Raw genomic sequence first — 72,089 nt, forward strand, 5'->3', positions numbered from 1 at the left:
GGGTGGGGTGACCTTTGACATTCCCATTTGAGACCGTTCATCTACCCTCATGAATCTTCAACTACTCTATGACTGTTACATTCAACTATCGACACTTGAACTTCCACTTGAAAAGACGTTACATTACAATGCACATGTGCCCATGTGAGACAAAATGGCTTGAGCAAGCCATGCAAGACATCGCTAACACTTGGACCGTTGTGGCGAGAACAAATCTTTGACATGATTGTGATGGTCGAAGGTGATGAGTTGATGCCAAGCTTGGTTGTCCATGATGGTGTCCGTGCTCTCAATGGTGACATCTTGTTGAAGCGAACTCTTGCCTTCGTTGCATCTGGTTTCACTGATATGGCTCCTTTATCCAACTTGTCTGATAGCATGTGCATGGACGTCCTGGTGCGACCAGACCAACAACATGTTGATGCATAATGTCTACTCTGCTCTCCAAGAATGTGTTGGTGGTCGTGCACATCAACTTGTTGAGGTACATCTTCAGCTCCAGTCAGATTTGCTTCTTATCTTCACCTCGGTGAGTGTGCCGAATGGGTGGGATCGCATGCGTGCACACAATGACATGCATGTTGCTGCATTCCCTTGCATGTGATCAACAACACTGCTCATCTTGTCTCCTCCGTGCCAGCTGCTGGGATTGATCTATAACTTGTACGAGTGCAGTTTCAACGTGAGTGCATGTTGCACCCCCTGTTGTACTTGTTCCTGCTGCAACTCATTCTCTCGTCTATGCAACTCCTATTCTTCCTTGAGTTGATGCTTCAGCACATGCAACTCCTTCTTTATTTCATTCTCTGCCTGTGCACGATCTTCATGTTGCATCATCACCTCATAGCCTGAGTCTCCAAAGATGCTCTCAAACCACACACTGATCTCTACAAACATTAAAGTAATCTCTGCATACACACTGATATTCTTTGCAAACCCTTGTCTACAACACAAACAAGTGAGATACTACAACCTCTATTTCATTCAATCAGATCTTTGCAAACAAGTCAACCAAAACTTCATTGTTCTGCATATCAAAACCTCTCTATACAATGGCATGGGATCTCCCCAGTAAGAAGTCCCAAATAGAACTCAGACCGTTTGGTGTAGGAGTCCCAACAGTGGGTCATACGGTAATGCCTTGACCGCGATTTCGCACAAAGGCAAGTAAGATAACTCTGTTGGTAGCAAGGTTGTGATAGTTGTAGTAGGACAAGGAAGGAGCATGAACGGTTCTAACACATAAACATTTGGGTGAGTGCGTCCCTTGAAAACATGTGGTAGCACGTGGCTTGGAAGGGAACACACGAGCGAATATGCATGACAAACTGGAAAGTAAGTTAGCTAACAATCCAAAGTGATGGTTAAACCAATCAACACATTTCAGTAAGATTCATACATACTTATATAGAATATTCCATACATGCATGCGTAAGCAAACAAATACATATACCATTTAGAGTAAACAAGATAGCTGGAATACAATATGACATATGCATGAAACATGTTGGATCTGTTATATTAAGAAGTGTATGTTCCAGTCATATAATACATCCATGTCTAACCACTAGTTCTGCCAGTGGAACGTTACAACCACAACCGCCTGCTCCTCTAAAGAGATGTACTAGCTCTGTGTAGTGGAGAAGCCAAGGCTCGTTACAATACTATCCAATCTCTCTCTAAGATAGTATTATCGGAAGCTTGGTTGACCAAAAGCCTATACAATGAGTTATGAGGTGCTATTTATAGCAAAGGGTGGGGTGACCCTTGACATTCCCATTTGAGATCATTCATCTACCCTCATGACTCTTCAACTACTCTATGATCGTTACATTCAACTATCGGCACTTGAACTTCTACTTGAAAAGACGTTACATTACAATGCACATGTGCCCATGTGAGACAAAATGGCTTGAGCAAGCCATGCAAGACATCACTAAAACTCGGACCATTGTGGCGAGAACAATTCTTTGACATGCTTGTGATGGAAGAAGGTGATGAGCTGATGCCAAGCTTGGTTGTCCATGATGGTGTCCTTGCTCTCAATGGTGACATCTTGCTGAAGCGAACTCTTGCCTTCGTTGCATTTGGTTTCACTGATATGGCTCCTCTGTCCAACTCGTCTGATAGCATGTGCATGGATGTCCTAGTGACAACATGTTGATGCATAATGTCTACACTGCTCTCGAAGAATGTGTTGGTGGCTGTGCACATCAACTTGTTGAGGTACATGTTCAGATCTAGTCAAACTTGCTTCTTATCTTCGCCTCGGTGAGTGTGCCGAATGGGTGGGATCGCATGTGTGCGCACAATGACATGCATGTTGCTACAGTCCCTTGCATGTGATCAACAACACTGCTAATCTTGTCTACTCTGTGCCAGCTACTGGGATTGATCTATAACTTGTACGAGTGCAATTTCAACCGTGAGTGCATGTTGCGCCCCTTGTTTTACTTGTTCCTGCTGCAACTCATTCTCTCATCTATGCAGCTCCTGTTCTTCTTGAGTTGCTGCTTCAGCACATGCAACTCCTTCTTTGTTTTTTTCTCTGCATGTGCGTGATCTTCATGTTGCATCATCACCTCATAGCCTAAGTCTCCAAAGTTGCTTTCATCACAAGTGGATTTGCTTGAGCTTGCAACTTTGTTCTGCCTCTGTGTTGTCAACAACCTTCCTCTTGCATTCGTTGCATCCGGTATGCTGCCTTCAGCTGTTGTTGATGGTGCTTCTTGCTATGATGCTATTGTCGTCATATCTTGATCTCCTTGTCTACAAACAACATGATGTCTTCGTGGGTAGGCAAGTTCATAGACACTTGATCGACTACATCCCCAAGTGTGCTTTGAACGATGTCCTCTACTCTGCTCTCCTCAAAGCCATTGTACATGTGTTGCTAAGAGACAGATGAACACCTGCGATACCTAGAGACAAGGCAACACTCATGGCAAGCAATCTGTTAGTCGAAAACCAAAACGAACTTGAGAACTATCTTGCACATACCTGTGTGATTAATTATGAAGGTTGCGCAATTTCCGCCAGGAGGTCGGGAGACTAACTTCCAAAACTACACAAGGCACAGTCTGGGCTGTCAGGAGGCTAACTGACTACTAGAACTGTACAATGCACAGTCCAGCCTGGTTTGTTGAGGACTGAAACTGCGAAATGTGCAATTTCAGTCAGCAGTGACATGCAACCAGCAAACTGCATTGCTTAGTTTTTGGGGCCAACAGGACACTGCCTCCAAGAATTGCACAATGCAATCCTGGAGGTAAGTGCCTGGCTAGATTTGCATAATTTATGGAGGGAAGGCAGAGCCTTCGCTTCCGGAAATGTACAGTGCTAGCCAGGCAAGGCACAGTCCGGGCCAAAGCAGCCCAGTCTAGACGACGGGCGATCGAAAGTATGAGAAGTGTGAATGCATGAGGACATGAGTGCAAACAAGAGTGAATGATCATTCATGCAAAAAACAAGTGAAGGATTCAGGAAACAGGAAAGCATGCAAGTGTGTGAAGCGAGTCGCCGCAATGACGACCATCCATGTGAAAACAGTTCCATGCATGCGACAATAGTGAGATGCAAACGAAAACTGAAACGGTGCTAGTACGAGCTAGTATGCATGTAAACGACAGCAAATGCTCATTGAAACTAAGCAGACAACACTCACACAAAGCGAAACACAAAAAGCGATAGAAATACAGTGCAATTAATGAACATCGAGCTTACCCCAAGATCACTGAGTTGAATGTGTTAACGACTCCTAGATGCAATGTGGGATGACAGAGTTGCAAGGTCGATGTAATGAATGAGCTCTACAACATCTAATTGATGAGTTTTAATCAGGTCGATGTTGTTACTATTGGGTTGTGTTATATTCTTTCCACGACTAGCCCACGTAGTTAACTAGGGGGTTAGAGGACGGGCGTAGCCCCCCCTTCGTTGCGCTGATTGTGTAGCGGGGGGGTGTCACAGGGGGTTTGATGGGTGCAAGTAACCCCACTCTATGGGGTCTGGGGCAGCACCCCGGAAAATTTTGGTTTTGGACCCTATGTTAGGTTGGGTGAACCCACCTATGGTTTTGTGCATGATTTTCGCACATGGTTTTGGACGCGATGGTTTTTGGTCCATGGTTTTGGACGTGATGGTTTTCGTTCCATGGTATTGGATCCTTCAGCATGTATAAATATGCATTGTAACATTGAAAGGAACATAATGAAAAATCAAGCTGGTAGTCCCGGTTTTGGGATCCAGGGGAAAATCACTGTGTATATGTGTTTTATGTGTTATGCTCTCGCATTGTTTATTTTCTGTGTTTTAGAATTCGTATGCAGGTAATTTCTGTACGGGGTTAAAACCTATAGTGACGCGCAAGCCACAAATCTAGGAAAAGCGACACTTTGTAGGAGGTTTCTGAGATGATCCTTGCATGTAACCTCCAACTGCTAAAAATAGATCCCAGAATCAAGGGATGCCTTTGCATGTTGCCTTGGGAGGAGAAACTCGTGCATGCAAATCAGTTTTGCTCAGTTCTGGAGGGAACCGGTCAACTCAACTTCACATGCAAGAGCCTGCTCAACTGCTGGGAGAAAATGCACATTTCTGGGAGGGAGTTGGGCTAGCTGACCAAGAGAATTGCACAATTTCTGGGTAGAGCAACTGACTGCTGCCCAAGATTGTGCAATTCCTGGGCTAAGCAGCCCTGCTGGGAAGAATTGCGCAATTTTCTCAGTGAAGCTTGATTGGCAGATTTGCTCAATTTTTGAGCCCAGCAGGCTACTTGTAATAATTAGCCATGGCTAATTGGAATATTCGATTTTGCCCAATTTTTTCCTTCTATAGTTATTTATAAATAAAAATGTGAGGAGGGGGGACATAACTCACTTTAAGAATAAAAGTCACTTCCTAGTAGCACAACGTTGTGACTTAAGGAGGAGCCAAGGGGTCCAAAGGGGGACGCAAAAATGGGGCCCACGCAGACACGTGGAGGGACTGCGCAGGAGGGAAGAATACATGGCAAGAGGGGAATCACGCAGGAGGAGATGAGCCTAGGGATTATGAGAGGCAGAGGCTATAAAATAGAGAGGAGCCCCCTCATTTTGGATCATTCTGGTTATGAGCATTGTGATGGTAAATTCGACTTAGAGCACGCTAGCTGTTTAGCTAGTCTGCAGCACTGTTTAGTGCATTGAGTGTTTCCGTTCGGAGATCTCACCCTTAGCCCCGGGGGACTTCGAGTGCCTGCTCGGGCAAGGTATTTCCATTGGCATTCCAGCAGTAGATTCATCAGCATTTCAGCAGCGGTTTCATCAGCATTACAGCAACAGTTTCATCAACGTCTTTGAGGAACTGTGCAAAACCCCAAGGGGGTGATTTTCGGGGGTCGGCCATTTCAGAAAAGCTTTCTGGGTTTTTCTAGGTTTTTTGAGTAGAATCTGATTCTATAGTTTCAGCCTTTTCTGAGGAGGGGAGCAACCCCAAATCCTCATTCGATTTCCAGCAGCAACGACACGACAATTTTCTAGTAGCTGGGACGCAGATCAGTGTGAGGCCATTCCAGGAAAGCTTTCTGGGTTTTTCTGGGTTTCTTGAGTAGAGCCCGAATCCAAAGTTTCAGCTTTTTCCGAGGAGGGGAGCAGCCCCAAATCATCATTTGTTTTCTAGCAGCAATAACAGCATCCACGCAGAGAGGCCATTCTTGTCATTTTGAGAGTATTTCTTCACTTTCCTTGTGCAAGTCGAGGTGCCATCTGTCTAATCACCTCTTGTACTCATTTATTGCTCAGTATAATAAAATGGCTTAGCATTTCTCGCTGCATTTCTTGTGTATCTGTTTATGGTTTATTTGATATATATAGTATCATTGTTACTTGTATCTCTGTGAGCATTCTCGGCTATTATACCACTTTTGTGTTTCTATTATACTCTTAGAAAAAGTTTGGAAAGGGCCAGCTAGCCTCCGGATCTTGTCCTCTTTTTAGAGGCGACATATCTGGTAAATGCCCTCCCTGTCCATCTCTGGTTGGAGTTTGCTTGTGTTTGGGGTATATTCCTAATATGGGATATTACAGTGGTATCAAAGCATAGATCCGGCTCAGCCTGTGGAGCTAGCAATCTATGACACTAGGGGAAAAACCCTATATCTGTTACAGAGGTCAAAGATACAAATACACTGGGCGTAGGTTGGAGAATACCTACGAAGAGGGAGATTGTGTTCCTATGGCAGATGCAGAACAAGAGGAACTTGTGGGAGATGCAGAACAAAGAGAGCTAGTAGTGGACGTAGAGCAGATGGCAGATGAGGACGGTAAGAGATTTGTGGATATGCTCCTCAAATCAGTGCAGGATCTGTCGAGGCAGATTAAGGTGATGGGGCAAAGATTCACGGCAATAGAGGCCAAACAGCGGGAGAGCCCACGAGTTTTTCAGATCAATGTGGGATCAGGTGCATCCCATCACTTGCCAAAGCAGCGTGATACTGCGCAGCAGAGGGCCTCACATGCCCATACATGCTCCACCATGCCACCTTCTTAGGAGCAGACACGAGGGCTGCAACCCAGCAGGAGGCAGAGCCCAGGCATATGGGTGATTATTTTGCAGAGTACCAAACCTATGGGCAGGAGTTCAGGGAAGCCCTCTCATTCAGAGATTTTTTCAGCTCTAGTGGGATAGCAGACCCCGCAATCATCATAGAGGGTACCGACATTACCATGATGGTGACACCCATCGTGCAGCGAGTAGATTCCACTTGCCTACGTTTGATGGTTCATCAAATAGTTCGGCAAAGTCTTGGGTGGAGAAGCTGGACATTTATTTCTAGCTTAACTAGATGTCGGAGACAGAGGCCATCAAGGTGGCAACATTGCATTTGGATGGTGAGGCCCGGGATTGGTGGTTTCATGGGATGGTTACACTAGGGAACTCCACAGTGATGACATATGCCGAGTTTACCAGGAGACTGATGGAGCGATTTGATCAAAGGGATCCAGAGCAGCATTTTGTTGAGTTGACAAGGCTCAAACAGACAGGGAGCCTAGAGACCTACATTGCAGATTTCTTGAGGGTCTCTGTGATGGTGCCAGACCTATCCACGACACGGAGGATCTATATGTATGTTGAGGGGTTAGCAGAGCCACTTAGGGGTCTAGTCCGATCCACTAGACCAGCTACGCTCCAGGACGCTATCAGCAAGACCTGGGACTTACAGGATGTCTTACCCAGGACCCATACACCTTACCCCCAGAGACAAACTTTCCAGTCTAAGGGGAAGGATGTGAGGATTCCACCTCCAAAGGGGAATCCAGGACGAGTACAGCTTGACGATGGTGCCATGAGGGAGCAAAAGAAGAAGCGGTTGTGCTTCACTTGTCAGGAGCCATGGGAACCAGGACATAGATGTGCTGCTGGTAAAGCACATTTTATTAAGGTCTTCTTCGAGAACAGTGGAGAAGAGGATGACGAGGAGGATGTGGAGGCACGAGATAGCCATGCCATACAGGGACCTTTGCCACCTCCACCACCACGAGCAGGTGGTGCATCTTTTGCACCCATCGAAGGGGCCCTTGCAGCGTTACGGGGAGTTCCCAAGTATCTGACACTATGCGTACGAGGGACAGTAAGTGGCCAACGTGTATCAGTTTTGGTTGAAAGTGGGGAAACCCACAACTTCATCGATGCCCAGATGGTTGAGCGAAGAGGTATACAGATAGAGAGCTTCAATTGGTTTTCAGTATTGGTCCCAGGAGATCAGACTATGATGTGTGCTCGTTATGTTCTAGAGCTGTCAGTGACAATGGGCACCTACACATTAACTGACCACTTTTTCGTGGTTGATATTCTGGACACCAACATGATACTGGGTGTTCAATGGCTCATCACTCTAGGGAAGGTCATGACAGATTGGAAGACCCTGGAGATGGAGTGGGATTACGAGAAGATAGGGAGGCATGAGAAGATACGGGGACAGCACACATATCTGCCTCAGACTATTTCGGCTCATCGGATGGAGGCAGTCTTCCGAAAGGGAGACATAGAGTGGGCAGTAGAGCTGCGTGCATCAGAGGCAAGGACTACAGGGTGGACGGTACATCCGGAGATACAGTCCATCCTTGACCGGTATGCCATAGTGTTTGGGGAGATTCCGCCAGGAAAGCCATCAGACCGGGGGTTTGAGCACACTATCGAGCTTGAGCAGGGCATCCAGGCAGTGATCACCACCCCCTATAGGCACCCCAAGGCCTATCGGGACGAGATCGAGCGGGCTATCCAGGAGTTGCTGGCTCTTGGGCACATTCGACCGAGCACAAGTCCTTTTACTTCTTCTGTGGTGTTGGTGAAGAAGAAGGATGGTACATTGAGGATGTGCATCGGCTACAGGGCCCTAAAGGGCCCTAAACAGGAAGACCCTGAAGAATAAGTACCCTATACCTAGGATCGATGAGTTGATGGATGAGTTGAGGGGATCACGATTCTTCTCAAAGATTGATTTGAGATCTGGGTACCATCAGATTCGCGTGAGGGAGCAGGATATTCCCAAGACGGCCTTCAGGTGTCACTATGGGCACTTTGAGTTCTTGGTGATGCCTTTTGGGCTAACCAACGCCCCAGCTACACTTCAGTCCTGCATGAATCACATCTTCCGTAATCATTTGAGGAAGTTTGTGTTGGTATTCTTCGATGATATTCTCATTTACAGCAGGACTTGGGAGGAGCATCTCCAGCACATTGAGACAGTACTGCGTATCTTACAAGAGCAGCAGTTCTATGCCAAACTCTTCAAGTGTGAGTTTGGGTTGATGGAGATGTTGTATCTGGGACACATCATAGGGGTGGACGGAGTGAGGGTGCACGAGGAGAAGATCAGGGCCATCAAGAAATGGCCGGAGCCGAGAAACGTGGTGGAACTTTGAGGATTCATTGGCATTTGCACTTATTACTAGAAGTTCGTCAAAGGTTTCTCACAGCTTGCTGCACCCCTGACAGATTTGACAAAGAAGGGGGCATTTAGTTGGTCAGATATAATGCAGCGAGCCTTTGACAGGCTCAAGAAGGTTATGAGCAGCTACCCAGTGCTTGCATTGCCAGATTTTACGCAACCATTTGTCTTGGAGTGTGATGCGTCGAGAGAGGCGATCGACGCAGTATTGATGCAGGGAGGTCACCCGATAGCATTTGAGAGCCGGAAGCTCCTTCCGCACGAGAGGTTGTATTCCATATACGACAAGGAGATGTTGGCCATCATGCATGCATTGGCTAAGTACCAGCAATATTTGGTAGGCAGCAAGTTCAGGGTGAGGACTGATCACAACAGCCTCAAGTTCTTTTTGGAGCAGAAGCAGCTACAGGAGAGGCAGCAGAAGTGGATCAGTAAGATCCAAACATATGACTTTGACATTGAGTATGTCAAAGGTAGGAACAACGTGGTAGCAGATTCCCTTTCGCGTAGACCAGCCACGTTGTCTCTTATGAGCTTGGATACAGATTGGAGGGCTCGAATCTTATTAGAGTACTCCAAGGACAGGTTTGCATGTGAGGTTCTGGATGGGCAGGTGATAGTGACAGATGAGCTACCAACCATGGATGATGAGGGGCATTTGGTATTGCAGCCGGAGGCTATCATTGATACCAGGGAGAGGCAACTGCGGAGCAGGATGGTCCGGGAATTCTTGGTGAGCTGGAAGAATTTTCCGGATGAGGATGCCACTTGGGAGAGTGAGAAGATCTTGCAGTATCCATCACTTCAGTTACTTGAGGACAAGCAACATTAAGCCGGGGGAGACTGTAATATTCCTAATTAGCCATGGCTAATTGGAATATTCGGTTTTGCCCAATTTTTTCCTTTTATAGTTATTTATAAATAAAAAAGTGAGGACGAGGGACATAACTAACTTTAAGAATAAAAAGTCACTTCCTAGTAGCACAACGTTGTGACTTAAGGAGGAGCCAAGGGGGCCAAAGGGGGACGCAAAAATGGGGTCCACACAGACACATGGAGGGACTGCGCAGGAGGGAAGAACACATGGCAAGAGGGGAATCACGCAGGAGGAGGTGAGCTTAGGGATTGTGAGAGGCAAAGGCTATAAAATAGAGAGGAGCCCCCTCATTTTGGATCATTCTAGTTATGAGCATTTGTGATAGTCATTTCGACTTAGAGCACGCTGGCTGTTTAGCTAGTCTGCAGCATTGTTTAGTGCATTGAGTGTCTCCGTTCGGAGATCTCACCCTCAACCCCAGGGGACTTCGAGTGCCTGCTCGGGCAAGGTATTTCCATTGGCATTCCAGCAGTAGATTCATCATCATTTCAGCAGCAGTTTCATCAACGTCTTTGAGGAACCGCACAGAACCCCAAGGGGGTGATTTTCATGGGTTAGCCATTTCAGAAAATATTTCTGGGTTTTTCTAGGTTTTTTTAGTAGATTCTGATTCTAGAGTTTCAGCCTTTTCTGAGGAGGGTAGCAGCCCCAAATCCTCATTCAATTTCCAGTAGTAGTCACAGCACGACAATTTTCCAGCAACTGGGACGCAGATCAGTGTGAGGCCATTCCAGGAAATCTTTCTGGGTTTTTCTGGGTTTCTTGAGTAGAGCCTAAATCCAGATTTTTATCTTTTTCCGAGGAGGTGAGCAACCCCAAATCATCATTTGTTTTCTAGCAGCAACAACAGCATCCATGCAGAGAGGCCATTCTTGTCATTCTGAGAGTATTTCTTCACTTTCCTTGTGCAAGTCGAGGTGCCATCTGTCTAATCACCTATTGTACTCATTTATTGCTCAGTATAATAAAATGGCTTAGAATTTCTCGTTGCATTTCTTGTGTATCTGTTTATGGTTTATTTGATATATATAGTATCATTGTTACTTGTATCTCTGTGAGCATTCTCGGCTATTATACAACTTGTGTGTTTCTATTATACTCTTAGACAGAGTCTGGAAAGGGCCAAGTAGCCTCCGGATCTCTTCCTCTTTTTAAAGGCGACATATATGGTAAATGCCCTCCCTGTCCATCTCTGGTTGGAGTTTGCTTGTGTTTGGGGTATATTCCTGATATGGGATATTACACTACCAGACATAATTGCGCAATTTCTGGAGGGGAGGCTAGTTGCCCTCCAGAATTGTGCAATTTCTTGAGGGACCTGCTCAGCCTGTAGCTGGACCAAGTTCGGAAGAACAACCTATGAGGGGAATGCAACAAGCTCTGATGGACAGGCTACCATTCTGCAATAAAATCACTAAAGCTTGTGTACTTGACGAAGCAAGACATGTTGATGTGAAAGGTTGGTAGGGAGGCTCCAAAACAAAGATAAGGCAAAATTTTAGAGGGTGTTTGTAGCCGCTACAACACTTGGCGGCACACTGGTAGAACTCAATCTCTCTGAATGGACCTTATTCGTGAAAGGAAAGTCTAACACCTCCGAAAGTATTGTTCAGTTCTCAGTCCGTCTTGGTTTCACACTAGCTCGATTGTAAGATGTAGCATCTTCCAAGCTCTTAGCCAATTGACACACATTCCAAGCCAAGACAACATAGTTGTTTCCATTGGGGCTGAGGGGTATGTTGGTGCATAAGCAGTATAGTCGTTAGAGTCTAAGTTTCATCTCTGGTGTTGCTCTGCTGCTAGCAGGCCTGGACAGTACCCTGGCGGAGTCACATAGGAACACAAGCATGGCTCTGCTACTAGTGAGCCCGGTCAATACCCCAGCTGTGTTACTTGCATCACATCTCTATGCAAGAAGCCTTTCTCTTCTTTCGTCTTATTCATTTTTCTTTTTCGAAATTTTCACCTTTCAATTTATTTTTTTATTTATTTTTCATTTTCACAATTGTGCATAGCACTTATTCATTTGAGAGGCGGAAGAGGGATCCCGATTTATTAAGAGCAGAAGAGGTTGTTCCTACAAAGAAGTAGTTTATTTTACCTCTTATGTGCATGTTAAGGTTTCCCCCATCACCTTACTCTACTTGACTGAGCTGACAAGGGTTAACCCAAAACAACCGACTAGAGTAGGTGACATGAGTTAGTGCGCAAGCGTTGTGTTTTCCCCAAGGTTCACTTCGAACAATACATATTTTCCATCGACGTATCATGGAATAAAAGTAACAAGTTCTTCATACAGAGGCAGGATGACAGATAACCAAGTAGTGATAGCTGTACAAGGCCTCTTGTATTTTGCCCAGCTTGTTTCAAGAGTCATACATGGTTTCATACGAAACTAACCTAAGAACGAAACAAGCAAACAAACAACAAAGAAAAGCAGAAGCAAAAGCAAAAGCGAAAGCAAAGTGAGTGCGCAAACAAGTAAGCAGACAAACAAACAAACAAAAAAAGTAAGCAAACAAGCATGCAAGCAAACCAACTGAAAGCAAACATTATTCCTACTCCTAAGCTAACGGTGCATGGACCTGATCATGTGAAGTGATATTTCCGATGAAGCCATCGACGCATTGGTTGATCCATGTTAGTGAAGGCTTGGTTCACGAGCAACCTGGTTGTGCAAACCAACAAGAAGAAAGATATAACAATGAAGACAAACACACTTCACGTTTAAAAGTGCCCACAGGACATAAGTGAGTGCAAGTACATGACAAGCAGTCCGTTGACTTATCATGGTGCTATGCAACATTGCGTGCAGTTGTGAAGCACACACACATTCTTGACTGTGACATGCAAGCAAATGAAAGAGACAAAGACAACTTGCGTCGTGCACGCATGCTTGTAATATAAGATTCCTCCAATGCATGAGTGATAGGATCATGCACTTCGAGTGGAGGAAGCATGATATGTGTGTGAGCTTGATCTTTAATTCATATAGATGAGTGATGAGGAGCCTCAAGTGATTGAACAATTTCTTGATTGGAAGTGAAACTGACCTAAGGAGAGCGAGGGCCTGACATAACCATCAGCTCCGGCTGAAGTGCCTCGATAGTCTGGGGTGTTTCAACTTCATCGTCAGATAGATCATCATAAACCGGTGGCTTCGAAAAATCAACTGCGATAGAATCATGATTGTGATCGAATATGGGAGTAAATGGATCATGACAGCCACGACCAAAAAAATCGATGATTTCATCGGCATCCTCATGATTTGTTGAATCAAACAGAGGAGTAGATGAGAAGTGCACAAATCCATCCTCTGTGTTTTCGGAAAAGGCATATGAAAGATCAAGTGGATTTTCAAAGAATGACTTATCCTCTACACTGTTGGATGATGGACTGACATCCGGTGTGTCCTGCGAGTGATCAACGATGGGTGCATCCGTGAATGAAGATACACATGCAAAATCATGGATGACAGGTTCACCAACAATGTTAGGAAAGAATGGAGGAGGCTCGGACGGAAGGGATTCATTCTTTGCCAAGTGTTGATGCTCAAGCTCCCAGTCACACTCTTCATGAATGATAGCACATGTTGGTTGTGCAACACCAACTCCGTCAGTGGATTGTTTCTCGTTCACAACAAGTGTAGAGTCTGGAATGGAAGAACACAATATCATTCGGAGGATTAGACGAGTACGAAGACGAAGGTTGTGGTACAAAATTCATATGAAAACTCGATGGACTCACAACCAAATCTGCACGAAAATTAAGCAAAGTGATGTTGGGAGAATGTGAGAGCTGAACATATGTGCGAGCATGATCTCCCGCATCACTCTGCAATGGTGGAGTTGTTTGATGAGGGGACGACAGACAATCACTTGTGACAGTTACCATATCCGTCTGTGATTGCGCAGCTCCATCACTGAAGAATATTGAGCGAGGCATGATTTCAAAATTCTTCTTGGGACAAAAATATTTCTTAACGCATTACTCGAATCGGTCCCAAAGATAGAAAAATTTCGTTTGGCTCTTCGGAGCTTGAAACTGCAAATCACGGAAGCACTGCTAAAAATCCATGGGCAATTCATGCGGAGCCTTCTATTGTTGTAACAATTTTTGGTCAAGATGGTCTGGATCAAAATGATAGAAAGTGTCTTCAATGAGATCACATAAGTGCTCAAGTCAGTGCACATTGTCAGCCAGTAGGCTGCACAACCATCGATGTGAAGATTCGTGAAGTGTGTATGTAAGCAACAAACTAGCATGTTCATTAAAACATCCATCTTCCTCATGAAGCATGGAAAGAAAGTCATGTAAGAACTCAGGCCAAGCCACTTCGCCTTCACCATGATACGTGTATGTGGACAAGAGATCAAAAAATTCCCTCATGATGGTAATAGATTTGACATGTGAAAAACATCATGGAGGGAGGAGAGTGCAAGACTCCATGATAGATATGCAAAGGTTCAAAATAGGATGAGAGGACACAGCTTGTCATCTGGCCCTCCTTCTAGCACCAGAAATGTTGATGGTGCTAGACCCGCCAACATGTCAGGGGATCTCCTCGATAAGAAGTCCCAATTAGACCTAAGACCGTTTGGCGTAGGAGTCCCAATAGTGGGTTGTACGGTAATGCCTTGACCAAATTTCTCACAGGGGCAAGTAAGATAACTCTGTTGGTAAAAAGGGTGTGACAGCTGCAGTAAGACAAGGAAGGTGTATGAACGTGTGTTGTTAGGTGAGTGCGCCCCTTGGAAACCTGTGGTAGCACGTGGCTTGGAAGGGAACACATGAGCAAAGATGCATCACAAACTGGAAAGCAAGTTAGCTAACAATCCAAAGTGATGGTTAAACCAATCAACACATTTCAGTAAGATTCATACATACTTATACAGAATAGTCCATACATGCATGCGTAAGCAAACATATACATATACCATTTAGAGTAAACAAGATAGTTGGAATACAATATGACATATGCATGAAACGTGTTGGCTCTATTATATTAAGAAGTGTAAGTTCCAGTCATACAATACATCCATGTCCAACCACTAGTTCTGACAGCGGAACGTTATAGCCACAACCGCTTGCTCCTCCAAAGAAATGTACTAGCTTTGCGTAGTGGAGAAGCTAAGGCTCGTTACAATATTATCCAAGCTCTCTCTAAGATAGTCTTATCAGAAGCTTGGCTAACCAAAATCCTATAAAATGAGTTATGGGGTGCTATTTATAGCAAAGGGTGGGGTGACCCTTGACATTCACCTTTGAGACCATTCATCTACCCTCATGACTCTTCAACTACTCTATGAATGTTACATTCAACTATCAACACTTGAACTTCCACTTGACAAGATGTTACATTACAATGCACATGTTCCCATGTGAGACAAAATGGCTTGAGCAAGCCATGCAAGACATCACTAACACTCATACCGTTGTGGTGAGACCAACTCTTTGACATGCTTGTGATGGTCAAAGGTGATGAGCTGATGCCAAGTTTGGTTGTCCGTGATTATGTTTGTGCGCTTAATGGTGACATCTTGCTGAAGTGAACTCTTGCCTTCGTCGCATCCAGGTGCATTGATATGGCTCCTATGTCCAACTCGTCTGATAGCATGCGCATGGTCGTCCTGGTGCGACCGGACCGACAAGATGTTGATGCATAGTGTCTACGCTGCTCTCTAAGCATGTGCTAGTGGCCGTGCGCATCAACTTGTCGAGGTACATGTTCAGCTCTAGTCAGACTTGCTTCTTGTCTTCGCCTCGGTGAGTGTGCCAAATGGGTGGGATGGATCTATAACACTGCTCACCTTGTCTACTCTGTGCCAGCTGCTAGGATGGATCTATAACTTGTACAGATGCACTTTCATCTGTGAGTGCATGTTGCACCCCCTGTTGTACATGTTCTTGTTGCAACTCATTCTCTCGTCTATGCAGCTCCTGTTCTTCCTTCAGTTGTTGCTTCAACACATGCAACTCCTTCTTTGTTCTATTTTCTACCTTCGTGCAATCTTCATGTCACGTCATCACCTCATACCCTAAATCTCCAAAGTTGCTTTCATCACAAGTGGATCTGCTTAAGCTTGCAACTTTGTTATGCCTTTGTGTAGTCAACAACCTTCCTCTTGCATTCGTTGCATCTGGTATGCTGCCTTCATCTGCTATTGATGGTGCTGATTGTTGTGACGTTGTTTCCATCATATCTTGATGTCCTTGTCTATGAACAACTTGATGTATTCGTGGGTAGGCAAGTTCATATATACTTTATCGACTTCATCCCCAAGTGTGCTCTGAATGATGTCTTCTACTTTTCTCTCCTGGAAGCCATTGTACCTGTGCTGCTGAGAGACAATTGAACACCTGTGATACCTGGAGACATGGAAACACTCATGGCAAGCAATTTTTCAGTCGAAAACCAAAACGAACTTGAGAACTGACTTGCAACATACCTGCGTGACTGATCATGAAGGTTGCGCAATTTTCGGCGGGAGATCAGGAGACTGACTGCCAAAATTGCACAAGGCATAGTTCAGGCTGTTAGGAAGTTGATTGACTGTTGGAACTGTGCAATGCATAGTCCAACCTAGCCCGCTAAGGACTAAAACTGCACAATGCACAATTTCAGTCAGTAGTGACATGCAACCAGCAAACTGCATTGCGCAGTTTCTGGGACCAACATGATACTACCTCCAAGAGTTGTGCAATGTAATCCTAGAGGTCAGTTCCTGGCTAGATTTGCAAAATTTCTGGAGGGAAGGTAGAGCCTTCTCTTCCGGAAATGTGCAGTGCTAACCGGGAAAGGCACGGTTCGAGCCAAGGCAGCCCAGTCCGGCTGGTGGCAGATTGAAAATATGAGAAATGTGAATGCATGAAGAGATGAGTGAAAAAAAGAGTTAATGACCATTCATGCAAACAACAAGTGAAAGATTCAGGAAACGAGAAAGCATGCAAGTGTGTGAAGCGAGTTGCCACAACGACGACTGTCAACGCAAAAAGAGTTCCATGCATGCGATAGCAGTGAGATGCAAGCAAAAATTGAAACGATGCATGTACAAGCTAGTATGCATGTAAACAACAGTAAGCACTCACTGAAACTAAGTAGACAACACTCACACAAAGCGAAACACAAAAAGCGACAGAAACGCAACGTAAGTCATGAACAACGAGCTTACCCTAAGACAACTGAGTTGAATGTGCCGACGACTCCTAGATGCAATGTGGGATGCCAGAGTTGCAAGGTTGATGTGAGGAATGAGCTCTACAGTGTCTAGTTGATGAGTTTTGATCAAATCGATGTTGTGATGTGCATGCCACAAATCTAGGAAAAGCGACACTTGGCAGGAGGTTTATGAGATGATCCTTGCGTGTAACCTCTGGGTGCTAAAAATAGATCCCATAATCAAGGGATTCCTTTTCATGTTGCCTTGGTAGGAGTAGCCCATGCATGAAAATCAATTTTTCTCGATCCTGGAGGGGCTCAGTCAAATCAACTGCACATGCAAGAGCCTGCTCAAATGCTGGGAGAAAATGCACATTTCTGGGAGGGAGTTGGGATGGATGCCTAGGATATTTGCACAATTTTTGGGCAGAGCAACTGACTGTTGGCCGGGATTGTGCAATTCTTGGGCTGAGCAGCCCTGTTGGGAAGAATTGCGTAATTTTATCAGTGAAGCTTGACTAACAGTTTTGTGCAATTTTGAAGCCCAGCAGGCTACCAGACAGAATTGCGCAATTTCTAAAGGGAAGGTTGGTTGCTCTCAATAATTGCACAATTTCTTGAGGGAGCTGCTTAGCCTGTAGCTGGACCAAGTCCAGAAGAACAACCTATGAGGGGAATGCAACAAGCTCTGATGGATAGACTATCATTTTTCAAGAAAATCACTAAAGCTTGTGTACTTGACGAAGCCAGTCAAGTTGATGTGAAAGGTTGGTAGGGAGGCTCCAAAATGAAGCTAAGGAAAAATTTTGGAGGGTGGTTGTAGTTTCTACAACATTTGGCCACACACTGGTAGAACTCCAGCTCTCTGAATTTACCCTGTTTGTGAAAAGCAAGTCTAACACCTCCAGAAGTATTGCAGTTCTCAGTTCATCTTGGTTTCACACTAGCTCGATTGTAAGATGTAGCATCTGCCAAGCTCTTGGTCAACTGACACACATTTCAAGCCAAGGTAACACATTTGTTTCGATTAGGGCTGAGGGGTATGTTGGTGCACAAGCAGTATAGTCGTCAAAGTCTTAGTTTCATCTCTGGTTAACCCATGTTGGTGAAGGCTTGGTCTGCGAGCAACCCAGTCGTGTGGACCAACAAACAAGAAAGATACAACAATGAAGACAAACACACTTCATGTATAAAAGTTCCCATAGGACATAAGTGAGTGCAAGTACATGACAAGAAGTTCGTTGACTTACCATGTTGTTGTGCGACACTGCGTGCAGCTATGAATCATACACACATTCTTGACTGTGACATGCAAGCAAACAAAAGAAACAAAGACAACTTGCGTCATGCACATGTGCTTGTAATGTAATATTCCTCTAATGCATGAGAAATAGGATCATGCAGTTCAAGTGGAGCAAGCATGATATGTGTGTGAGCTTGATCTTAAATGCATACAGATGAGTGATGAGGAGCCTCAGGTGATTGAACAATTTCCTGACCGGAAGTGAAACTGACCTCAGGAGAGCGAGGGCCTGACATAACCATCAGCTCGGGCTGAAGTGCCTTAACAGTTTGGGGTGTTTCAACTTCATCATCACATAGATCATCATAAACTGGTGGCTTCGAAAAATCAACTGCGATAGAATCATGATCGTGATCGAATATGGGAGTAAATGGATCACGACAGCCACGAGCAGAAAAATCGATGATTTCATCAGCATCCTCATGATTTGATGAATCAAACAGAGGGGTAGATCAAAAGCGGACAAATCCATCCTTTGTGTTTCTAGAAAAGGTAGATGAAAGACCAAGTGGATTTTCAAATAATGACTTATCCTCTCTATTATTGGATGATGGACTGACATTCGGTGTGTCCTGCGAGTGATCAACAATGGGTGCATCCATGGATGAAGATACACATGCGAAATCATGGATGGCAGGTTCACCAAAAATGTCAGGAAAGAACGGAGGAGGCTCAGACAGAAGGGATTCATCCTTCGCCGAGTGTTGATGCTCAAGCTCCCAGTCATACTCTTCATGAATGATAGCGCATGTTGGTTGTGCAACGCCAACTCTGTTAGTGGCTTGTTCCTCGTTCACAACAAGTGTAGAGTCCATAATGGAAGAAAACAAGACAGTATCATCCAAAGGATTAGATGAGTTCGAAGATGGAGGTTGTGGTACAAAACGCATATGACAACTTGATGGAATCACAACAAAATCTGCGCAAAAATTAAGCGACATGATGTTGGGAGAATGTGACAGTTGAAAAAATGTGTGAGCATGATTTGTTGCTTCAATCTGCAGTGGTGGAGTTGTTTGCTGAGGGGACAACGGACAGTCACTTGTGACAGTGACTGTATCCGTCCGTGATTGTGCATCTCCATCACTGAAGAATACTGAGCGAGGCTTGATTTCAAACTTCTTCTTTGGACGAACATATTTCTTAACGCAATACTCAAATCGGTCCCAAAGATAGAAAATTTCATCTGGCTCTTCGGAGCTTGAGACTGCAAATCAAGGAAGCGTTGCCAAAAATCCATAGGTGATTCATGCAAAACCTTCCGTTGTTGTAACAATTTTTTGTCAAGATAGTCTAGATCAAAATGATAGAAAGTGTCTTCAATGAGATCATAAAAGTGCTCAAGTGAGTGGACGTTGTCAGTTGGCAGGTTGCACAACCATTGATGTGGATCTTCATGAAGTGAGTATGCAAGAAACAAACTGGCTTGTTCATCAGAACATCCATCTTCCTCATGAAGCATGGAAAGAAAGTCATGTAATAACTTAGGCCAGACCACTTCGCCTTCACCCTCATAAGCGTATGCAAACAAGAGATCGAAAAACTCCCTTGTGATGGTTAAAGATTTGACATGCGAAAAACATCGTGGAGGGAGGAGAGTGAAAGACTCCACGATAGATATGCAAAGGTTCAAAATAGGATGAGAGGACACAACTTGTCATCTGGCCCTCCTTTTAGCCCCAGAAAATGTTGACGGTGTTGGACCCGCCAACATGTCAGGGGATCTCCCCGGTAAGAAGTCCCAATTATACCTAAGACCGTTTGGCGTAGGAGTCCCAACAGTGGGTCGTACGGTAATGCCTTGACCACAATTTCACATAGAGGCAAGTAAGATAACTATGTTGGTAGCAAGGGTGTGACAGCTGCAGTAGACAAGGAAGGTGCATGAACAGTTCTAACACACAAAGAGTTAGGTGAGTGCGCCCCTTGGAAACCTGTGGTAGCACACGGCTTGGATGGGAACACATAAGCGAAGATGCATCACAAACTGGAAAGCAAGTTAGCTAACAATCCAAAGTGATGGTTAAACCAATCAACACATTTTAGTAAGATTCATACATACTTATGCAGAATAGTCCATACATGCATGCATAAGAAAACATATATATATACCATTTAGAGTAAACAATAAAGCTGGAATACAATATGACATATGCATGAAACATGTTGGCTCTGTTATATTAAGAAGTGTAAGTTCTAGTGATACAATACATCCATGTCCAACCACTAGTTCCGATAGCAGAACATTACAGCCACAACCGCCTGCTACTCTAAAGAGATGTACTAGCTCCGCGCAGTGGAGAAGCCAAGGCTCGTTACAACACTGTCAAAGCTCTCTCTAAGATAGCCTTATCAGAAGCTTGGCTGACCAAAAGCCTATACAATGAGTTATGAGGTGCTATTTATAGCAAAGGGTGGTGTGACCCTTGACATTCACCTTTGAGACCGTTCATCTACCCTCATGACTCTTAAACTACTCTATGATTGTTACATTCAACTATCGACACTTGAACTTCCACTTGACAAGACGTTACATTACAATGCACATGTTCCCATGTGAGACAAAATGGCTTGAGCAAGCCATGCAAGACATCACTGACACTCAAACCGTTGTGGCGAGACAAACTCTTTGACATGCTTGTGATGGTCGAAGGTGATGAGCTGATGCTAAGCTTAGTTGTCCGTGCGCTCAATGGTGACATCATACTGAAGCGAACTCTTTCCTTCGTTGCATCCTAGTGCACTCATATGGCTCCTCTGTCCAAGTCGTCTAATAGCATGCGCATAGTCGTCCCGGTGCGACTAGACCAACAACATGTTGATGCATAGTGTTTATGCTGCTCTCCAAGCATGTGCTAGTGGCTGTGTGCATCAACTTGTTGAGGTACATGTTTAACTCCAGTCAGACTTTCTTCTTGTCTTCGCTTCGGTGAGTGTGCTGAATGGGTGGGATCGCATGCGTTTGCACAATGACATGCATGCTACTGCATTCCCTTGCATTTAATCAATAACACTGCTCACCTTGTCTGCTCCGTGCCAGGTGCTGGGATGGATCTATAACTTGTATGGGCGCAGTTTCATCCGTGAGTGCATGTTGCACCCCTGCTGTACCTGTTCCTGCTGCAACTCATTCTCTCATCTATGCAGCTCCTGTTCTTCCTTGAGTTGCTGCTTCAACACATGCAACTCCTTCTTTGTTCCGTTCTCTGCCTTTGCGCGATCTTCATGTCGCATTGTCACCTCATAGCCTAAGTCTCCAAAGTTGCTTTCATCACAAGTGGATCTGCTTGAGCTTGCAACTTTGTTCTACCTCTGTGTTGTCAACAACTTTCCTCTTGCGTTCGTTGCATCCGGTATGCTGCCTTCAGCTGCTGTTGATGGTGTTGCTTGTTGTGATGCTGTTGCCGTCATATCTTGATGTCCTTGTCTACAAACAACTTGATGTATTCATGGGTAGGCAAGTTCATAGACACTTTATACACTGCATTCCCAAGTGTGCTCTGAATGATGTCTACTACTCTGCTCTCTTGGAAGCCATTGTACCTGTGCTACCGAGAGACAGATGAACACCTGCAATACCTGGAGACATGGCAACACTCATGGCAAGCAATCTCTCAGTCCAAAACCAAAAAGAACTTGAGAACTGACTTGCAACATACCTGTGTGACTGATCATGAAGGTTGTGCAATTTCTGCCAGGAGGTCGGGAGACTAACTGCCAAAACTGAGCAAGGCATAGTCCAGGCTGTCAGGAGGCTGACTGATTGCTGGAATTGTGCAATGCACAGTCCAACCTGGCCTACTGAGCACTGAAACTGTGTAATGCACAATTTCAGTCAGTAGTGACATGCAACTAACAAACTGCATTGCGCAGTTTCTGGGGCCAACATGACACTGCCTCCAAGAATTGTGCAATGTAATCATGTCGGTCAGTGCCTGGCTATATTTGCACAATTTCTGGAGGGAAGGTAGAGCCTTCGCTTCCGGAAATGTGCAATACTAGCCGAGCAAGGCACGGTCTGGGCCAAGGCAACCCAGTCCAGCCGACGGGCAACTGAAAATATGAGAAGTGTGAATGCATGAGGAGATGAGTGCAAACAAGAGTGAATGATCATTCATGCAAACAACAAGTGCAGGATTCAGGAAACGAGAAAGCATGCAAGCGTGTGAAGCGAGTCGCCACAACGGTGAGCGTTCGTGCAAAAACATTTCCATGCATGCTTTTCTCCAAGTCAACCTCGACGTAGATTTTAGCACAAGTAAACATTTTGTCGCGTGTTTGTGCTCGATCACTATACTTTCCAAAGGCATTGCCAATATTTTTGAAAGTTTCTTCATTCCAACAATGGAGAGGTAGATGAGGCAATTTAACCTATACAGGGACAACTAATGGACTGTATTCTATGAATTGAAAGTCGAGGTCCATTAATTAAGTTAAATCCATAAAGCTCCCATGAAATAGGAGCCACTTTGGAAAATGAGATCCCGATCTATTTTTTCTTCAAAGAGAAAGGTATAAAACCCTTCCCATATAATGATAATACAAACTTTTCTTTGATTAATGGATGCTAGTTCTTGTCGATCCAAGTATTTAGGGATCTAAGGGAAGGCCAAACCCTTGTAAGTTTTCTAATCAGGCCTTTGTCTACTAAACTCAGTGCCATGACACAAGTCTACCCTACATGAACTAAAATATTAGGAATTTAATCAATCTTTTGTACAAACTACATTGATTGAGACTTTTGGGGTCGAGCACACGCAAAAATGAGGGCATTGAAGACATCTATATTTGGAGCAAGTGGGGGTGAATGAGACACAACTCCTCTTGAGTTAGAGGCCATGACCTTGTGCATGTTTATGGCATGCTCCAAAAGTCCAATTTGAAAACTTTTTAAAGTATTCATGTTAAGTTAATGCAATTTATCTTATATGGGTTAAAATTTAAATTATAAAATTTACGAATTAAATTATTGAAATGTATATTTTATTATTAATAATAAATATATCTATATTTGTATTAAAAAAGGAGTAAACAATTATTTATACAAGAAGGGGAAGAGTGAAATTAATGAGAACTAATAAAGAGAAAGGGAATGTTTCTTACATAGGAAAATTTAATTAAAAATTGAAGAGAAAAAGAGAAAAAAAAATTTATATTAATGAAATTAAAAACAAAAAAGTGAGAAGAGTCCATGAGTCTAAAACATATAATGATAGAATGTTTTGTTAAAGCACTTCATAGTGTAAAAGTCATTAATGTGAAACTTAGTATACAAAAATCCAATCATACTATTCTAAAAGTTAATGTGTTCCAGCCAGATGTGATCCCTAACTGATTTAAAAGTTTAGATACTTTTAAGTCCACAAATTAGGCCTAACCCACAACCTAACCAGGTTAGGCATGCCAAGACTCACAACATAGCCGCAAAAAAGAATCTGTACCGCATTTGAACACAAGCTTAACCATAGCAGTTAACGTTATCACAATTCGTTACATTTTCTATTCATAACAATGCCGTTCTAAGTAACCTAACCAGTTGCGAGCAGAGCAGGCTCTGTGCCTATAAATTAATGTGTTACTAGATTGTTAAATTCACTCGTTAGTTTAAGTCTGAGGCTCAAGGTGTTGAAGAGAAATGTGGCCGACTCCTTAAGCCGGTGATTTTCTCTGCCAGATTCTTTTTGTTTGCCCTGATATTTCATTCCATGAGGCGGCTTCTTTCGGCAGGGTACATAGGCCACGGGACTGTGATGATTGATTATTTTTTATTTCATATTCTCAGAGAGTAATATGCCCTGCTTTGGCGTGGCAGCTTGGCTGCTTACACTAAACACTTCTAAGCAGCCGCTGCAGCCTTCCATGGCACTCATCTCTGAAAGAAGGCGAATCTGAGTCCTCTATTATATTTTCTCCCATCGCCTAATGGAATGCAGAGAAATTATGATGCAAAAGACGCTATAGTTTTGTGTATTTCAGCACTGTTTTCTGTTTGTCTAGTGAGTGTTAATTAGCTGATTTCCAGATCGAATGCGTAACTCATTTCTTTATTTTATTTTTTGCTTTAGCATATGCCTTTAGTAGTGAACTGGTGTGTATTGCTGATCTTCAAAGGGTTTCTGGTTTGAGCTCTTATTTTCCCTTTAAATATAAATTTGGAAGACGTTATGAACAAGAGCGAGCGGGGGCCAGTAATAGCTTTTTATGCTAGGGTTAGGCCTGCAAACCCTAAGATTTATTCAGTTGAGTTCTGTCGAGCATCGGAAGGTGAGCACATCTTTTTGCTTTGATAATTGTAAAGAACGTCGACAACTGCATAGAATCAGCAAGTCATAACCCATGGTCGAGGAGGGTCAGAACAACGGTCTTAGCAATTTTTCTCGTGCTGCATCTCTTTATGACCTAAAATTTTAAATTCTCACTCAATTAATATTCTGTTTCTTCGCTGTCCCTATCACAACCTTTAGAAAGCCTGCACATTCCAAATACCTCAATCAGGGTAAGGTTTAGGCTAAACCTTCGATGTGCAAATGAACCCTGTAACAGGGTATATACGCTCGGATAATCACTAGGGTGCACACTTAGATAAGCTTCGCTTTTCAAAATCAACTCTGTAACAGCTTCAAACTTCTCCAATAACCACCAGGGTACAACCTTAACTTCTCTTGCCAAATACTTCAATCAACCCAGCAACAGGGTCGAATCTCTTTACAGGGATACGCCCTGAAATAAGCCTTCACATTCAAAATACTTCCAAATCATGGAATAGCAACCCTGCAATGCAACAGGGTTGAAACTCTTCCAATAACCACCGGGGAATAACCGACAGAGTTTAAGGGCTCCAGTTTGAATGTTAAACCTGCAATCCCTAACTGACAGAGGTTAAGGGCTCCAGTTTGAATGTTAAACCTGCAATCCCTAACTGACAGAGGTTAAGGGCTCTAGTTTGAATATTAAGCCTGCAACAAGGTTGCAACTCTACGGTAACTACCAGGGAAACCCGGAAAATATAAGCTGAAATATTCCGATTACTTCTAGAACTATGCATTCATTATTAGTGCCACCGCAGCTCCCTGTGGGTTAGTCAAAACTCACAGGAATAAATTAGTTTTTTGTTTTTTGTTTTTTGCCATTCAATCTTTTTCTGATTCAAATTGATGATGAGTTGATCCAACTTTCCAACAATCCCCTCGTTAAAAAGACAATACCAAGCCAAGAAACTGATGGTAACATGTTCTCCTAACTTTCTCCAAGAAACTGATGGTAACATGTTCTCCTAACCTTCTCTGATGTCTTTGAATGCATCACATTCCAAAGACAATACCAAGAAACTGATGCTAACATGGTCTCTTAACTTTCTCTCATGTCTTTGAATGCATCACATTCCAAAGACAATACCAAGACACTGATGCTAACATGTTCTCTTAACTTTCTCTCATGTCTTTGAATGCATCACATTCCAAAATGAAATGTTTTTTTGATTCCACAGTTCCGGATGTGCAAAATGTACACACCCGTTCTTCCCATGCTTCTTTGGTGCATGTACACACCCGTTCTTCCCATGCTTCTTGGTGCATGTACACATCCGTTCTTCCCATGCTTCTTTAGGCCTTTTCCGCTTCTTGGTGCATGTACACACCCGTTCTTCCCATGCTTCTTTAGGCCTTTTCCACCATCCTATTTCACACTGACATTGTTGTGAGTTGTTGGTCCCACGAAATGCTAGCTCCAATGAACTAGGTTGTGATGCTAGCTCCAATGAACTAGGCCTTTTCCACTGTCCTGTTTCACAAGTTGTTGTGAGTTGTGAGCTGGTCCCGCGAAATGCTAGCTCCAATGAACTCTGTTTCACAATGAACTTTGTTGCACACCGAAGTTGATGTGAGTTGGTCCCACAAAATGCTAGCTCCAACTCCAATGAACTCTGCTTCATTTCTAGCTCCAATGAACTTTGTTTCACACTGAATGAACTCTATTTCACACTGGAGTTGTTGTGAGTTGTGAGTTGGTCCCACGGAATGTTAGCTCCAATGAACTCTGTATCATACTGATTGTGAGTTGTGAGTTGGTCCCACGGAATGTTAGCTCCAATGAACTCTGTATCATACTGAAGTTGATGTGAGTCCACGAAATGCTAGCTCCAATGAACTCTATTTCATTTCTAGCTCCAATGAACTTTGTTTCACACCGAAGTTGATGTGAGTTGGTGAGTTGGTCCCACCAAATGCTAGCTTTCACACCGAAGTTGATGTGAGTTGGTGAGTTGGTCCCACCAAATGAGTTGGTGAGTTGGTCCCACTAAATGCTCGCTGATGTGAGTTGGTGAGTTGGTCCCACCAAATGCTAGCTTTCACACCGAAGTTGATGTGAGTTGGTGAGTTGGTCCCACCAAATGCTAGCGTTCACACCGAAGTTGATGTGAGTTGGTGAGTTGGTCCCACCAAATGCTAGCTCCAATGAATTTGTTTCACACAGAAGTTGATGTGAGTTGGTCCCACGAAATGCTAGCTCCAATGAACTTTGTTTCACACCGAAGTTGATGTGAGTTGGTCCCACCAAATGCTAGCTGCAATGAATCTCTTTCACACAGAAGTGGATGTGAATTGGTGAGTTGGTCCCACCAAATGCTAGCTCCAATGAATCTCTTTCACATAGAAGTGGATGTGAATTGGTCGTTGATCCTTAATTGATAATGAAAAGTAAAATGTAAAGAAATAATGCAGAATAAATAACACAAAATGAAAACTTGGTGTTGATCCAATTGAGCAATAAGAACCTTTGCCCTCCACAAAATACTAGCTCCAATAAACTCTTTTTTGAAAGTTGAATTCTTCCCATTGATTAATCAAAACCCACAAACATAAGTAAAAATTGAATGTATGCACATTAAAAATGAATAAGAATGAATGTATGTTACGTTAAAAATGGAAAGTTGACCATTTAGGTTTAAAATTTACATTGTGATTCCTTATAAGATCATATAAGGTTACTAAATTTAAAATTTGCATTGTAATTTTTTTTACACAAAAGACATTAAAGATTTTCAAAATTTAAAAGATTTCATGTAATATTATTGAATTTAAAATTTACATTGTGATTTCATTAAATTTTATTAAATTTAAAATTGCATTGTATTTTTTTAAGCAAAAGGGCATTTAAATTTTCATTGTAATTTTTTTTTATACAAATTAATATAATAATTAATAATATTATTTAAAAAATATAATTAAAATTATATTTTTAAATTTAATTTTTATATAATCAGAGCTATCCAATAAAAACAATATTTATATCATTAACATAAATCTAAAATCAAAATTAAAATGTTTTAATACATGTAGTAATAGTTATAAGTATGCTCTAAAATTGTTTCTTTCTATATATTTTACAAAATTATACCTTACGAAATTGACATACCTAAAAAGCAAAATTTACATGTCATGCAATCTGTAATGTCAATTCATTTAGCTCTAAAGAGTAGGATATACCTTACGAAATTGACATACCTAAAAAGCAAAATTTACATGTCATGCAATCTGTAATGTCAATTCATTTAGCTCTAAAGAGTAGGGTAGTGTGTAATTTGGCCATTGATTTTTAAATCTTTTTCACTAATTTAATCCCCTAATAGAGGGCATAAGCTTCAACCTCATATACCTCACAAAATTGACATACCTAAAAAACAAAATTTACATGTCATGCAATTTCCAATGTCAATTCATTTAGCTCTAAAGAGTAGGGTAGTGTTTGATTTGGCCATTGTTTTTTAATTCTTTTTCACTAATTTAATCCCCTAATAGAGGGCATAAGCAACTTGGTCATTTGTCATGAATCTTAAGCTTGTCATGTATCTTAAGCTCTGTTTGTCATGCATCCTAAGCCCCCCTAAGCCTGATGAATATTCTCCAAATTTAACTTACAAAATTGACATACCTAAAAAACAAAATTTACAAGTCATGCAATTTGCGATGTCAATTCATTCAGCTCTAAAGAGTAGGATAGTGTCTGATTTGGCCATTCATTTTTAAATCTTTTTCACTAATTTAATCCCCTAATAGATATTCTCCAACTTTAACTTACAAAATTGACATACCTAAAACACAAAATTTACATGTCATGCAATTTGCAATGTCAATTCATTTAGCTCTAAAGGGTAGAGTAGTGTCTAATTTGGCCATTGATTTTTAAATATTTTTCACTAATTTAATCCATTAATAGAGGGCATAAACTTCAAAGTGGTCACTGATTTTTAAATATTTACCCATCCTCCCCTTTTGTCATCCCTAAAATCAATAAAATTTTAATAAAAATATCTTATAATATATTTTTAAATTCAAATTTAATTTGTCATCATCCCCTTTTGTCATCCCTAAAATTAATAAAATTTTAATAAAAATATCTTATAATATATTTTTAAATTCAAATTTAAAAACATTTCCAACCAAAATATCTATACCATAAACTTAAAATTTAACTTTTAATAATTCATAGTACCAAAAAGATATTAGCATTAATTCAAAATTTATATTTTAAGCTACTTTTAAAATTTAAAATTGGTATTTTGTATTATTTATTATAATGGGTTATCACTAATGCTTTTTTTAAGAAAATATTTATAATTATTTGTAAAACCAAAATTGTTTCATACTTCAAAAGTCTAAATATTTCTACCATTTAAGAGTGTTTATGACCTTTTCATTGTGAGTTGGAGGTCATCAAGTGAAATTTTACCCCTAGCTACATTTTTGTCCAACAATACATATCACCCCTATATATTGGTTGAACCCCCTCTAGTATGACCCATATCTAAAACCCATTCCACAGTTTCATGGGTTTTTTCAATGTTCGAGAGACATCCATTTTCTCCTGCAATATCTTGCATATATAAAACACATTCCACAGTTTCATGGGCTTTTTCAATGTTCGAGAGACATCCCTTTTCTCCTGCAATATCTCGTTTTGTCTGGTGTGCAAGCTTTCCATATGCTTATAATATGTTGTTCCTCAATAAGCCTTAGCTCTTTGCCTTGGCATGGTGTTTGTGGGGAGGATGCCAAAGGAGGGGGCGGATTCTAGGTTGTAAGGAGAAGAATTCCAAAAAGTTGTCATCCTTGTTGAGCAAAAACCAAACAATTGGTTTGTGGGGAGGATGCGAAAGGAGGGGATGAATTCTAGGTTGTAAGGAGAAGAATTCCAAAAAGCTGCCATCCTTGTGTTCACAAGCTCAAGGCGTAATGAATTGTCTACGAGTTTTATTTATATGTGGGAAGTCACACATTAAGATACAAACTAAAGTAAGATATTTTTTTAATATTTAAAATTACATCAAATGGGATTAAGTAGAGTTTTGTGAAATTGATGCTCCATTTATGAATTTGGTGTTAAGTTTCACAATATGGATTGTTGTAAAAACCTTAAGTTCTTGTTTGTGGTAATGGTCAAATATCAAAAGGATTTTGTTTTTATCTATCTATAAGGCATTCTTGTCATGATCATCTAATGGGAACATGTATAGTTGTCTCTTTGATTAAATATGATATTATGTAAAGGTAATAATAATTATGTCAAACACATTGTACTTATTGTACCTACATAAAGAGTAGGCAAGGGAATGGTTGTATAGCGTTATGTATATAAAAGCATTTTATGAAGCTTCAAGTCTAAATCATTGTTGAATTTGAATTAGTTAAAATTACTAGTTTAGAAGGTAAGTTAAAATCCCTAATATGAAAATGTAAGAAGGGGGAAATATTTAGGCAACAAGAACACCTTTTAGGCTTAAGGTTAAGTTTACAAGTTATGGACAAAACTCTAATAACTTAGCAGTTCCAAATTATTGCTTATTATGAATCAATTTTGTTCCAAAGCTCATTTTGGGACACTGTAACTTAACAAGTGCATAGCTATGCAAGTGCAAAGCTATGTTTGATTCCTCAACTATACCAACTCAAAATTTAAAACATCATGTAATACATTGTGCAAAGCTATGTTTGATTCCTCAACTATAACAAATCAAAATCTAAAACATCATGTAATACATTGTACTCCTTGATAAGAAAATGCTTTCTTAGTTGGAAAGAATGAAGTGAATGGCAAAATAATGGTATTAAATATAAAGAGTCTATAACCTATACATATTTTTGTTCAAGCACAAGTGCACTCACATAAACTAAACATATTTTTTGTGATTCACAAGTGTGTGTGTGTGTATATGTATATATATATATATATAGAGAGAGAGAGAGAGAGAGAGAGAGAGAGACTTGTGGAAACCACTCAAATCCTTGATTAGGTTATTTTTCTATTTCTCAACTGATAGAAAAATAACTAGATAAAGGTTCACTCATAGGTTATTTTCTCCTTTCTCTTACCAAAAAAATGAAAAACATCTTCATAAATTCACCCTTTCATAATTTAATTTTGCATTTTTTGAATTTGATATTCACACTTTTAAAACACTAATTTTCTTTAAAATAAATCCAAATTTAATGAAATAGTCATATATGTTATATGTTGATGCTTATGCACTCATCAATATGCTTTATTTTTCTATCTTGATTGTTTGTGATCTAATCCTTTTATTCATAAACTTAAATTTTCTATTACAACTTGTGGAAACCACTACAAATCCTTAATGCTATTTTCCTATTTCGTGATAGAAAAACAAAAAGTGAAAACATCTTCATAGATTCACTTTTGAAAAGGCTAATTTTGACCATGTTTAGAGAGCTTTAGTTTAAAATAAACTCAAATTTAATGAAATAGTCATATATGTTACGTGTTGATGCTTATACACTTAATCACTTGAAAATATCAATATGCTTTATTTTTCTATTTTGATTTGTGAACTAATCCTTTTATTCATAAACATTGAAAGGATAATATGCAACTAGGTTTTAACCCAAACCCTAACTTTATTCATTAGGAGTCATCGTCAGTGGTCATACAAAAGTTCACATGATCTTTCTCACGACTTGGTCCTTCTTAGAGCTTGTTGTCGCATAAGAAAGTTGGATGACCTCCTACAGTTACCCTTTACAATTAGTGTAAAATCACATTAGGATGGTGTCACAATCTCTCTCTTTCTTCTTTTTGATCTGTTAACCTCTAGTTGAATCTCATTAGTTTTATACATTTTATCATATTTCTAGTGAAAAGATTTAGTAATAAATTTTATTGAAGTCGGTCATTAACTTTGCTTAGCTTTGTTTTCAAAAAAGTCCTTTGAGAATCACATTAAATAATTTAATGCAAGATAACTTCCGAAAGCCATGTGTTGAATTGACCTCTACCATCATTTTTTATTTATAATTTTTTTATTAATGATAATTCAATAAATATCTAATTTGAAAGAAAAATTAATCCTTCAAACTACCAATAAGAACTTATTTATAAATGAATTTATCCTCATTATTAACTCCCAAATATATACCCTATGTGCCAAATCTCCTAATTTATACTTTATTAGATGACTACCTAAATAGATTTAAATTTCCTCACATAGGTCTAGAAGTAAAGATATGGAAGGCCATCCCCTTATAAAAGGTATGGAAAAAGATGAATTGATGTTCCATCAACTACATGTATTTATAAGAATGAAGGAGATAAACTAAATTTCAAATAAAGGTTAAATGATAAAATTCGTAAGGAAGAAGAATATAGAAAGTTGATTTGCTTCCACAGACAAGCGTTTGCTTTTAAGTTGATTTCTAAGGCACGAGATTTCAAATTTCTGAAAGGTTGGAGTAAACTACAAAATTTATAAGTTAGGCTCAAGCAAATTCGTTTGAAGAACGATAACTTGGGAAGAGGTTGGCAAATGAGCAAGAGGCTTAGAGTGAGTTGAAGGTAAGCCTTTTACTAAGCAAGAGTTGATATGATTTATATGTTGTAATAATATTAAAGTTGATGAGAATGCCCCCAATTAGGACATTATTGAGTGCATTGATGTTGATGTTGATCCTTTTACTACAAGTTTTTAGAAGACCCTTAATGACCATCAAGTTAGGTATAAATTTGATCAACATGATCATTAAGGTATAAATTTGATCAACACTCCTACTCGTCAGTTAATTTTTTTATGACGAGTTTCTTTTTGAAATTGCGAATGCTATCTGCACATACATTTGATTTTAATTTTCACTCATCATTTAGAAATCATGTATTATATGCTTTTGCTATTTTTTTTTGTTGTAAATGTAAAAGCATATTTTTGTTAATATAAATTTTGTGTTTTCTAGTCATTATTATTATTATTTTTTTTTAATTCTAGCTTGACCATAAAATAAGCTCCAACGAGGTGATATCATATATGTATGTATTTTATATTACTTTAAAAGGATCAAACATATTCAACCATGTTCATTCTTAATGTCAAACTAGCCAATGATTTGGTGCAATTACGCATAGTCACTATTTACATAACTTCAAAGGTTTTACACACTATGCTAAACCATTTTTGAAAAGTTTTCAAGTAGCTTGGTCAAACTCATTAACTATAATGTATTTTGAAGAGGGACAATTGATCTTAGCTTTCAATTTCAATTTCATGAGTTGGAGTTAAGGAGAACCTTATAAATAGTAAAACAAGTATGGGTCCACATTTAAATAAGAATTGGGGAGGATTCTAACGTTTCAAGCAATAATAATATGTAGGCATGGATTATAAAGAATTCATAATCTATTGAAAATGCAACAAGAAAATCTAGTTTATCTAGTTTTGACTTTGCCTTTGTCAAACTAGACAAGAAAACCTAGTTTATCTAGTTTTAAGGTCAAACTAGATTAAAATTCGAATTTCTATTTCAACAGGAGGTAGTTAATTGAGGTGGCATGGCACTTGTCACTCAGTTAACTCAGTAGGAAATTTGAGTTCAATTCTATATGATTGATTGCTAGTTTGTAGCAATCTATTTTAGTTATTATCAATTTAATTAATTCTATTTGTCAGAAGAACTAGTGGAGGTCAAGTTGTGGAGGTGGAACTTCAACCACACTCAGTGATAAACCAATTAACTAATCAATCAACCCAAAATAATTATTGCACGCAGAGAATTTTAGTTACCTAGTTGAGATGGAGATTCCAAGGTAGTGTATTGTCAGTTGTAGCATATTCTCATGTGTACAGGTGGTGCATGTAGTCAAAGATTGACCTAAGGCTATTGCACAATTCCTTGGTGTGAAATTCCTAAAAAATAGGAGCAATTTCCCAAGGGAAAAACGCAAGGAAATAAGAGCTTGGGAAGGCTTGAAATTGGCTAAGTGTTGACCAGGTTCAGTCAGTCAAGTAGAGGGATAGACTATACACTTGCAGGGTGTGTTCAGGCTTAAGCATGCATTGTATTTCTTCTATATTATTTTATTAATGCAATATAGATAGTAAGGGGTTTTGAGCAGTTGCTTTCCCCTAGATAAATCTTTGTGCATGTGTGATGTTTCCTTTTGCATGTCTATGATTTGTGTTCTAGATTGTGAATTAACTTTTGCAAATTAGTAGAGTAGCTTCGAGTCTTGTGATTTAGTAAATTTCATTAGGAGATTTGAATCTACACATTAATTTCTACATAATCTTCAGATAAGGAAGAAGAAATAGAGCTTTCTAGCAGACACATACACACTTAAAAGGAACAAACCCAATTGTATTTAGATTGTGTGAATGTATCTAAAGCATAATAGCCTTGATAACCACACATTTAATATTTCCATATGCAACCACATAGTAGATTTGTTTCCTATCAAATTAATAAATAAACCCATTTTATAAAAACTGAGATCTATCGCCTATGTGCCAGCATTAAAGAAATTACATAGACCTCTCAAAATCAAACAAAAAACAATCCTTTTACCTACATAAACAAAAAAATCAGTTAGTGCTTTATATAGAATATCAATGGCTCATGGGTGTGGACATGTTGTGTTGAGTCTCAACCTTTAAGCTTTAGCCTTCAAGACATGATCTATGATTAAGTGTATACAATGTAGGATCACATGGTGTGACTAAATTACACCATAATATATAACTCACATATCAAATTGACTGTTAGAAAAATTAAGTAGCCTTCATTATTGATGTGCACATTTTGAAATGGTCAATATTTGATGGTTAAATAAGAAAAATATGGGTAATTACTTGTCAAATTTAACCCATGACCATGACCAACCTCCTCCTACAATTGGCATGTTTACAATTTAGTATAGGGTTATATTTATGGTCTTATACATTGAATTAGGAAATCTACAATTTTTTTTAGATAACCTAAACTAGGTGATGTTGCATTCATGCATATCCATGTAAATGTATTTTTGATCTATAAATATAGAAAATAAGTCTGACATTTGAATTTATCTCATGTTGGTTAAAATTCTTAAAAGCACCACCATATCAAGTGCCTAGCCATAGGCTTAACTATTTTTTCTTATACATCCACAACCACATCAGTTTTCTAAACTTTGAAAGATAATTTCCTAAAGCTAAATCACCTAATAATTTTTTACTAAATCACTGAATAATTTTTTAATTAAAAAACTCAACTCACATCCATTCCTACCTTTCAAATCAAAAAATCACCTAATAAATTTTTACTAAATCACTGAATAATTTTTTAATTAAAAAGCTCAACTCACATCAATTCCTGCCTTGCCTTTCAAATCAAAAAATCAAGCTCAACTCACATCAATTCCTGCCTTGCCTTTCAAATCAAAAAATAAAGCTCAACATCAATTCCTGCCTTGCCTTTCAAATCAAAAAATAAAGCTCAACTCACATCAATTCCTGCCTTTCAAATCAAATAGTTTTCGTACCTTTTGAACCTATATTTCACACCCACCCAATTTCATTTTTTGGAAACATTAATTTTGAACTTCTACCACATACATGGTTAATGCAATTTTGGAAACAAAATTTATCGAAATAAATACATATATGATACGATCAATTTTCGAAACAAAATTTAACACATTCTTTGCGTGTGCAGATGGCTAAAAGCCCAACAAAGCGCCGTTGCCGGGGATCGAACCCGGGTCACCCGCGTGACAGGCGGGAATACTCACCACTATACTACAACGACTTACATGCTGTTTAATGAGAAATCGTTAACCTTTGTAAACCTTCGTTTTGACAAATATAAATAGCCACCATCAGGGGTTAAATTTGACGCCCGTATACCCGTTTTTAGCCTTTTTACCCGTAAAATACGTTTCAATTTCAAATCTCCACGTCATCTGCAACTTGCTATTAATTTTTGAAAACGTCAATATGACGGGCAGGTTTAAAAATTAAAAGTTTAAATTTTTTTTTTTATAAATTTATATATATATATATATATAACCTTACAGTATATATTTTTTACACTGTATAATCCACCTGGCACCCGTAAGTTAAAATTTAAAGTGATTGAAATGGACCGGTTCGAGCCTCGAGGTACTGGAACTTGGATTCAAAAGGACGAAGGAGATCGTCGACGTGGTGGAACATTAAGGGCGATTCGCATCTATTCTCTCTCGCTCTGAGAATCGGCCGTCTTCTGTGTTACTGAAGTACATTCGTAATAGCGCTGGTATGACGAGCCGACCTCATGCTGTCATGTTCCCTTTTCCCACTGAAGGTCACATTAGGCCCATGCTGCAACTTTCCAGAATCTTATACGCCCGAGGTTTTTATATCACATTCGTTAACACCGATTATATACAAGAGCGGTGGGTTAGGTCTGGATCGGAGTCCCTGAAATCTCACCCGGCGGACTTCAGATTTGAAACTATTCCAGACGGCCTGCCTGCCGACCATGGCCGGACCCTCAAACTAGATGAGCTATCTGAGTCCTTGAATGACAACGCCCCTCTGCATTTCGACAAGCTCATTGACAAGTTGAAGAATTTACAGCCAGACGTTCCTCCCGTGACATGTATTATTTCTGATGGGGTTCTTTCCTTTCCGTAGAATACCGCGAGGAAGCTGGGAGTTCCCAGAGTATCTTTCTGGACGCTCAGCGCTTGTGGCTTCTAAGCTTATTTCTTCATGCCTCTTCTCGTTGAAAATGGTTATGTTCCTCTCAAAGATATATCACTATGGCAATTCTTTTCATCTCCCTGTACTTTTTTTCTTTTCATATGAGTTTTGTTGTCTGATTGCACTAAGGTCAGTTGAGTTTGAATTTCTTTTGAAATAAGTTAATTCCAAGTTTTGATCCTCAACTCCTCTCCATTAATGGATTTGAAGGACTAAATGCAATGGTTTACTGCAGATGAGAGGTGTTTTACAAATGGATACATGGAAGAAATACTGACGTGCATTCCTGGAATGCCCCCGCTGCATGTCAAAGACCTTCCCAGTTTCTTGCAAGTCGCAGAATCTGCAAAGGGCTACATGTTTGAGCATATGAAAAGTGAAGGGCAGGCCTCTCTGGAAGCCGACATGGTAATACTCAATACCTTTGATGAGCTGGAGGGTCCTGTACTCGACGCACTCCGGATAAGAGTTCCGCCCTTGTATTCTCTTGGCCCTCTTTTACACGCAGCAGAAAGTGATGAGAATCGAAAATCCCATCTGTCTGACAGCATCTGGACTGAAGAAACCGACTGTGTGAAATGGTTGGACGGTCAGGTGCCGTCTTCAGTTGTCTATGTCTGTCATCAGTTTATATACATCGCCGATTCGCCAGCGTTGCCAGGTTTTTGAAATCCCTCCCTCTCTCTCTGTACAAATAACAATAACAATTACACTGTTATAGCTGCTAATTTCATGGGTGGAAAATTGGAAATGGATTGGATAATGCTCATTTTCTACATTTGCTAGGTGATATGGCGGAAGCATAAATGCTAGAATTTTTTAACATATTTCCTTTGATGTGCGACTTTCTGTCGTTAAGATTTTGGCTTTCTTTTAGGAGATTGGTTCGAACATGTTCTTATAAGTAAATTGGGTCATCAAAGTTGGTTGGATTTTTTTGACAAGGCCGTATTAGAAGGGGATTGTGGGTGTGGAGTATATATAGTTATGAATTTTTGACATTCTTATAGTAGGTTTGGAGGTGTCAGATCTAATAGTAAAACTGAAACATCAGCACACATTAGCACTTTGCGGTTTGCTAGATAGCTGGAAATTGAAGAGATTTCAAGTCCAAAATGGTTATTGAGTGAGCTCAAGGACATTCAAATTCAAATTTTGGGCCATGTAACAGATCAAGTCCATGTCAAAATCCTTTAGGCACTTTTCATTCACCCATATTTTTCGTAAGCAGAACTAGGTGGCCTACAACCTCTCCAAATGTGGTAGATTTGTTATTCCGGATGTCATCCGTTACACATCTTTTGTCGCAGATTCTCCTTACAGCTCTGGGAGTTTCATTTTCTAAGACGCAGAGTAGGCCTCTTTGTAGCTCATCTGATCACTTGCCTTGCATCTGGTCTGTAGTTTCCTTTCGTTTTTTTCAATATTTGTTTTGTTTCTTCTCTATGGTGTCAGGCCTACCGGTTTATAGTTGTCAGTTATTTCTGCCAGCAATATTTTGTATCAGACAATTTGTTTTGAAGTGAGAATGTCTTCAGCATCTCTGCTTGTATCTATTGGGAACGTCTTCGTTTCTTTAGTAATTAAGGTATGTTCTCTCCATAGAGTAATTGAGGTATGTTCTCTCCATAGAGATGAATTCAGAACTGGGGCATATAGAAAGTTGAGATGGTTTTTTTTAAGTAAAAATAAAAATAAAAATTTGCCCTATCTAAACTCAACCTTGTTATACATATAAATATAAAATTAATTGCGCATCCACCTAAGTATGTCATGCCTGTGGTCATACACAGCACGAGAATACACCGTCTTGATACCTCTTTTATGACCATCGATGTGTTGTCACAAGGAAAAATAATTATCTTGAACCCAAGCAAGTTATATTTATTGAAATTTGCTAGAAATTAAGGTTGCTTCAATCAGAGCTGCTTGCACACATATATATACGTAGTATCTGACTTACTAATGAGCCTAATTTTACATAGAGTAGGATGCCGATTCCTGAGATGCCTCTGGATCCAAGATAGAGTATGACGTTGAAGGATTGGAAGCCCAGCAGTTGTTGTTTCTATATATATTTCCCATCTATTTTATCAGTATTTCCATTTTAAACAAAAAAAAACTCAGAACATTTGAACAATTTGGAAAATTTGCAGAAAAATTTGATCAGCAGGTCTCAAAACAAAGTGTAGCAATGAGACTTGAGCCGAATTGTACAACAAAAAATGAAAATTTTGAACAATTATGAGTACAATTTGAAATTAGATGAAACTTGTACAAATAAATTTTAAAAGTCATATGATGGGCAGTTTAAAAATAAAAACGTCATAAAAAAATTCCTTGACAGGTAGGGTCACCCGTCAAATTTAACCCCTGGCCACCATTATAGTACGACAAATTAATTTTTTTGGGTTCAAAATCCCTTAAAACGTGCCTCGAATATTATAATTTTCAAAAACATAGTATTAACCATGTAAACCTTAATTTTTAGGAAGGCAAAAAGGGCAGTGAAATTTGATATAAGTTGTAAAAGGAAAACATGCATATGAAAACATATAATATTATTGCGACATTGAATATGGAAATAGTTCATCAATTCATATTGTTATTGTGAACACCTATTTATTGAGTTGAGAGGCTCATTCTACAGTCCAATATGATGTGTAACGTTGTTCATCTGTGATCAATGAAAAATCTAAAAATAAAAATAAATAAATAACTATACAAAACGTTTAAATGACGTCGGCTCATAAAAACATTTACACGCTCATGTTAGATCCATATTTAAGATGGATCTATGCTGGTTTTATAGATTTTCTTTAAATGTGAGTGATCAGTTCATGGTTCTGTTGCTTATAATTCCTCCAAAGTATGATGAGGTTCAATGAGCATGAGCATTGTATATGGAACTTTGATGTACCTTTGACAAAACCATGAACATGAGGAATTGTACCTAGGTGAATTTGTAGTATGTATGTATCTTGATTTGTCTCATCATAGTTGTTCGACGAAAATGAGTGTCAGGAGAAAGTGAAAATAGAGTCATGTATCTAGAAGATCAAGAGTCTTTGGCCTTGACTCAATGGAAAATTGCTATTGAATCAATCAAAATCGACATGGTCATTCAACCCATCAAACATACATACTGATCAATGGGATCTTGCATATGCCATCAGTTTGTTGCGACTAGAATTCAAGGTAACTGCGAGGAACAAAGAGCCTAACACTTCGAGGAGTTTGATAACTCTTGTTGTGGAAAGGATAAGGACTAAGACGGACCTATGAGACCAATTATGAATTTCTCTTTGAAGGCAGGTTAATGAAGAAAATAGTGGGAGGAGGGGTGTTGGGCCTAAAGGGACATCATGATTGGCAGATGCACCACCTTGGGATTGGGTTAAACCTGAGTGTGACACTTCTTATTTTTGCATTGTAAAGCATTTAATATGGCTTTGCCTTATCGTGGGTTATGTATATAGTTCATGTTTTATGTTGTCCTTTCTCACTTATTCTATATAAAAAAGAGGAAAGAGCCTTAGCCATTAATTAGATGTATTTTTTTTTTATCTTTTTTGTTTTTTGTTTTGGAGGTTTTATAGAGTGTAAAATTTAGAGTTTATGTTAATAATAGGGATGAGTTTTGGTTTATCACTTGCGTGATGCATAAGGTCTAAATTGTGTGTGATCTAAACCCTAAACAAACAACATGGAGTGCTAAAGGAGCAAAAGAGTCTTGGAGCTTAGTATGAAACTTAGTTTGAAGAAGACTTGGAGATTAGGTTTATGTAATTGTAATATTCCATTGTAACATAATCTAGAGGTTTTAGTGCTTGTGAATTCCAAGAGAAGAAGACCTAGGGATTGTGGGATGCAAAGCATATGATGAATAAGAAGCTTGGAAGCTAGTGCTAGGTTTTCTCTCCTTATAATCATATGATATAATAAATCATGTGGTTTTAGTAATGTAAACCCTAATGTAAGACATGAGCATTAGAGGAGTGAAGAAGATCAAAATTTTATGTGATGCAAGCTTGGAGAATCTCTTAGAAGACTTGTATGAAGCAAGTAGTAGATCAAGGATGGATTTGTTGGTTTTGATGCCAGCTTGTAGTTAAGCCTTTGGAGTACCTAGGAGTAGCTTGGTGGGATGTATTGCTAGTTCATGATTGTTGGTTAGGGTTTATTGTTGATGGTGGATGCCCTAACTAGGGTTTGTATGCAATTGGAGTTTCCTAGCCTATGATAAGTAGAAGCCAAGTTGGAATTGGTCAATGGAAAACAAAACACTCACTGGCAGCTCATGCAATTCATAAGCTGAGAAACAAGGGAGACCTTTAGTCTTTTCAATGTTTATGTGCTAGTAAATGCAGGGGAGAAGAAGCAGTGTTGGGACTCAATCAAACTCATGGCTAAGGAAGAAATTCTGGGAAATATTATCATTGCAGGTGACCTCAATATAACTTTATGCCCTTCCGAGAAGTGAGGTGGCAGCTCTGTAAGGGATCCAGCGAGGGAATGGGTGGAGGACATCATGCAAGATTGGGATCTGCTCGACATCAAGCCCTTGAAAGGTAAGTATACTTGGTCAAATAAAAGAATTGGTCCTAGCCATATTGTTGCGAGATTAGATAGATTTCTTGTTCAAAGTTCCTATCTTCTCCTTGGTTTAGAAGCTAGGATGCTCATTCTACCATGCAGTACTTCGGATCATAAACCCATAAGGTTGGAGCTTTCAGCTCACAGAAACCTTGGGCCCATCCCTTTTCAATTTTGTCCTTTATGGATTAAGCACTCAGACTTTATGGATAAGGTTAAAGAAAGCTGGAATCAGCCCGTCACAGGGTCTCCCTTTTTTGTGTGGGAGGAAAAATTGAGAAGAGTAAAGGTTGTCCTAAAGAGTTGGGCTAAATCTCTTCCCAATCTGGCTGATGAAAGGAAGATGGCCCATGCCTCCCTCGAGAAGCACCAACTGTAGATGGAAGAGGAGGACCCCTCGGAGGACTCTATATCCAAAGAAGAAAATCTGCAGCAAAGCTTCCACAAAGCTTGCTTGCAAGAGGAAGAATATTGGAGATAGAAATCCCGTAGTCTGTGGTTGAAAGCGGGAGACAGGAATACCTCCTTCTTCCACAAGCAAGCCCAAGCTAGAAGGTCCTTTAACTCTATATCTGAAATAAAGGAAGACCTCGTTACCCACAAGGACTTCACAAGCATCAAAGGGGCTGCCTTCTCCCATTTTGAGAAACTCTACAGTGAAGTCGAGGTTATGAGCCAGGGCACAAGGTTCTTGGATGTTGTCCCCTCCAAGATCTCTTTAAGCATGAATCACCAGCTGGAAGCTAAAGTTACTAGACAGGAAATAAAGGTTGCGCTGTATGAAATGGAGCCGGACAAAGCTCCTGGTCCGGATGGCTTTACAGCCAGATTCATCCAAGTCTGCTGGCAAATAGTGAAGAAGGACTTGCATAGAATGGTTTTAAAATCTCAAAACTGCCAGAAAATTGGAGGCAGCACGAATTCTGCCTTCCTCGCCCTCATCCCAAAGGAGAAGGGTGCCAACACTTTCAACAGGTTTCGTCCGATTTCTCTTTGCAACATTGGTTACAAGCTCATAACAAAGGTGATTGCCAACAGATTGAAGGTCCTCTTGCCCTCTCTCATTCCTGAAAATCAAGGGGGGTTTGTTCAGGGTAGGAAGATCGTGGACAATATAATCCTTGTGCAAGAGGCCATTCATTCTAGTTTGCAGCGCAAAGAAAAAGGTATGGTGGTCAAGCTGGACCTAGCTAACGCGTTTGATCGTGTTCGTCACAATTTCCTCTTTGATGTGATGCATAAGTTTGGTTTTGGTCAGGAGTTTATTAGATGGATCCGGGCTTGCATTTCTGAGCCCTGGATTGCCCCTCTGGTGAATGGAAGAGCAACAAAGTTTTTTAAAGCCTCTAGAGGGCTGCGCCAGGGCTGCCCTCTTTCCCCTCTCCTTTTCGTTTTACAAGCTTCAGTTCTGAGCTTTTATTTAGAAAAATGTCAGGTGGATCAAGAGATTATGGGCCTTAGGATTGCTAGAGGTGTCAAGGATATTAATCATGCATTGTTAGCCGATGACTCTCTTCTGCTGGGTGCTACCTCTGTTCACTCTGCCTCCAGGTTTAGAAAAGTTTTGGATGACTTCTGTTGGACTTCGGGCAGTAAATTAAACGAGGGGAAATGCCACTTCTATGGCTGGAATATCTCCAACAGCGATCTATCCTCAATATCCAGATGTCTGGATTTCGCTGGATCTGCTAATTGGAATTCTTTCAACTATTTGGGCCTTCCTATCTTCCAAAGGAGTCCCTCTAGCAAATATTGGCTCCCGATGGTTGAGAAATTCAAGAATAAAATCCAGTCTTGGGGTTTCTCGTGGCTAAATCTTGCTGGGAAGACAATGCTTATTAAATTTGTTCTAACCAGCCTGCCTATTTTCCAATTCTCAGTCATGTTGGCACCCATCAGCATTCTCAAGAAGATGGAGGAGTGGATTCGTAGGTTTTTCTAGAAGGGTGGCAAGCAAAATGACAGGAAGATCCCCCTAGTCAGTTGGGACAAAGTTTCTAAACCTCTGCTAGAAGGAGGTCTAAACTTCAAGGACCTGCAGATTCATAATATCGCTATGGGGGCTAACATTCTGTGGAGACAAATAGCCCTGAAACCTGGCTGGGCTCAAAAGGCGCTATGGAAGAAATATTTCAGGGTTCATAGGTTACGGAGCTTGGATGATCCTACTCCCACCATTAAAGGATCTCAAATTCATAAGCTATGCATGCAGGCCTTACCTTTGATACAAAAGCATTCCTTTTGGATCCCGAGTAATGGAAAGCTCATCAATATCTGGAATGACAAAATTATGAACGAAGAACCATTAGGTGGTGTCCAAGAGCTCGCTGAGCTTCGAAGCTAGATGTTGAATAATGATATTAAAACTTTGTGGGATATTTCTATTTGGAAGGGAAATGCATTGGCAGGCTGGAAGAAGCCTCAAATTCCGATCGCTCTTGATCAGGCGTGGTCCTTCTTGTTGACTAAGCTGAAAGGAATGGGCCCGATTAATACTAGGAAACAAGATAAGAGAGGTTGGGGCTCTCAGACTGGTTTTTACACAGTTGCACAAGGCTATGCACAACTCAAAAAAATTCCACATGTTCCTTGCTGCCCTGCGATTTGGAGAGGTCTTTGGAGGCAGAAGTGTGTGCCGAAAATTGACTTCTTCAACTGGTTATTATGTCACAACAACATTCTAACAGATGACAGACTTAAGAAGAAAGGCTTCCTTGGCCCTTCTAGATGTGCCCTTTGCTTGGAAAACGAGGAAAATGCCTCTCACTTATTGATCGAATGCAGGTTCACCAAAAGTATATGGGAAGAGGTGATTTCCCCATGGGGATCTACAGTTACTCTGCCCAACACTATTTCTGGCTTCTTTGTCGATTGGGCTCACCTCTATCCCGGGAAGTTCCCCAAGAACAAATGGTTCAAGGCAGCTTGGCTGGCCTATCTGAAATTCATCTTCTGGCACATCTGGATTGAGCACAATCACAAAATTTTTCAAGAGAAAGCGCAGAGTTATAAGCTAGTTTTGACAAAAGCCAATGGCTTGCTCAAGGAGTCTCTTGGTGAGAAGTTTGGGAAGCTGGAGAATAAAAATCTAAGTCCACAAGACTTGGCGTGGGGGAGTGTGCTTGGTCTCCAGTATTCTGATGGTGAGAGACAGAACAACACTTGGAAAGACTAGCAGATTAGGCTTGCTGAGGAAGAATTCCACATGTGGCTCCAAAAGTGTGCTAGCTCCTCTCTTTTTTTTGACGGGGCTGCCAAAGGCAATCCGGGGATTGTTGGGGCTAGAGGTGTCATCATGAATGCGGATGGCAACATTGAGCACAGGTATGCCTGGGGCTTGGGTCATAGTACCAACATGTAAGCAAATGTTATGACCCTAATGCAAGGCCTTAAGCACTTACAGGATCTTGGCATTGAGAAAGTCATTATTCTTGGTGACTCCCAATCCTTGATTAGAATCCTCGTGGATAACACGTCCCCTCGTGATTTCCAGCTAGCAAGAGTGGTTACCAGAATAAGAAAGCTAGTAGGCTCCTTCCTTCAGGTGAACTTTTTTCACGTTCTTCGACAGAATAACAAGGAAGCGGATGCGGAAGCTAATAAATTTGTCCTCCTCCCTGTTGGCACTTGGATAAGAGACGGGGTTGAAGATTGGGATCCGATCCCTTAATTTTGTTTCTCATGTTCCACTATCTTTTACTTCAGCAGTTTGTCTGTATCCACAAGCTTGGGAAAATTCTGGAAATCGACTCGTCTGACGGTATTAAGAAGATCCAGAACATTAGGACTATGGTAATAGTTTATTTATCTGTTGAGGACAGTCGGTCCTTGGGCTATCTGAATGTAATCTGCCAGCTGGTTTTGCCAATCTTTTAATACAAATTATAACCATTTTTGTAAAAAAAGAAAAAGTAATCAACTATTAAAGTTAGGAAATCACATAATAATGAGGGAAGAAAAAAGAGCTGCCAATTTAGGGTCTTAACACATCAAGAAGGATAGAAGAGTCCATGCATTGAATACTTCCAAAAAATCTATTGGCTTTGATGATTAAGAACAATATTATAACTATAATGAATGTAAGTAAGACAAAAGAATTGTCTCAAAATGGCACTAGCACATCAATGATCATTCTCCTTCCAATCACCTACATGAGTGTGGTTATCACATTGTCAACTCTTGATAAAGTCATTGATGGAGTTGAACTTTAGGCATGGTCTATTGTTTTCATTGTAACTAGTGAAACTTTTATAGTCTTCAGATGTAACAACAATGATCCAAGGTACATACAGATGAATCACAAAATAGTGAAGATGTAGATGAATGTTTATTGAAGATTGATTTGAGAAACCTTGCTCTATTGAGAGGACATTGGTCTTAGCTTTTCCCAAATTGCGAGATTGTTGTGGCTCAACACCCCCAAACATTGTTTTCACTTGCAACAACTATGCATGTCGGAAAATTGATCAAGAAGCACAGAATTACGAGCACCAGCGACAAGATATTATTACTATAATCAAGAACACTCGATGAAAAAATGACAATTACGAGAATCCAACCAAAGCGATGGAAGTAGAAATCCTCGACATGTTGAGGGAGCACTTGGTGAACAAAAACTACAAAATATGGATGAAAGACAAGGATAGTTCTTTACAATCTATCATACATGATGCCCTTGAATTGCCTTTACTCATAGTTAATTATAGCCTCCACATACTCACTATACCAGCTCCATGTACTTAAGAACTATATTCATGCTATATTATTGTTTAACTTCTCTTTGCACAAAGAATTGGACATGAATCACTGAAAATAAAATTCATTTACACTTGTTTCTCCAAGACTAGAAAACTAATGTAAGCTTTCTTAACTAGGTTGGACTTTTGGTAGCAAATCTACATCATGTTGAAAATATCAACAAGAAATGATAAAAATAGAATCCAGAGTAGTCCAATTTTACTTTGTCTTTGAATTAAAATTGTGAATTAAAATTCAAATTTAGTCTCACCAGCTGCTTGAAAAATAATTGATTAATTCATTATGGATTAATTAGTTGGAGAAATTCAAGTTAGAAGTATTTGTGAAGTCATGCAACAGCTATCCCTTAAATTAAGGAGATTATCCCTTAATTAAGGAGATAAGATTGAGTTATAATTGAGTTGTAATTAGTTAGCTCAGTTTACTGAGTTAAGTCCAGTTAAATTAGTTCCAAACTATTTGACGAACTAATTGTGAGTTATCAATCAGTTGATGCATGCATGCACTCAACCAATGTACTCCAGATAACTGAAGATTCCCTCATCAGAAACTCATGCATGTCTATTTAGAGAAAGACCCAGTTGAGCTAAAAGTCAAGGACAGGTTACTATCATTTGCATGTGTTTTCCTATAAAGGAAACTCATCCATGTAGTCAAGATAAGGTTCCTTGAGGATTGCGTAGTTCTGACAGGGTGTGAGATCAGTGTGAGAGATTAGTGTTCCACTTGGTTGAGAGTCTTCCACTTGGTAACAGGAGGATCACCCAAGAGAAATTGAACAAGGAAATAGGAGCATGGAGGGCAGAGGAGAAGGCTTGTGAGAAGCTTTGTTTTCCTGTGAGCATTCAGGAGGATTGTACTGAGAGCTGGCTAGCTGTGACAGCTAAGGATTTGTAAAATTCCTATGAATTTCCACCTTGTATGATAATACAGATAGTGGGGTTTTTTAGCTAAGGCTTTCCCTTGAGTATTTTCTGTGTTTCATGTGTATTGATTCTTCTTATGGTTATATGTGTTCAACTCTGATTCAGCTCGATCTTTAAGCTTCCCTAATTTTGATAGTAGAAGTAGATTATAGTATTTTGCTTTGGTATATTGCATTATCGAGTTAATCTACAGTTAGATTTTCTACATAGATCTCAGAGGTAGATTTGTAGAGAATTTGCAGGAAATTCTACATGGTATCGGAGCTATGAACAATATACTGAGAAGAGAATTCAAAGTTTTGAAGTTCGGGGTTGCAGGTGCAAATGGAATTCATATCATACTTCAAGGTTGGTCAATGGCAAGGAAAGGAAAGGGGAAGGTTTCCCATTCCAAATCGAATTCTTCCCATGGAGGGAAGAAGGGTGACATGTCTAAAGTGATATGCTTTAATTTTCAAGAGATGGGACATTATGTGACTAATTGCCCATCAAAGAAGTCCAAGAAGGGATCCTCTAAAGGATCGGAAGGTGAGGCATTAGCCTCTCAGTTCGAAATGGACTTTACCCTCATCGCATGCATGGTGTCACCGATGATGGGTTGTGGTTGGTATCTTGACAGTGGAGCCTCATTCCACATGACCGATGATAAAAGTTTATTCAGTACCTTGGAGGAGAAAGACCTCAAGATGCACATATAGATGGGTGACGATGAAAGGTATAGTGTTTCGAGAGTGGGCATGGTTGCTTGTCCGAGGGAGCATGGAGCTCTTATCACCTTCACATATGTGAAGTCTGTGCCTGGACTGAAGAAGAATTTGGTATCGGTCGTGATGTTAGAGGACAAAGGCTACAATGTTGTCTTTAGTAAAGGAAAGGTGTTCCTTAGCCACATCACCACGAGACAGGTGAAACAGATTGGTTCACGAATTAAGAACTTGGATGCTCTTGAGGTTCAAGATGCATGCAAAGCCTTGAGGAGCAAGGCAAAATATTAGAGACTTGGTGGTTGAGAGGGACATTAAATTACCTCTCAACATGCAGCCCCAAAAGAAGTCTCGGATAATTGTGGAGGAGCCACAATTGGAGAAGCAGAGAGGAGACCGAGTGAGGAGATCCACTCATGCAGATACCTCCATTAGGGGGGAATTTCAATCCAAATGGGCGGAGGGATCACATGCAGCCATACCTCCAAGTGTGAGGTGGGGCGATGTGAAGTGATAGTCCCAAGAAGGCTGAAATTGGGCAGGGTCCATTGAGAGGTTTTATCTCATGGATCGTACCTTGCTATGGGAGCCCAAAGTACACAGTAGTGAGAGGAATCAGTGGGATTGATGCAGTCAAAGTTTTCAGTTGACAGAGGAAATAACAGTCAAAGACTTTGATGACAGATGCATCATACTGATTCAGGTTGGATGTTTTTTTGTTTCTGGTGTTTTTGGAGCAACAACACTAGAGAGTAGTGTTGCATGCATAACATTCCAAAGGTTTAGGATCGGGATCGAGTTGAATTCCTTTCTTGTTGAGAGGGAGTGTTGAAAATAGCAACAAGAAATGATAAAAATAGAATCTAGAATATTCCAATTTTAATTTGTCCTTGAATTAAAATTGTGAATTAAAATTCGAATTTAGTCTCACCAGCTGCTTGAAAAATAATAAATTAATTCATTACGGATTAATTAATTGGAGAAATTCAAGTTAAAAGTCTTTGTGAAGTCATGCAACAGTTATCCCTTAAATTAAGGAGATTATCCCTTAATTAAGGAGATAAGGTTGAGTTATAATTGAGTTGTAATTAGTTAGCTCAATTTACTGAGTTAAGTCCAGTTAAATTAGTTCCAAACTGTTTGATGAAATAATTGTGATTTATCAGTCAGTTGATGCATGCATGCACTCAAACAATGTACTCTAGATAACTGAAGATTCCCTCATCAGAAACTCATTCATGTCTATTCAGAGAATGACCCAGTTGAGCTAAAAGTCAAAGACAGGTTACTATCAATTGCATGTGTTTTCCTATAAAGGAAACTCATCCATGCAGTCAAGGTAAGTTTCCTTGAGGATTGCGTAGTTCTGACAGGGTGTGAGAGATCAGTGTTCCACTTGGTTGAGCGTCTTCCACTTGGTAAGAGGAGGATCACCCAGGAGAAATTGTGCAAGGAAATAGGAGCTTGGAGGGCAGAGGAGAAGGCTTGTGAGAAGCTTTGTTTGCCTGTGAGCATCCAGGAGGATTGTACTGAGAGTTGGCTAGTTGTGAGAGCTAAGGCTTTGTATAATTCCTATGTATTTCCACCTTGTATGATAATACAGATAGTGGAGTTTTTTTAGCTGAGGCTTTCCCCTGAGTATTTTTTGTGTTTCATGTGTATTGATTCTTCTTCTTATGGTTATATGTATTCAACTCGATCTTTAAGCTTCTGCAATTTTGATAGTAGAAGTAGATTACAGTATTTTTCTTTGGTATATTGCATTATCGAGTTAATCTACAGTCAGATTTTCTACATAGATCTCAGATGTAGATTTGTAGAGAATTTGCAGGAAATTCTACACATCATAGGCCACAAATTACTATTGAATATCCTTCAAAGTTGGGGTTCTAGAACAGATAGGTACACAAATATGGGAACTCACAACTATAGATGGGAAGCCACACCACTTTTACACTCAACATATTGTTCTTTCAAAGTTGTGCTAAAGTTCAAAAACACGACAAATTCACTGCCAAGGTTTAGCAGGCAATGCCCAAGTTTATATATATAAATATATTTCCGCTATCATATCGTATCAACAATGATCATTTCGTCCCTTTGTAGCCATTTTTCATAGTGAGAATGCAGGCTTTGTGTTCCTCTTCCCTCGTCTCTAGCCATATGAATAAAGTGATGTGCTTGAAGCTTTGAGCATGACACTAGGGAAATTATCCACACACATATCAATAGTTATACATTGTTAAATATTTACCATATACATTGTCAATCTTTAATACATAGTAAGTGGCACCAATTGTAAAAAACAAAAGAAAAATAACAGGAAGAAAGAGAGCTTGGTGAATGCAGTAACTAATCTCAAGGATCCAACGTATCTCCCAATGACGTCATGGATTCAAATCATCGTGCTTCAATTTTCCTGTCATCTTCGAGTCCTTGGTTAATATAGAGTACGACCCAAAGAGTTTCAAAAACCCCAATTTGCATAGGCCCATTTTTTTGGCTATTTTGTGACTATGGGGAGAGAAATAAGAGAAAATATACCTGAGAGGTTCGAGGGACAGGGGAAGGACTGAGAATAGAGAGGTTGATTCAATGATAGAGTAAACTAGAGTTGAAGAAGAAGGGACATGAGATCAGAGTAGGTACATAATGAAACACAAGACAAAGACTAGACTGAGAATGAATTTATCGAAGAGTAGCAAGGGAATGCCATAACACTAACATAGATTTGACATTCATGCACAAGAGAGAATTTCACTCAAAAATTAGTGCTAGGGCTCAGTAGAAACTCCATATCTGCTTGTTGCAAGTGAATGGCATATCTGATAGCTAGAATGGGAGAAATGTTGGGAGATGTTTCTAATGGGCAGAGAGCAGATCCAAGTGGGACGAAAATGGTGTGGTGTAGTTGAGAAGCCTGACAAAGAAGAAGGCCACACAAGCATGACTCAAACTTCCAGGGCATGATATCTGATAACATGTTAAACACATACACGAGTAATAAGAAGAATCTAGTGTGGTTCCATTTTATTTACAAGATGGTAAATATAAATAACCTTTTTATCTTCCAAAAGGTCTCTTGGACTTCAATAACTGTTAGAATTCCTCCACCCCAACCCTAAGTGATTAGGTGGATATTTATATACATAGATAACAAAGTCTCATTTTTAAAAATTAAGATTATATGTATATGTATGTTGAAGAGATTTATATATGCTAATAATTTTTTTAATGCCAAATTTATTCATCGAGAGAAAATTAATGAAAGATAATCTAACACATTATTTAATGAGTTGTCTTTAGTGAGACTTTTTGGAAGCTTTTTCGGTGGGTTTTTCTGGTCTAATTTCTCTAAAATCCGGTAGGAATTTATTGAAATCACAATCTTGATGGGTAACCCATGCACAATTGAAGTGCCCTAGGGGTTTTTCAGGGTGCTAAATCCATATATATAGTCAAAAAACCAGTTTAAATAACACAAATCAAGATTTCACCTCAAATTCTTCTGTCTGATTCTAGTACCGGAAAGTCCAAAAAGTCACACTAAAGACAACTCCATTATTTAAAGTTTTTCTCAATCTTCTTGAATTTATACTTTTACATTAAAAAAATATAAATTAATAACATTAAATTCTAAAAATTAAAAATGATTTATTTAAATGTTTAAAATAAGCAAGCCACAAAAACCTTGTATAAGGAAGTCATTGGTTCCGGGTTTTGAATTCTAGGGGTTTAATCTTCTTGATAAGTCACCATAGCTTTTGTGTTTGGTGTTGATGAAGGTCCGCTTTGTTTTCTTTATTCAAGGTTTGCAAAGGAAATCCTGAACACAACTAATACTGGCACCCATAGTTGTTACGAGATGTCACAGAGGAGCAGTTGCCAGATCACGCTTCAAAATGTTTCCCTCAAAATTACCATGAGAAATGATAAACATGAACATGAGGTGGTTACGAGGCTACAATAGAAGCTCATAATTGTCACTTGAAGCGAGGCGACGATGACCTTATTCTCAACTCAAATCTGTGTTATTCACCAATTAAAGGGATCTCGTAGATCGCTGAAGTAGACAACCTCACATAATCATTTAAAGGGGACTACACCAGCTTCAAAGCCCAAGGAAATTCCACTGACTTCAAGGTCCCACGTTGAGAACTAAAGCGATGGTTGATACGTATTTTTAATTTGAAGCCATCGGCGATTGTCGTCCCCCGACATGCTTGAAAGATTTGTAGAGCTTGATCTCGATTTCATGATCGCGATTCAAACGTCTATAAGACAGGGAGAGGCAGCCGCTTCACAACCCATTGTGGAAGATTAATTAGGATTAAGGTGTTTTGTAGTCGCAGACAGTCCTACAATGGATAACAATAACAATGGATAGCATAACAGACATGGGATAGCGAATAACAGACAAGGGAAACGAGGTTCAGACATAAGAATGAGAAGAAGGGCAAAGACCGATTTCTACAAGAACACAGTGAGGAATAGGTTGGACCTACATCTTTCTCGGAATAGGTTGGATGGAAAATGCATTCAAACATGACATCAGGACAAGAAATTTTAAAACCTGTGGAGACAAATGATTTAGGACAAGTGAAAATTGAGTCATCCGCCAAAGATGGAAAGCAGGTTTGGGTCAATGCCAAACAATATCAGGGCATTTTAAAACGAAGACTAGCCCGTCTAAAAATGGAGTAGACAAGGAAAAAAGGGTCTCAAAGGGAAAGTACTCGAGCCCTTCGCAATAAGCACTCAAACAAGGCCCCTTTACAAGCATGTAGCAACAAGAAGTCCAAAGGAAAATTCATTAATGATTTTTCCTTCTATAGTCCCACATCCACACCTTTCACCTGGGCATCTGATCTTTATGTGAAAGAATTTTTAAATGCAAAATAAAGGTTGGAGGTTTTAGAAGCTAAAGAGCAGGAAAGAGATCATAAAATTCATATAATAACAACTGAGAACAAGGCTTTAGCAGAAAGCAATAAAGTTTTGAAAGAACAAGTGGGATTGCTACAGGAAGCTCTCTTGATAAGGAAGACAGAATGGCAATGCATGAAGGCGGATGTGCAAAACATAAAGAAATATGTAGTGGAAAGTACAGAGTTGGTGGATGAGAAATCATCCCAGGATAAAGGGAAAATGATTGCCCAAACAGACAACCATGAAGAGAAAGCAAGAGAAGAAAGGGGAGATAGATAGAAAGTAAGTCTATTTTTCTCCTTTAGTTTAGATTCTTTTAGCAACTAGAAATAGAAAGTCATAAAGTTGAGTCATTTATAGTCTTAGAAAAAAGAGGGACTGTTATCATCTGAATCATCCCTTCCACCCATCAGATCTCTTACAAGAACGTTCTTGCTCCCATGAGGTTCACCTTTTTTAGATCAATCACTCCCCATAGGAACCGACGTTTTCCTCCCGCTCGTCCTCTTTAACCTGTTGATGTCGAGCGCCTTTCGATGGGAGCAATCATCCTGCTAGGGAAGGCTGGATTATCATGACACTGGCCTATTTCTTTTAAGGAAGGTAAGGCGGCCCCGAAAGGAGATTCCACCAAAGTTTCCAAAATTTGGGCTCAAGTAATTAGCAATTCTGCTAATAAGGAAGGAGAAACAAACATTCGGGTTGACAACATGCAAGATAAAGAAGGCAAGGAAATATAGACTAGAGCAGCAAACATAATTATTAAAGGGGTGAAAGACTATGGGAAAAATGAATGTACTCTTGACCTTGCAAGAGACTTCTTGAAAGACAAGTTGTTATGGCAAGGACAAATATGCCAAGCATGGAGGGTGGGTAAGTTTAACAGTGAGAGAGCTAGGCCCATAAAAGTCATCATGCCTAGCTTGTGTGATAAATATATCATTCTAAGCAAGAAGCATCTCTTGAGGGGTTATCACTTTTTCCTAGAAGAATATTTAACTGTAAGACAACAGGAGGAAAGGAGGGAGGAAATGTTAAAGGTTAGGGCAACAAGAGATGAAGGCAAGAGAGCATGGATTTATAAAGGTAAAGTTGTGATAGCACGATTTGGACCTCCTTCCAAAACAGAGCAACAAGATGGTAATAAAGAAGAAGTAACAAACTCTTCAACAAGAAATCAGGAAGCAAGGTTAGTATGGGAAAGTAGGAACAAAGACTCAAATGTGAGTCTTGCATGTCAAAATAAATAGCAATCAAGTCATACCCAGGTTTCCTTAAGATTAGTTTGTTGGAACTACAGAGGTTACCCATGGAGACAGAGACTTGGGTTAGGGCCTATTGCGGAAGATAGAGACATAATTTGCATCATAGAAACACATGAGCATGAAGGGTGCAAGACACCTTTGTTTGAAGGATACTGGAAATGGCAGTGTGGAACAATGACGCAGGGAATGGAAAAGGGCAACAAGATGGTAATAAAGAAGAGGCAACAAACTCTTCAACAGGAACTCAGGAAGCAAGGTCAGTATGGGAAAGTAGGGACAAAGTCTCAAATGTGAGTCTTGCATGTCAAAATAAATAGCAATCAAGTCATACCCAGGTTTCCTTAAGATTAGTTTGTTGGACCTGCAGAGGTTACCCATGGAAAAGAGCAACTAGGTTAGGGCCTATTGCGGAAGATAAAGACATAATTTGCTCATAGAAACACATGAGCATGAAGGGTGAAAGACACCTTTGTTTGAAGGATACTGGAAGATGGCAGTGTGGAACAAGGCAACAGGGAATGGAAAAGGGCACGGGGGTATCATGGTTTTAGTGAGGGAGAAAGAAGGTCGTCTCATTCAGTTAGAAAAATAAGACTCAAATAAACAATTCATTTGGTTTAAAATATTAGAAAATGGAAACCACATCAGAATTGCAGCATGCTATTTTGCGCCACAAGTTTCAAAAATCTACAAAGGTCGAGGGCTTGACCACAAAGATCCATTTGCAGCCTTAAAGGTATATATTGCAACATATTCTCAGCTAGGTGAAGTCCTTATAGTGGGTGATTTCAATGCTAGGACTACAAGTGAGCAAGCTAGCATTCTTTGTTGTAAAAAAGATTGCGACCCTATTTGGCTTACATAAGAGAGTAATCATCAGTGGGAAATAATTTCAAAGGACAAGGGTTGCAATCTCTTTGGTGAAAAATTGCTTACTCTATGTGGGGCCTTTGATTAAACATTTGTAATGGCTTGACTAGATGGGAAAAGTCTGATAATTTCACTTGCAATACTTACAATGGAGCAAGTGTAGTAGACTATGGAATTTGCTCGCATGGTTTGTGTGAGAAAATGGAGGAAGTTTTGATTGGAGATCAGCTTTGGGACTTAAAAATCAGATCACAAGCCAATTTATTTAAGTCTCTGTTGGACTGGAAAGAAATAATTATAGTAAAAAATTCAACATGTCCAACAAAATCTCCCAAAGGGCATAATTCTTTTGACTCCAGAAAATTGTAATACCTTCAAAATGACGGTAGAGAGGCTCTTCGAGAAGGAGAAAATCACAATTCACAACCTTCATAGTCATGAACTAGCACATTTAATTTAGTGCGCACTTGCAGAGTTCAAAAGAGAAAAAATTAAGAAGTCTAAAACAAATTGCTTTCTAGTTAATGCTTGGTTTGACGAGGAATGCAAAAAGGTATGGAGAACATGGAAAGAGTCAAACAAGGATAACATAAAGCTCAAAGCTTACAAGCAGTTATTAAGTAAGAAAAAGACCGATTTCATGGTTTCAAGGAGGGAAGAACTAATCTTTGGGAAAATTAATCCCAAATTATTTTGGAAGGAGCTCCAACCGAGAAAGATACAAACTGAAAATAATATTACAGCTTCTACATGGTTTCACTATGCAAGACAACTCTATGAGTAGGATCCCAAGGTTGACCCTCCCCGCTTGGTCAACACTGATACTAAACTCTTCATGGTGCAAGAGGTAAAGATGGGTATCAAGAAGTTGGGTGCTGGAACAACAAAAGACTTAGCTGAACTCCAAGCATAATATCTAAAGTGGGGCTCAAAGATTTTTGCACCTCATATTACAAAAATTTTCAACAACATCATACAATAGTGGCTCCCCATAGATTGGACAACTAGTCTAGCAATATCTCTTTTCAAGAGTGGTGACGTCAATAATCCCTCCAATCATAGGACCATCATGATAAACCCTTCGTTTGCAAAGTTATTTGAAATCATGCTAGAAAAAAAAAATTAGCAAGTGGTCAAAAGAAAGAGATAAGCGTGCTAAAGGGCAAGCATGTTTTAGACATAAACATTCTGCAGTTGATCATTGTCTGAATTTAAGGCGCATCATTGAAAAAGTTTGGGAGAAAAAGGAAGAAGTCTTTTGTTGCTTTGTTGATTTCAGAAAAGTGTTTGACATGGTTCCTAGGGATAAGATTGGCACAGAATGGAGGAACTTAGGGTTCCTAAACATTTGAGAGTGGTTGCGCATAAGCTGCATGAAGAGGTGAAAGTCAAAATTAGAACTTCAACGGGCACTTCTGAAAGTTTTAGAAGCGATATCGGGGTCAAGCAAGGTTTCCCACTTTCTCCTACCCTTTCTGGTTTATATATCGACAAGCTTGAGGAGTGGTTAAATTCACAAGGGGGTGATAGTATATATTTGGGAAAGTTTGTTATAAGGCTTCTTTTGTATGCAAATAACCTTATTCTGATTGCTAAATCAGCTCTTGGTTTACAAGAGCACTTACTATCCCTTGAGCATTTTTGTAGAAGTGTGGGGATGCAAGTCAATATCAGCAAAACAAAAGTAGTGGTTTTCTCTAAAAAAATAAAACATAACCAGCATAAGTTCTACTTTGAAAGAAACATTTTGGAAGAAGCTGCGGATTGCAAATATATCGGAATTGATTTCAACAAAAATCTAAGCTGGGATGGTTGTAGAAATAAAAGAACTTTGGGTGGTTGGAAAGCATTTTATGCTTTTCAACATAGGTGTAGAGAGGCAAAGTTATGGGATTGGAAAACCACTCAAACTCTTTTTGGGCTTTTAGTGATTCTGGTGATTCTCTATGGTTGTGAACTTTGAGCTAGCGGTGCATCCGACATGCAGTGGAAACAAATTGAGAAAATTCAAAAGAGTTTGATTACAAAAAAATTAAAGATTGGAAGTGTAGTTCCTTATGCTATCTTGTTAAGTGAAACAGGGGCTGCTCCTATTGAATCAATTGCTATGGTGCAAGTCATAAGGTATTTAAAAAAATTGAGCAAATGGAAGAGGGTAGATGGCTTAAGGTTGTCTTTAATGACAGATTGTGCAACAAAAAAAGACTTGGATGCAGCAAAATAACAAATAGTTTAGTAAATGGGGTATTTGCTTGAACACGTGTCCCATAAACAACAAAGAGATAAAAACTTTTGTTATGGATAAGTTCCACAAGCATACTTGGGATAAGGAGCTATGAAGAAAGAAAAAGTACTATATTGAAGTGTTTAATCCCACTCATAGTCATCAACCAATATCATACATAAAGGCCAATATCTCTTGGAGAACCAAAATTCTTATTGCTCACTTAAGGACTAATTCTCATCAACTCAGTTGTGAAACAGGGCGCTAGAAAAGGCCAAAAGAAGTGTGGGCGGAAAGAGTATGCATTTTTTGTTCTTCCAGAAATGTGGAAATAGAAAATCATTTCATTTTAGAATATGAGGTCTTCAAAGACAACATTGAAAGTTATGCAGATATACTGGCAGGTAGCTCATGGGATAATCTATTTAGGGAGGGGTTTGTCGAGAAACTGGGAACATTTATTGTAAGAATTCACAGAAAAATGGCCAAATACATCAAGTAGATGAAAAAGCAATTTATCCCATAAGCTATCTTTAATTTCGTAGACGTTAAAATAATTTTCTTTCTTTTTTTCCATTTCTCAATTAAAATTAATATAACTAAAAATTATTAAATATATATATTAAAAATTTAATCTATTTTATTTCTTAATTCAAAATTTAATATAAATATATAACTTAATCATAAATATATATAATAATAAGAAGTCAGGAAATAATAATAATAATGTTAAGTTATTAATAAAAAAAAGGTGATAAATCATCCTCTCCTCTCTATCACTTTGTGCCATGTTATCGCTGGGCCGTCTTCATGTTTTCTTTGGACTATTTTATATCGTGTTTGTTGAATCTATGAAAGACATTCATATCCTAAATTACATCATCCACATATTAACCATGAATGTTAGGAATTATTTATATATATATAATTTTTAGGCTATACATTTACATTAAATCATATGTTTTTATATCCCAATGTATATATATAATTTTTAGGCTATACATTTACATTAAATCATATGTTTTTATATCCCAATGTTAAAAAAATCACAATCAGAAATTTACTTTGGCGGAGGGAACGCAATCAGAAATTTCAGCAGCCGAGAATAAGCTTAAACCGTCACACAGGGTCAATTGCGAACTTCCAGCCAAAAATCCTCACGAAAACATGGCTTTTCAATAAAACACTCACCGCCTGGAGATGCGGGGTATCGATCCCCGTACCTCTCGCATGCTAAGCGAGCGCTCTACCATCTGAGCTACATCCCCATCTGTGTAAGTCCAGCTAATATTATTTTGTCGTTGTTGAGGGTCGAACCCCCGTAAACAAAAACGATTATCCATTGAAATTTGAACCGACGTGGATTATAGAAGTGCTAGTGCGCCTTTAATGAGGATTGCTTTTGGGATTGGATCGTTCCTCCCTCCCCGATTTACGAAATGAGTAGTGGCTTTTCGATGGTGATTTATGAACAAATATTGTATGATTTGACATAATGTCGGCTTTTTTCCGCCATTCATAGATCTATGTGATTTGACAAAATACGAATTGAATTTTCTGAAAAACTTTGAACAGAGAGTTGTATGATTGGACATAATGCCTGCTCTTGTGGTGGGCCTCTCAAAGCCCCACCTGGCGCGCCCTTTTCATTCTTACATGCTGGCACATCTGGAAATGGAGGAACGGTTGTATTTTTCAGGGTTACAGCTTGCCGCTCAATTCCATTATCTCCCTGATCTCGGGTGCTTTGCCCCAGGATTAGTGCTGCTCCTCTCAGTTTTTCTATCTTGTCGGAATATTCTGTTATATGTCTTTCATGCTCTTTCTGTTATATGTCATCTGTTACATGCCTTCTCTTTTTTCGGGGATCCTCTTCTCATCCCATGCTCCTTGAATATGCTCTTTTGGCAATGCCGCTTCTCATGTAACTCTGATTATTATATGATCTTAATATAATATATTCTGCTTTTTCTCTCTGAAAAAAAATGCCTGCTCTACTTTGTCATTCGATTCCGATTCCGCCAGTGTCAAATACAGGAATGAATAGAATGAGTTATGATTTGAATGATGGCCAAGCTCGCTTTTTCTATTTTTTAACAAAGGTTATTGATAATAGTGTTTCTTTCATTATTATATGTCTTCTTTTGATTTTGGTTGCAATTCAGTTAAATAACTTGCGGTTAAGTTTTAATTTTTTTGTTAATTAAAATGTATTTTGACCATATATAGATTTATCATATTTTTAAAAATAGAGACGTTTTCATAACTCAAATTTATAATTTAACAAATATATATACAAAAAAACTTCTAAACATATAACAAATAAACACTTGATACACTTTTACCAATCAAACTTATAATTTAATAAATATTTAACATAAAAAATACTACAAAACATATAATAAATAAACGACTACATTGATAATAACAACAATATAATAAACTTAACTTTTAATAAGCTTAGAATTTGACAACCTGGAACAAAAATTGACACCCTAGAGTATATATTTGTTTCGCAAATCTGTATTCACATGAATACATTAAATTGACATGTGTATATATTTGTTTTGCACATCTGTATTTCACATGCATATATTAAATTGACATGTGAACTATTACTGGTTATAAATTTTGAGCTCTTACACAATAACATAAGGCATTAAATTGACATGTGAACGATTACTGCTTGTAAATTTTGAGTTCTTACACAATAACAAAAGTCATATGGTACGTTGTGTCCAGGGTGGTTGGGACGGAGCAATATTGCTTTTCTCACTCGGTTCGTATCGGGCTACATGCCAAGGCATGGGCTTGTATCGCACTACATGCCAAGGCATGTAGTATGTTGTGTCCAGAATAGTTGGGACGGAGCAATATTGCCCTCCCCTCCCCACTCGGGTTCGTATCGCGCTACATGCCAAAACATGTGGTATGTTGTGTCCAGGATGATTGAGACCGAATATACCAGATGCTTGCATGCATTGTTGATTATTTGGGGTTGTTGTCAGTGTGACACAACATTTGTAATATCGATTGTACAGAATATATAATATGTAATATATATACTGCTTTTTATAAAATTAGAGAAAGTAATATAACCTATACTTCTTGGACCTTATTGGAATTTCAAATCAAATTAGACTATTTTCACACTTCCTCAATTTGTATTCACAATTCTTTAAAAAAATTAAAATTTTTATAAAATTTTAAAAATATTTTATAATCAAATCATCTCATAATAAATCATTTGACCATCAAATTTCATCCATCTATGAAAACCAATGAATAAAAATGAATTAAAAAATTAAAAAAAATAATAATAATATTACAAGTGACATTTACCTGTCTCAATTACCAAACTCCAAGCAGCAGCAGATGGTTTACCTAATACCAGTTATCACAGTTATCAAATTTGAGTTCCAAGTTCTATAGAACATGGCCGATCATCTTCGACTTTGTTTTTCTTAACGTCGGCCTTCTCCGCATTTCACTCCCGTGGTTCAGTTTTAATCTTGTATTGTTAATTTTAAAGGGTTTTATTCATTTGATTTTGTTTTTTTTAATTCTGCTGGTGTGCTTTGCTTTGTAGTTTCTTAAGTTTAAATTCGAATCTGAATTTGATATTAAAAAAAATGATTATCTAAAATTTATAAGTATTTATTTTATTAAAATACATTATATATATACAAAAATTAAAATCTCAATATTATTTTCCATTAAGTTATAAAAGCTGCAAATAAAATTAGATATTAATATGAGTAGAAAAACTCATATGTAATACTATAAAAAGGGAAAAAAGAACTCTTTGCTGTAAACGAAAAAGGAAGGAATCACAAGTTTCAATTAATTAATAGTTAATAAAATTGTTTTACAATAATACAGGTAATTTCTTAATAATTAATTGGATAAAAAATAAGTCAACGGTTATTTGAGTAGAACTAGTCTCAATATTCTTCTAATGACTCAAAACACCCAAAAACCATATATTCTATTTTCCAAAAAAAAAAAAAAAAAAAATTCTAACTAATCTTATTACAAATAAACACTTAAATATTATTCCTATACTCCCTACTCAATAATATTATATAGAAAAAGACATTAATATTAAAAACTAGATTTAAAAAAAAACCTTTATAAAATAATATTTACAAAATTCTCACCCCTAAAAAAAAATGGCTTTTAAATATAAATAATGTTTACAAAATTCGCCGCAGTATAAAAATGGCATTTTAAATATTTCGCTTTGAGGCGAAAGTTTAAATAACCAAGTTACTTCGTTTCATTTTTATACTATGTTTTAAAAATATATAAACATATATAGATCATAAATACTCATTTTTTTTTCATTATTGGGTAGCGGTACAAATTATGTTTCAACCATTAAATTTTTGAAAATATTGAAGATAATGGAGGATATCTTAGAATAGGTAGAGTTGGTTCACGTAACCTCAAGATAGGAATTAGTTTCTATTTCTTAGGATGTTGTTCTAACTTCCCTAAAGCCATGCTTTTTATTTAATGTGTAATGTGCATAAATAATGTAGAGCGTTCTGCAGAGCCAGACTCTCTTGGTTCAGACTCTCTTTCGTAAAGCTAACCAATGGGTTTTATTTTATTAATACAAACATTGCCATTTTTATCATGGTATCAAAGCGTCAAGGTTGAGGAACCTGTACGTTGGCTGGTGGGTGGTTCTTTGAACCGGGATCATCGCAGTTGTGAGGAGGATAATTGCGACGAATCCAAAATCGTCGCTAGTTGTGAGTGTACCTTTGCGACGAGTGCACTATAGCCCCTTTGCGCATATTTTTAAACTTTTCCGTCGCAGGTATTTCGTGTACAGCTGTAACAACGTCGTAGAAAAGACAAACATATCCGCAACAATCGTGTAAATCAGAGAAGCTGCGTGAGGAAGCCAAGAACAAGGATGTAGCTGTCAGATAAGCTGCGTGGACAAGCCAAGAACAAGGTTGTAGCTGACAACAGAAGGTTGTCTAGACGCTGAGAAGGAAGCCACGGTGATTTGCGGGTGTGCTGCAAACAACAGTGATCTGTCTCTGTCATAGATCTGGGGTAAATTTAACATCTTTTACCTGTCGAATATTTTTTAAATCACCAAGATGAATAACAATATGTTTGAAGCATGCTTGAATGAGCATAACAAGCTCAATGGTTCCAATTATGCAAATTGGAAATTGAAGATGCAGACTCTGCTAGAAGTGCAGAGTGCTTAGACGATCACGAATGGGGATGGGCCGAGGCCTGCGGCTGGATCAGCATCGATCCCAGATTAGGAGAAGCAAGAAGGTAGAGCAAGGACACTATTGAAGATGTCAGTGAAAGACTGCATCATACTACACATTAGAGATTGTAAGACAACTAACGAGATCTGGGGATTTTTGAAGGATTTGTATGAAATTAGGAATTCAAATCATCTTCTGTTCCTTATGAGTAAGATCCTATCCCTGAAGATGGAGGAGAATGAAACAATTTCTTCATTCGTAACAAGGATCAAGGATCTAAAGAACAAATTAGCAGACATTGGTCATACAGTTGACGATACAGATCTTGTAACTATTACAATGAATGGTGTCATTGATGATTACCAAATGTTCATCACTGGGATAAATGCCAGAGAGAAAATCCCGAAATTTGAAGCGCTGACAGGAATACTGATGCAGGAAGAAGAAAGAAGATCGTCTCTGAAGCCCTAGAGTGCCGATCTTGCATTAATGGCAAAGAAAAACTTCTTCAAAGGGAAAGGAAGTCCACAACAGCAAAACGAAGCAAACTCACACAAAAGACCAAATCAGACCCAAGGTATGCATCCGAATAAGAACTACTCTGAAACTAAATGTTTTTATTGCGGAAAATTGGGTCATATTGCCAGGGAGTGCAGGAAAAAGAAATATCATGAAGAACAATAGAAGTAGAAAAGACATGCAGGTCCTCTCGCGAATGGTGATCAAGTGCAGAATTTCAGATTGTTCATGGCAGATCGTGATGAAAATGTTGATGCAGACATTTGGTGTGTAGATTCAAGAGCGTCAACACATATGACAGGGAATAAGCATTGGCTCGAAGATTTTAAAGAAATCAACGAAGGCGCGCAGATTTACCTAGGTGATGACAGAAGTCATCAAATCAAAAGACGTGGGAAAGTTTTTGTCATTCTACCTAATGGTAATATCAAACAAATGTATAATGTTATGTATGTGCTTGGTATAATAAAGAACTTGATTTTTGTATCCATGATTACATATCAAGATCTGAAAGTTGAATTCTTTAAATCTAACTGTTATATTAAAGATCTGCTAGATGGCATGAAGACTATTGCTATAGGAATCCAAACAGGAGGTTTGTACAAGTTGGATGTGAGACCTGCACCAGTTCGAGCATTGACAGTAGCGAGCCTGACTACAAAGGATCTTTGGCATCAGAGATTTGGCCACATCAACTACAATGATTTGTTGTTACTACAAAAGAAGGAAATGGTAAGAGATCTTCCTATGCTAAAGCAAGTACATAATGATTGTGATGCCTGCACATTAGGAAAAATGCATAGAGAAGAATTCCATGTTTGAGTAGAAAAGAAACAGAGGGATATACTTGAATTAGTGCACACAGATCTTTGTGGACCCATGCAGACAAAATCATTAGGAGGTGCACTGTATTTCCTACTGTTTATTGATGATTGTACGAAGTTTTCTTGGGTGTATTTCTTAATTGAAAAGAGCCATACATTCGAATACTTTAAGCAGTTTAAAAATATGATTGAAATACAAACAGGGAAACAGATAAAAATTCTCCACTCTGATCAAGGGGGAGAATACAGGAAGGATGAGCTTATCAGATATTGTAAAGATCATGGAATTTTGCAACAGTTCACAGTACCCCATACTCCACAGCAGAATGGAGTAACAGAAAGAAAGAACAAAACACTGGTGGAATGTGCTAGAAGTATGTTGAAAGGTAAGAATCTTTCAAATGGTTTTTGGGCTGAAGCAGTGAATACTGCAGTTTATTTGAAAAATAGGAGTCCTACAAAAAGTCTTGAGTCTAAAACTCCTTTTGAAGCATTATATGGATATAAGCCTGCAGTAAAACACTTAAGAATATTTGGATCTAAAGCATTTGCCCACATTCCAAAGGAAGATAGAAGAAAATTAGATTCAAAAGCCATCAAATGTACTTTTATAAGGTATTATTCGTCGTATAAAGCATACAGATTATTTAATCCCTCTACTCACAAGATTTTTGTTAGTAGAGATGTTAAATTCCATGAGTAGGATCATGAAGAACCTGATGAGCACTATGAGGAATGGGACATTCCGTACTTTGTGGAAGAAGAAGCAGAGAACAATCAGGGTCAGCAGCAGACAAAGGCAGAGGATGAACAACAACAACAACAGTAGCAGCAGCAGCAACAACAGCAGCAGCAGCAGGAAGAAATAAATGATGATCAAATAAGGTTTGAAACCACCACCCCACCACTCAGGAGATCAGGTAGGAAAGCTCAAATGCCTGCAAGATATAGGGAAAATTATTTTATAACTAGTATGATGAATGTGGTTGAACCGTCTAGTTATAAAGAAGAAAATGAATGTAATGAATGGAAAACAACCATGGAACATGAATATGATTCAATAATCAGAAATAACACTTGGGATTTGGCTGAACTTCCTAGAGGAAAACAGACCATAGGTTGTAAATGGTTAAATAAACCGAAGATTAATGCAGATGGAACTATAGAAAAACTAAAAGCTAGGTTGGTAACAAATGGGTACTCACAAAAAGAAGGGATATACTATGAAGAAACATTCGCCCCTGTAGCTAAATTGAACACAATCAGAATGTTAATCGCTTTAGCTACTCAGAAACATTGGATGATGCACTAACTAGATGTAAAGTCTGCATTTTTGAATGGAGAACTAAAAGAAGAGGTTTATCTAGAGCAACCGGAAGGGTTTGTCCGGAAAGGAAAAGAACATTTAGTCTGTAGATTGAAGAAAGCACTTTATGGACTAAAACAAGCTCCTAGGTCGTGGTATGAAAAAATTGATTCATTTTTCTGCAAGCTGGCTATAATAGAAGTAAGAATGACCCTAATATTTACACCATGAAAGATGAACAAGGGTGCGTAGTGTTGATTTCATTATATGTAGATGATTTGATAATTACAGGTGATGCTACATATTTAATCGATGAAATCAAGCAACAGATGTCATGGGTGTTTGAAATGAAGCACCTCGGTGAACTCAGACATTGTTTAGGTCTTTATATCTGGAGAGATTCAGGTCAAACATTTCTGTCCCAAGCAAAGTATGTCAAAGGCCTGTTAGAAAAGTTTAGGATGGATCAGTGTAAGCTTGCACCGGTACCATTATAGCAGAACATCAAATTGCAGTGTGAGGATGGCTCAAAAGCGGCGGATGCAACACTTTACAAACAGTTGGCAGGGAGTCTAATCTACCTAACCACCATTAGACCTGATTTAGATTATGTAGTTAGTGTGCTAAGCCAATTTATGCCTAAGCCACTGGAATGCAACGAAGAGTGTTTTGAGGTATCTACAAGGTACTGTAGATTATGATATTATTTACACTGACTCTTCTGATGTTAGATTGGCAGGATATGCAGATTCAGATTGGGCTGGAAATGTAGATGATTGCAGATCTATAACAGGTTATGCATTCAGCCTTGGATCCGGGGTGATCACATGGAGCAGCAAGACGCAGAACACAGTCTCCTTGTCCTCAGCAGAAGCAAAGTATCAAGCCATGTATGCAGCAATGTGTGAGGCGGTTTGGTTGCGGAGACTTCTCTAGGATGTTTTGGAAGAACAGAGAGACGCAACAACAATCAGATGCGACAATCAGAGTTCAATCAAAATTGCCAATAATCCGGTGTTTCACAAAAACACTAAACATATTGATACACAATTCCACTTTGTTAGGGAGAAAGTGAAATCTAAAGAAATCCATTTGGAATATTGTAATACATGTGATAATGTTGCAGACATTTTCACTAAGCCTCTTGGAAAAGTTAAGTTTCAAATGTTTAGGGAGATGTTAGGCATATTTGTGAACCCATTCTCCATTAAGGGGGAGTGTTGAAGATAATGGAGAATATCCTAGAATAGGTAGAGTTGGTTCACGTAACCTCAGGATAGGAATTAGTTTCTATTTCTTAGGATGTTGTTCTAACTTCCCTAAAACCATGTTTTCTATTTAATGTGTAATGTGCATGAACAATGTAGAACATTCTGCAGAGCCAGACTCTCCTGGTTTAGTCTCTCTTTCGTAGAGCTAACCAATGGGTTTTATTTTATTAATACAAACATTGTCATTTTTATCAGAAAAGCCTACTTAAAAAAGTCAAAGGCCACAGCTACAGTATGTTGTTATCACATTTTTCATTTTCCTATCATAGCCGAAAAGGAAATTTCACAAATCATCTCATTTGGGCTTGCAGTTTTCAAATTGCCAAATACTAGACAAAATTGATGTGAGGAAAATGGAGGATGACTTGACCAGTAAATTGCAAAAAAAAATTGATGACTTGACCAGTAAATTGCAAAAAAATTAAACAAATTTATTTAGAGAGCGTGTTGTGTACTAAATCGTAATTTAACATATTACCGACTGAATCGAACCAAACTGCCGAATTTTTGAATTGTTGGCCCGAGTCAGCGAAATTGGATAACTATGCTTTGCAAGTTTGCTCTAGTGGTTTGGTACTATTTTATTAATCCCCTACTCGACTCCAATGGTTCAATGCTACTTTATTAATATCCTACTCCACTCTAGTGGTTCAACGCCCCTTTCTATTAATTTTTATTTTTCAATGGTTTTACTGGAGTTTTATGGAGTTGTCTTTAGTGTAATTTTTTGGATTTTCTGGTGCGGAATCAACAGACAAATTTGAGCTGAAATCTTGATTTGTGTTATTTAAGCTGGTTTTTTAATTGCATATTTGGATTCAGCACCTTGAAAAACCCTAGGACACTTTGATTGTGCAGAGATTACCCATCAAGCTTGTGATTTCAATAAATTGCTGCCAGATTTTAGAGAAATTTAACTGAAAAACCCACCAGAAAAACTTCCAAAAAGTCGCACTAAAGACAACTCCCAATGGCCTATTATGATTAGTACTAAGTGTCGGGCGATGGGTGTGGTTTGTTGGTGGGTTGCATGTAATTAATTTTCTTTGCCCTGCCCTGTTGCAGTAAGTTAGTGTATGTTATTAATTTTCTTTGCCCTGCCCTATTGCAGTAAGTTAGTGTATGTTGATGGATCATCCTGTTTTGGTAAAGAAAATGGATCATCTTGTTTAGATAAAAGTTCGAGAAATTTTCAATTTTAAAATATGTTAGTTTGGATAATTAATTCAAATAAATTATAGATTTTGATATATTTACATGTTTTGATTATTAAAGAATTTATAAAATTTGATTATTAAAATACATTAAAAAATCTATAAAATTTGATTATTAAAATATTTGTAATTTTTTGTTCTAAAGTTTGATTATTAAAATATTTGTAATTTTTGGGTTTTTAGTTATTAAATAGATAATAAAAAAAATGAAAGTAGGGATAGAGATACTTTTTTTTTTCATAAATGATTCTATATTTTTAAGTTTGACATTTTTTCTTTCATATATATATATTGGTTATAGAGAAATGTTAAAGTAGTATATTATATAGTTGGGATTTTTTGACAATTTCAAGTATTACATTGGTAGTACTTAATTTCAGATGGGTATATTTATGTCGATTGCAGGTTTCGGGAATATCTAGAATTTGCACATCAAGAGAGAGGTAAAACAATTGATCCCTCTCTTCATCCTTAGATTCTAGAGTATTCCCATAATTTACAATCTCCATAAGTTCAACAACCTCAAATAGATTTATTAGATATATCTAACTAAGTATAAATCTTACTACATAATTTTTTTTTTCAAAATGTAAATTAAAACACATCTAACATTGTCATGTCAACGTCCATGCACCCTGCATTGTCCAAAATTAAACACAAACAAAGTATGCCAACCCATTGAAATAAAATAACTCTATATTTTGCACAGAAGACTACAAAAATCAACACTTCTGAGAACTTGATGGATATGAATTGATTCACACTTTTCTCCATTAGTTGATTCTCAGGGTCCATTAGTGCTTTGGCTATGTCTTCCCATTTTTTTCAACTACCAAGTATTTGCATTATCATCTATATCGCCTCTTACCTCTATAACCAGTCTGTTATTATTATAAAGCATAGTTACTAAATTCAAATTCGAATTCAATACAATCTTATAAAAAAGAAATTTTAATTAGGAAAAAATTATATATATATATATATATATATTGTAACAATAATACTTTTTTCTGCCCATATTTTTTTCATTCATTTGAAAATTTAAATAATGATTAATAATTTTGATAACAATTTTAACATTACAATTCACAAAATAAAAATACAATCACACTTATCAGTTATCTAAAATTTCTCTGTTATTCAAAACTCAAAACTATATCTCTCCCAAGTTTCATATCTTATATAAAATCCTTTTGTATTTAATATATATTTAAAAATTAAATATTCGAAACTAAAAAATAAATCAATTCCTAGTTTCAAATTTCACATATTATTTAAAATCCTTCCGAATTAATACATATTTAAAAATTAAATATTCAAAACTTATTTTTATAATATTCATTTTAATAGAAGTACCTTTAAAAAATCAACAACTTTTTATAAAATTTCAAATACATTTTATAAAAAATTTGGTCTAAATATGTACTACGATTTAGTACGAGGCAAGTATGTGATCCGGACCCGGGGCACTCATCTTAGGTCATACGAGACCATATCTTTGGCTTCAATAACTCCTATTTGAATCCTCTTTTGCTTCAATAACTTAGCAGACGACTTCGTATAGTTTGTTGGCTATTATATTATATAGTTTATGGGTTATTATATTATATGTAATAATGATTATATATTTAAATTATTAATTTTTTTTTGATGATTCTAAAAATATCAAATTCTTATTAGTCCCTATCGGGGACTATATGCAATCGATAGATCGCTGACCGCGCGTTGACCTAGCCAATTTTCCGAAATATTAAGGCAATTTCCTAAGTCGGACTAAGGTTTTGGGCGAGGAAAGGTTTTGGGGTCTTATTGCTGGCTTTGCGTGGTTCGAGGTGGAGGCCACGTGGTCGCACGACTCCCACGCGGAGGGCATGCGCTGTGGTGGTCTTATGGGCGGACACCTGTCGCAGGTACGCGGACGGCATGTACTGTCGCCTTGGGTTTTACCCTGTTCGCGGCGTTTGGGTTGTTATTGTTACTTGTTGTTACTTGGTTGTTTATTGTTTAGCTCTGCAGTCTCTGCGATTTTTCCTTTCTGTCTGTTGTATTGTCTGCGGTGAAAACAGAATGCGGTTAACTGTGTAGCAAACGTTTGGTTGCGGTTCTGTTGTTCCAGGTCCGGCTTGTATCGCTCGAATGCCTGGTGTCGCTTCGGTAAGTTCGGCTACTGTATTGTTTAGATGTTTGTTCCTCTGTCGTTTGGCGTTTTCCAGTGGCATTGATGTTTGTCACAGTATTGAGGGTTTCTGTTAGCTGCATGGGTTTTATGGAAATTTCCATAAATGTCCTGCAAAGTTACTCGGCTTGGGTTTTACCCTGTTCGCGGCGTTTGGGTTGTTATTGTTACTTGGTTGTTTATTGTTTAGCTCTGCAGTCTCTGCCATTTTTCCTTTCTGTCTGTTGTATTGTCTGCGGTGAAAACAGAATGCGGTTAACTGTGTAGCAAACGTTTGGTTGCCGTTCTGTTGTTCCAGGTCCGGCTTGTATCGCTCGAGTGTCTGGTGTCGCTTCGGTAAGTTTGGCTACTGTATTGTTTAGATGTTTGTTCCTCTGTCGTTTGGCGTTTTCCAGTGGCATTGATGTTTGTCACAGTATTGAGGGTTTCTGTTAGCTGCATGGGTTTTATGGAAATTTCCGTAAATGTCCTGCAAAGTTACTCGGCTTGGGTTTTACCCTGTTCGCGGCGTTTGGGTTGTTATTGTTACTTGGTCGTTTAGCTCTGCAGTCTGTGCGATTTTTGCTTTGTGTTTGTTGTACTGTCTGCGGTGAAAACAGAATGCGGTTAACTGTATAGCAAATGTTTGGTTACGGTTTTGTTGTTCCAGGTCCGGCTTGTGTGCCTCGAATGTCTGGTGTCGCTTTGGTAAGTTCGGCTACTGTATTGTTTAGATGTTTGTTCCTCTGTCGTTTGGCGTTTTCCAGTAGCGTTGATGTTTGTCACAGTATTCAGGGTTTCTGTTAGCTGCATGGGTTTTATGGAAATTTCCGTGAATGTCGGTTTCGACCACCATGTGACTTCGTTGTCATTTGGGCCGAGACGGCGTGGGTGAAGCTGTGATTCTTGGTGCAGATTGAGCGGCACGTGGTCCCGCGACTTCCAAGCGGACGGCATGTACTGTGGTGGTCTGCCTGCTCGAGATCCTGGAAAGCTAGTCAGCTTGGGTTTTACCCTGTTCGCGCCTTTTGGGTTATTATTGTTACTTGGTTGTTTAGCTGTGCACTCTCTGCGATTTTTCCTTTGTATTTGTTGTATTGTCTGCGGTGAAAACACAATGCGGTTGCTGGCTGCTCGGTTAACTGTATAGCAAACGTTTGGTTGCGGTTCTGTTGTTCCAGGTCCGGGTTGTATGGCTCGACTGTCTAGTGTCGCTTTGGTAAGTTCGACTACTGTATTGTTTAGATGTTTGTTCCTCTGTCGTTTGGCGTTTTCCAGTGGCGTTGATGTTTGTCACAGTATTGTCTGTTCGTTTTCCTCAAGAGTCCATGGTTATTTGAGCATTATAAGTTAATGGCATTTCTCTTACCTGCATGGGTTTTATGGAGATTTCCGTAAATGTCGGTTTCGACCACCATGTGACTTCCCTCTCATTTGGGCCGAGACGAGCTGGGTGAAGCTGTGGTTCTTGGTACAGATTGGGCGGCAGTATTTTGTAGTTTGAAGGGTTTTTTCACATGAAGATGTAAACAAATTGGGGTTTTTGAACTGTTTGAACTGTTTGTGCGGCATATTGGGTTTTTAATGGAATGTATTGTGGTTTGGAGAAAGAATTAGGTACTCCTCTGTTAAATTCAAGGTTCTGGTGCTAGGTTCTGCATGAATATGATCTAGACGAGAGGGAATTCGAACTCTCGGCTTCGTTGTAGGTACGACGTTGTTCTGCTAATTGGTTTTTGTCAAATTTTCTATTAATTGCTTTTTGTCAATTTGTTAGGCTTTTAATTTTTGCATTGTGTAGGTTTATGGTCCAGTTACTTTAGGTTTATAGTCCAGTTACTGCGTGGTCCCTACCGGGGACTATATGCGATCGATAATTTTTCGATATATTGACAATGTAACCTAAGTCGAACTAAGGTTTTGGGGATGGAAAGGTTTTGGGGTCTTATTGCGGGCTTCGCATCGTATTTGTTGTATTGTCTGCGGTGAAAACACAATCTGGTTCCTGCCTGCTCGGTTAACTATATAGCAAACGTTTGGTTGCGGTTCTGTTGTTCCAGGTCCACCTTGTATGCCTCGACTGTCTGCTGTCGCTTTGGTAAGTTCGGCTACTGTATTGTTTATATGTTTGTTCCTCTGTCCTTTGGCGTTTTCCAGTGGCGTTGATGTTTGTCACAGTATTGTCTGTTCGTTTCCGTCAAGAGTCCAGGGTTATTTGAGCATTATAAGTTAATGGCATTTTGGTTAACAGGGCGGACATAGGAAGAACGTTGGCATGTACTGTGGTGGTCTTATGGGCGGACAACTGTCCCTCCTCGAGATCCTGGAAAGTTACTCGGCTTGGGTTTTACCCTGTTCGCGCGCTTTGGGTTATTATTGTTACTTGGTTGTTTGGCTCTGCAGTGTCTGCGATTTTTCCTTTGTACTTGTTGTATTGTCTGCGGTGAAAACACAATGCGGTTCCTGCCTACTCGATTAACTGTACAGCAAACGTTTGGTTCCGGTTTTGTTGTTCCAGGTCCGGCTTGTATGCGTCGACTGTCTGCTGTCGGTTTGGTAACTTCGGCTACTGTATTGTTTAGATGTTTGTTCCTCTGTCCTTTGGCGTTTTCCAGTGGCGTTGATGTTTGTCAGAGTATTGTCTCTTCGTTTCCCTCAAGAGTCCATGGTTATTTGAGCATTATAAGTTAATGGCATTCTGGTTAACAGGGCGGAGATAGGAAGAAGGTTGGCATGGTTTCTGAGAAGGACAGAAAACGAGAGCTTACCAATTGAATTAGCTTAGTTTGTTGTTGTTTATGTATTGGATCAAATGCTTCCTTTGCCAAAATTATAAGCTTTTCCCTGATACTGAGGGTTTTTGTTACCTGCATGGGTTTTATGGAAATTTGCGTAAATGTCGGTTTGGACCACGATCTGACTTCCTTATCATTTGGGCCGAGACGACCTGGGTGAAGATGTGATTCTTGGTACAGATTGAGCAGCAGTCTTTTGTACTTTGAACTGTTTTTTCACA

At 38.9% G+C, this 72,089-nt stretch overlaps 1 protein-coding gene and 2 non-coding genes across 3 annotated transcripts; 1 reads left to right on the forward strand and 2 right to left on the reverse strand.

Annotated features, from left to right (window-relative positions):
- Nucleotides 1-35,259: 35,259 nt before the first annotated feature.
- Nucleotides 35,260-35,331, reverse strand: TRNAD-GUC (transfer RNA aspartic acid (anticodon GUC)). The gene has a single exon. It is a non-coding gene; the product is annotated as a tRNA-Asp (tRNA).
- A 491-nt stretch (nucleotides 35,332-35,822) lies between these two features.
- On the forward strand, nucleotides 35,823-36,938 carry LOC149241956 ((R)-mandelonitrile beta-glucosyltransferase-like). Its single transcript, XM_089370729.1, has 2 exons — nucleotides 35,823-36,165; nucleotides 36,505-36,938. Exons 1-2 carry the CDS (start codon nucleotides 35,823-35,825, stop codon nucleotides 36,936-36,938), a joined length of 777 nt encoding a protein of 258 aa, XP_089226855.1.
- Nucleotides 36,939-57,736: 20,798 nt separating this feature from the next.
- Nucleotides 57,737-57,809, reverse strand: TRNAA-AGC (transfer RNA alanine (anticodon AGC)). The gene has a single exon. It is a non-coding gene; the product is annotated as a tRNA-Ala (tRNA).
- Between the last annotated feature and the right edge of the window lie 14,280 nt (nucleotides 57,810-72,089).

Source organism: Pinus tabuliformis, chromosome 8, assembly GCF_031772625.1.
Source record: "Pinus tabuliformis cultivar Carrire ecotype Pingquan chromosome 8, CPIR1, whole genome shotgun sequence".
In the NCBI taxonomy this organism is placed as follows: domain Eukaryota; kingdom Viridiplantae; phylum Streptophyta; class Pinopsida; order Pinales; family Pinaceae; genus Pinus; species Pinus tabuliformis.

What these genes read in the sequence shown, in the direction of transcription:
- LOC149241956 (XM_089370729.1), top strand. Translation starts at nt 35,823, where the DNA reads ATGACGAGCCGACCTCATGCTGTCATGTTCCCTTTTCCCACTGAAGGT. An exon ending in AGACGTTCCTCCCGTGACAT is followed by an intron (nt 36,166 to 36,504) that starts GTATTATTTCTG and finishes GGTTTACTGCAG; the next exon opens with ATGAGAGGTGTTTTACAAAT.